Raw genomic sequence first — 60948 nt, 5'->3', positions numbered from 1 at the left:
GGATCTTCCTGACCCAGGGATTGAACCCAGGTCTTCCACACTGTATACAGTCGCTTTACCATTTGAGCCACCAGGGAAGTCCTATTTTATATATTTATTTTTTAAAATTAGAGTATAATTGTTTTATAATGTTGTACTGACCTATTTTAAATACAGAAAATTATTTATCTCAGCTTTGCTGCTTTCATAAGTTGGGACAATGACTATATAATGACCTGAATTCAGGGCTCTCAAGAAATAATCAAATATATTGATATTACTCAAAAAACCTCTCTAACTCCCACTTATTCCTGTATATCTTTGACATCTCTGCCTGTTTTTATTTATTTATTTATTTATTTATTTATTTATTTTAAAGACACTTTTTTATTTCATGCTTTTTTTTTTTCAATTTTGTTTAAGCCTCTGTTTTTTTTTTTTTTGTTTTTTCCATTTATTTTTATTAGTTGGAGGATAATTACTTTACATCTTTGCAGTGGTTTTTGTCATACATTGAAATGAATTAGCCATGGATTTACATGTATTCCCCATCCCGGTCCCCCCTCCCACCTCCCTCTCCACCCGATCCCTCTGGGTCTTCCCAGTGCACCAGGCCCGAGCACTTGTCTCATGCACCCAACCTGGGCTGGTGATCTGTTTCACCCTAGATAATATACATGTTTCGATGCTGTTCTCTTGAAACATCCCACCCTTGCCTTCTCCCAGAGTCCACAAGTCTGTTCTATACATCTGAGTCTCTTTTTCTGTTTTGCATATAGGGTTATCGTTACCATCTTTCTAAATTCCATATATATGTGTTAGTATACTGTAATGGTCTTTATCTTTCTGGCTTACTTCGCTCTGTATAATGGGCTCCAGTTTCATCCATCTCATTAGAACTGATTCAAATGAATTCTTTTTAATGGCTGAGTAATATTCCATGGTGTATATGTGCCACAGCTTCCTCATCCATTTGTCTGCTGATGGGCATCTAGGTTGCTTCCATGTCCTGGCTATTATAAACAGTGCTGCGATGAACATTGAGGTGCATGTGTCTCTTTCGGATCTGGTTTCCTCGGTGTGTATGCCCAAGAGTGGGATTGCTGGGTCATATGGCAGTTCTATTTCCAGCTTTTTAAGAAATCTACACACTGTTTTCCATAGTGGCTGTACTAATTTGCATTCCCACTAACAGTGTAAGAGGGTTCCCTTTTCTCCACACCCTCTCCAGTATTTATTGCTTGTAGACTTTTAGATAGCAGCCATCCTGACTGGCGTGTAATGGTACCTCATTGTGGTTTTGATTTGCATTTCTCTGATAATGAGTGAGGTTGAGCATCTTTTCATGTGTTTTTTTGCCATCTGTATGTCTTCCTTGGAAAAATGTCTGTTTAGTTCTTTGGCCCATTTTTTGATTGGGTCATTTATTTTTCTGGAGTTGAGCTGGAGGAGTTGCTTGTATATTTTTGAGATTAATCCTTTGTCTGTTGCTTCATTTGCTATTATTTTCTCCCAATCTGAGGGCTGTCTTCTCACCTTGCTTATAGTTTCCTTTGTTGTGCAAAAGCTTTTAAGTTTCATTAGGTCCCATTTGTTTATTTTTGCTTTTGTTTCTAAAATTCTGGGATGTGGGTCATAGAGGATCCTGCTGTGATTTATGTCGGAGAGTGTTTTGCCTATGTTCTCCTCTAGGAGTTTTATAGTTTCTGGTCTTATATTTAGATCTTTAATCCATTTTGAGTTTATTTTTGTGTATTCTGCCTGTTTTTAAAGGCCTGTCTCCTATCATTACTCTTACTGTCCAGAAATTCTAAAATTGTGTAGAGCTGATCACCTTTTTTAGAAGCACCATCCCAGTTCTTGTATTTGCATACTGTGAATACCAGAAGACTTCAGATGCTCCCCGACTTTGTTGACAGGAGTGAGTATGGAGAGAAATCACCAAGGAAGGAAAGAAAAATACTGACATTAATTTGTAGGAACCAGGCTAGGTAATTTCATATGTCCTTTTATCATCACAATATCCCTGTGAGGTAAGCATTATTATAAAAACTTTCTTTATAAGGAGGAACCAGGAGCTCTGAGAGCTTAATTGACTTGTGTAAGAACATAGCTTCTGACTGGTTGAGTGGGGAGGCACACCCAAACCTGTCGGAGTTTTGAAGCAATGGTGCCTTTCTGTGAGTGGCCCCAAGTGCCACTCTTTAAATTCCCCTTACAAGGAGCTTGTCAACAGATTTGTGTCCCATCGAGGGTTAGATATCCGGAAAGTCCTGTCTGCCATCTCTGTCGCTCGACTCTTTTCTTAGCGTGATCTTGCAAGGGGAAAGCCTCTGTCTCCCAAATTTCCTCTGGAAAAGCACAAGTTCCAAAATGTTAAAAATGTGATTGTCATGCGAACAGCCTTCTGTAACTGGGTTTTATGTAACTTTTCAAAAATAAAGTTTTAATTTTATTTTGCGAAAAAGTTGCAAAGAGAGTATGTAGGGTTCTTATATTCTCTTCTCTCAGCTTTTCTGATGTTAATACCTTACATAACCTGATATATTTGTTGAAACCAGGAAACCAGCATTCATACAGTAACTGTTAACTAAACTAGAGACTGCATCCAAATTTTACTGGTTTTCCTGCACATGTTCTTTATCTGTTCCAAGGTCCAATCCAGGATATCACATTGCAGATAGTCTTGGTCTCCTCTGGTCTATGATGTTTCTCAGTCTTTCCTTGTTTTTCATGACCTTGACAGCTTGGAGGGTTACTGTTTGGGCATTTTGTAAAACGTCTCTTCACCTGAGTTTGTCTGATGTTTTCCTCACAGTTAGACTGGGTTTGAATGCCTTTGGGGAAGAGTACAACAGAGGTGAAGCACTCTTCTCATCACATCACATCACATCACATCACATCACATCAGGGGTACATGATGTCATCATGACTATTCATTGGTCCTGTTAACCTGGATTGCTTGGTTAAGGTGGTGTCTGCAGGTTTCTCCACTGCCTGCTCACTCTGCTTCCCTTTCCAGACATTCTAGTTTAGAGGTAAGTCTCTGCATCCAGTTCACTTTCAAGGGAAGCGGCATTAAGCCATGCTTCCTAGAGGGTCTCCCAAATCTTGTCTATCTTACTTATTTCTCCTCCCAAGTTTTCATACTTACGGAACCAGAGAAAATAGCTCCTGCTATCCTATCTGCCAGGTCTCCTCCCTACCATTTACTTTTCCTGCCCCAGCAGTGCTGCTGCTGCTTGTATTCTTACACTGGTCCTTGTAACGCCAGGCACGCCGGGTCCATGGCACACCAGCCATGGAGGATGATGCACTTTGGCACTTCCTTCTCCCTGCAAAGACCTGAATTCTAGCACCCAAGACATGGTACCAATCCGAGAGAGCAAGAACTCCACCTCTTCATAAAGTGGTGGGAAAGAATCTGTAAAGACAATATATGTGTCTTGATAGTTTTGGTTACACGTGCTTATTAATAACATGCTTAATTTGTTCAATTTCTGAATTTTTAGACTCATACAGTGTATTAAGAGAAGAATTAATTTGCTCAGGTGAACAGCTGCTATAGGAAAATTGCCTTCTAGATGCCTTCTAGTGGCGATGTGGGCACAGTTCTGGAAAGCATTGAAAAAAGCTGTGTGCAGGAGTACAGAATGGTTGAGTCCCTGAGATATGTCAGATGTAGGAGATGGAGTTGGACTGACTCTGGTAGCTTGTAGGTGGAAGGCATTTTTTGGATGAAAGTGTCAGACCTGAGTCTTTGAAACCAAAGTCTCTTAGCTGCTTCTTCCTTCTCCACGTGGCTTTCATGCCTTGGCTAGCCTCTCTGCCATCATCTCCAGCTCTTCCCCTGCTGAACCCACCACTGGCTCATCTCTGAGATACTCACGGCTGCCTTTACGTATTGGGCTTCCCTGGTAGCTCAGCTGGTAAAGAATCCACCTGCAATGCAGGAGACCTTGACTTGATTCCTGGGTCAGGAAGGTCCCTGGATAAGGGATAGACTACCCACTCTAGTATTCATGAGCTTCCACTGGTGACTGAGACAGTGAAGAATTTGGCTGCAATGTGGTGAGACCTGTGTTTGATCCCTGGGTTGGGACGATCCCCTAGAGGAGGGTAAGGCAGCCCACTCCAGTATTCTTGCCTGGAGAATCCTCATGGACAGAGGAGCCTGGCGGGCTACAGTCCATGGGGTCACAAAGAGTTGGACACGACTGAGCGACTAAGGACATTTCGATTATAATGGTTAGCAGGAATCAGACCTGTTGAAGAATTCTATGGAAGGTGTCCACGACATGGGAGGGAGATCAAATCAGCCCTTACTCTAGAAAACCGCCAATAGTAAAATTCACTTACTGTAAAATTAACTTATTATAATTAACTTTCTGTAGAGTTAATTAAATTTCTGTCCTCAACTCTTTTTCTTTTTTCCTCTTTAAGTTTGAAATAAAATGAGAAAGTAATGTGGAAAACAGAATAGAAACCAGAGCTGTTGCTCTCTAAGCAATGCAAAGTGCTTGTTTTGTTAAACTCCAGATGTCAAAACTGAGTTTTCATGTTTTGCATGGAAGGGATCACATTTTTCTAAATTATTATAGGTAATCCGGTTCTCTTTGCCAGTGTAGACTATGTATACCCTGATGAAATGAAGTAAAAAAAAAATAGCTGTAATTTTGAAATAATGAGTGTTAAAAAGACTTGAACCTTGCATTAGTTGCTAGATGTTTTTTAGACAAACATTTTTCTTATTAGAGTTAGCTAATTATCTCAGTTCTCTATGTGGTTTAGCCTTTCTTAACACCACTCATAATCTGTCAAGAAACCATCTTTTTGTTTCTGGTGATTTTTTTTTGAGGCGAGACTGGGCTTTCTGGATACCTGTCGGTGGCCACCCTGCTTGCCTGAGGCTCCACTGCCCAAGACCTCGAGTGCGGCAGGTAGGAGAGAAGGACAGTGGCACCTGCTGCCTGAGAAGTCGCCGCAGAAGCCTGGCCCTTGGAGAGGTTCGTGCCTCAGCCCGGCTCTCTGACCGTGGCAGCTGTGGTCTTCCCCCTTGCCTCTCCACAGCTGCAGGCGGAGTTCCCAGGCTCCAGGCCCTCCGGTGGGTGGGCTGCGGCACAGCGCATGCAGCCTGGCCCCAGGGGCTGCTCACTGCTGTGTCCCTGTGCCTGCCACACTGCCTGGCACATGGTGCGCGGCGTGTATCTGACCGAAGTGAACTGAAAGCCAGCCCTACAATCCATTACATTTTTAGTGGAACAGCTGAGACCTCGCGAGGGTGCTGGCTCACTTGCAGCTGCATAGAGTGCCCCAGGTGCTGCTGGGACATGGAACAGAACTCTTCACTATGCCCGTGCTGCCTTCCTAAGAAGCCAGCCTGGCCTTTCCCCTCCAATCCAATTCCACTGTCTTCTCATTTCCTTTATGGTTGTTTCTAGCCTATATCGAATACCATACTGGTTTTCTCTTCTCTGCATAGCAAGACAAGTTTAGCAGCTCAAAACAGCATACTTTTATTGTGTCATGGTTTCTGTAGATTAGGCTCCCAGCACAGCCCAAGTGGGCCCTCTGTGCAGGCTTCTCAAAAACCACAGTTAAGTTGTTGGCTGGGCTGTGTTCCTTCTGGAGCTCAGGGTGCTTTTCCAAGCTCCTGGTTATTGGCAGGATTCAGTTCTTTGCATTTGTAGGATGAGGTCCCATTTTCTTGCCAGCTGTTAGATAGGGGTGTCAGTCTAAGCATCTCAGGGCCTCCCATAGTTCCTCCACATGCAACACTCTCATAACATGGCAACTGGACTCTTCAGGACCAGCAGAAGGGCTCAGTTCCTCCTCCAAGACATTAACTGATTAAATCAGGTGAATCTCCTTTTTTATTAACTCAAACTTGACTGATTAGGGCCTTGATTACATCTGCAAAAGCCCCCCATATTTGCCATGTAATATTACCTAATCACAGGAGTGACATCCTCTGTTATTCATAGCCCTGCACTTGCTCAAGGGTTATTCAGGGTGTGTACACCAAGGGGTGGGAACTCTGGGGGCCAGTTTAGAATTCGGCCTCTCACAAACACATTTGCTTTTAGCTGGTTCCAAGGAAGTTGGAATCTGAACAATAAATGAAGCACTTTCCCTCTATTTCTTGCTAACTGTGCTAGTCTTTTTTTTTCACTTCTTCGAGCCCATCTCCTTTCTCTTAAGATTTTGATGTGAGATGTATGCTAAGTCAAGTGTGTGTGGATAATTGATCATAAGGCAGATGACCTCAGAGATCATGATTAATAGTGATGGTTTCTGTACCCTATCTCCTATATATTTTTTTTATTATTTGCCACTTAAGTGAAATATATTCTGGTTCTCTGATTACTTTCTTTTCCCGGACTCCCCTAATTCTGTCTTTAATGATAAAATATATTTTGAATTTCTGAGTTTATTCAGCTTTCATGCTTACATGTTCAAAGTTCTTTTTATGAAAATAGAATTTCTTTCTTATATGAACAAGCTCACATCTGGCATGGTATAGAATCTAAGAATGTTTTGATTTGGTCTCTCTTGATGTATGTGTATGCTAAGTTGCTTCAATTGTGTCCAACTCATTGTGACCCCATGGACTGTAGCCCATCAGGCTCCTCTATGCATGGGATTCTCCAGGCAAGAATATCGGAGTGGGTTGCCATTTCCTACTCCAGGGCATCTTTCCAACCCAGAGATCAGACCCTGTCTCTTCTGTCTCCTGCATTGGCAGGAGGGTTCTTTACCACTAGTGCCACCTGGGAAAGCCCTTATTATATAATGTGTTAGTATCTAATGTTAACCCAATATCCTTGAGAAGGAGACTTGGTCTCTGTGATGTTTCAAATGTCTAGTCTCAGGGTTTGTTCCGGGTTCATCATGCGAATGAAAACACAGAGAGATTTGTAACTTCTAAACTCTTTGCTCCTGGTCAGAGCTGTTCAGTCTATGCTTGAGGACAGATTGCAGAAGGGAGCGACTGAACTGAACTGAAGACCAAATCCAGATTTTGCGGTCTAAGACTTTATGTTGAGTGTGGTATCACCTTCAGGGAATCTGCAGTGTAGCCAAGAGCTGTATACACCTATCTGCATAAAGCAGTGAGAGACTTCCCCAGCCGGGCCGACTTCTATCCTAGGACTGCTGATGCTGGTGGCGGTGGCTGAATTTCTCATTGGCCTGGTTGGCAATGGAGTTTTTGTGGTCTGGAGTTTTCGAGAATGGCTCCAAACATTCAGGGAGTCCTTGTATAACCTCATTGTCCTGAGCCTGGCGGTCTGTTGGTTGCTTCTGCAGTGGTTGATTGTGGTGGACTTAAGTCTGTTCCTGCTTTTCCAGAGCAGCCACTGGCTTCACTATCTCAGTGTCTTCACGGTTCTGGTAAGCCAGGCCAGCCTGTGGTTTGTGAGTTTTCTCAGTGTCTGCTACTGTAGGAAGATCCTGACCGTGAACATGCGGTCTCCTTGTGGCTGAAGCAGAGGGCCTGTTACCTGAGTTGCTGCTGCTTCCTGGTGTACTTCACAATCAATTTGTAACTTACAGTCAGGGGTAGCTTAGACTTCTCCAGTCCTTCCCAAGGAAATAGCAGCATCTTATTCCCCCTTTCAAACTGGCACTATATATGTATATTACAGCTCAATACAGGAAGCATGATGCCTTGCATGATGTTTCTTGTTTCCTCTGGGCTGCTGATTGTCCCTTTGTATAGACAATACAGGAAGATGAAGGTCCATACAGCCGGCAGAAGAGATGCTCAGGCGAAGGCTCACATCACTGTCCAGAAGTCCTTGGCCTGTTTCCTTATACTTTACATGGTCTACATCCTGGCCAGCCCCTCCTCCATCAGCTCCAAGACTTTTCCTGTGGATCTCATCATTCTCTTCATCTCTGAGACACTACCCTTCTCTTCATTCTGTCATGCTGATCACGGGGAACCCCAGGATGAAGCAGACATGTGAGAGAATCCTGTGGAAGACTGGATGTGCTTGAAGAGCCCAGGGCCTGTGAGCTGGAGAGAGAGGGGTGGTCAGGAGACTGTTTTGAGATAATTTTTTGATAGCTCTCCCAAAGAGGACTGACTTAAAAAATTTTCTTTCTTTCCTAAAAATTTTTTTATTTTATATTGGAGTATAGTTGATAAACAATGTGTTAGTTTCAGGTATACACACAGTGATTCAGTTATACATATACATGAATCTATTCTCTTTCAAATTCTTTTCCCATTTAGGCTATTACACGATATTGAGCAGAATTCCTTGTGCTACACAGTAGGTCCTTGCTGGTTATCTGTTTTAAATTTACCAGTGTGTACATGTCAGTCCCAAACTCCCAATCTGTCTCTGCCCCAAACTCTTTCCCCCTGGTAACCATAAGTTTGTCCTGTTAAGTTTGTAAGTCTGTGTGTCTTTTGTAAATAAGTTTGTTTGTATCAACTTTTTTCTTTTTAGATTCTGCTTACTAGCTCAGCTGGTAAATAATCTGCCTGTAATGCAGGAGACCCCCGGTTCAATTCCTGGGTCAGGAAGATCCCCTGGAGAAGGGATAGGCTGCCCACTCCAGTATTCTTGGGCTTCCCTTGTGGCTCAGCTGGTAAAGAATCTGCCTGCAATGTGGGAGACCTGGGTTTGATCCCTGGGTTGGGAAGATCTCCTGGAGAAGGGAAAGGCTGCCCATTCCAATATTCTGGCCTGGAGAATGTCTGACTCACAAAGAGTCAGACATGACTGAGCAACTTTCACTTTTTATAAGTGGTATCATATATCTGTCTTTCTCTGTCTGACTTATTCCACTTAGTATGACACTCTCTAGGTCCATCCATGTTGCTGCAAATGGTGTTACCTCATTCTTCTTTAAAATTTTTTTAATTGGAGTACAGTTGATTTACAATGCTATGTTAGTGTCAGGTGTATAGCAAAGTGAATCAGTTGCACATATTCACATATGCATTCTTTTTGCAAATTCTTTCCTATATAGACATTACAGAGTATTGAGTAGATTTCCCTGTGCTATACAATAGGTTCTTGTTATCTGTTTTATAGTGTGACTATTTCACTCTTTTTAATGGCTGAGTGAAAACTTTCCTTCTTTAACACTAAATCAACAAATGGGAAATAGAAAATGCAGAATAAAAATCAGTATTTCTCTCTTGACAATATGAAGTACATTATTTTCATGTATTATAGAAATCAAGGCTGGGGCTTCATGTTTGGTAAAAGAAGTGTTATGTTCTGTTTATATATAACAAATAATTCATTTCTTTTAAATATACACATATAAGTTGTGTTTTTCCTATTATGTGAAAAAGAGGTGAGGAACAATTACTATAGTGATCATTAATTTTTATGAAATTTCATCTGTCTGTTAATGTTAGTCATTTTACATAAGTTTAATAAAAGTACCAAAGGATTTTCCCATTTCTCTAGTTATCTAACTGAAAAACAAAACAAAATATACTTCTATTTTTGGAAGTTTCTTTGAGCCCCAGACTTTCCTTTTAGGATAAAAGTCAACTGGCTGCCATAATTGGTATTAAGTTCTGACGCCCAGGACCTGGGGGAAGCAAGATGGGAGGAAGGGGCGCTTGCTTCCGCTCCCCAAAAGAACACTGCTCCCTTCAAAGGTCAAACCTTATTTTCTTTGGTCTTTTAGCCATCCTGTCTGTCCACTCTGGCCTCTCCACAGCCTAAAGGCAGAGTCTTAGCATGTTGGGTCTTCGAGTTGAATGGAGATCATCTAGCACATCAAATCCATGGCAGTAGGAACTCTGCCTGTTTTTGTTTCCTCCTTAGGTTCCTGGTGCCTAGAATATGACCTGGGCTATAATAAACAATTTCTAAATGATTGATTTGCTGTGTGAAGTAGCCTTTTAACTCCTTTTATATATTATAGAGAAAATGAGGCCCAGAGAGGGCAATGGGCTGCTCCAGAGTTTCACAGAGAGCCAGAACTAACTTTCCTGACTCCTATCCTGGGCTCGCTCTTTATATCACACGACTTTCCTAAGGAGTTAGCTTCGCATCCTTTGTATATACTTCCTCAGCCTTCTTTTTAGGCTTATTTGAACACATTTCCCCTCTGTAATCTAAAGAACAGTACTTGATATACTTACATTTTTTTCATTTCTTACTAACCATGCTAATCTACTTTTATTAACATGTTCTAACACATATCTTTTCCTTATCCAGAGCTGTGAACTGAGGAGTGTACTAGGTGCATGTGGATATTGGTCATTGTTCAAGGGAGGCATAGCTCCACTAATATCACTGTGAGTTGTGTGAGGCCAAGCACCATATTAGTCTTCTGGAAATGATAATAACCATCCTTTTCAAGTAGAGAGAAAGCTCTCTCTGGCTGTATTTTTAGTAGTAGGATAGATTTTCCATTATGCCATGCCTATACAGCTGTCTGCTGTGACCAGTTGTTGTAATAATGATACTTACCTAAAATTTGTATTGGGCTTTGTATCATGTATTCTTATATGTAGTCTATTATCTCATTTGATTTTATTAGCAACTCTATGCAAGTGGTAATTGTTTTCCCATTATGTAGATGACAAAACTCAGGCTGAAGTGATGATTTGCTCAAGATCATCAGCAATAAAACAGTCCCAGATGTTTGAACCCCAAATCTTGTGCTTTTTCCAGTAAACCTTAAGTTCTTCTTGTTCATACTTGTGAGACTTCATGCTGGGATTAGCCTGTGGCATGCTCAAGTTTTTGAGTATTTTTAAACAGGTGAAATAAGCAGCTAATATTTCAAGTTTGGTGTTAGTGGGATGCTTGGGAGCCAAGATCCAAAATCATGACAGACTGAAGTTTCTGTGACTTGCTTTTTTCAGGGACAGAACACTTGCATTTTCCCAGTCATCTTTTGGGATTGGATTTCCTTCCTCTTCTGTATGTGATTTAGCTCATGATGGATGTGAGGCTGCTTTGTGTTTTACCCAAGAAAACAAATCTGGAGGCAAATCTGTGCTCTTGAGTTAAATCTGTGTAATTAAATCTTTTATAGTTTGCATTCTCAGAGCTGCAGCTGGGTCCATGTTCATGTGCATGTGCGTGCGTGTGTGTGTGTGTGGGTTCAGCTAACCTTCCTTTCTCTTATGGACTGAGATCTCTGATGGTGCAGCCTAGAGGGGAACCAGGAAGAGATGTAAACAGTACAGAAAGGTAGAAAATGCCCTGACATTAGTCCCAGATGTAGTCACATTTTACCTTTTGTCGTCATTCTTCTGATGATGACTTTCACAACTCTAAATATTTTGTTTCTCTTACTTGGTTTATTAGCTTTGAACTGTAACTTTTGAATCCCATTCATCAAAGTTTGGGGATTGTCTCACTTAACCTCAAATTTATTCCCCTCTTCAATATTTGATTATTTTTATTTACTTGTCGTTCTTCTGGTCACTAATTTTTGTGACTTTAAGTAATGTATTTTTTACTTTGCTTTTTAAAATCATAACTTATGACAGTAGCTACAGAATCTGAACTATGTAGAAGGAAGAAATTAGTTCTTTAACTCTCCTGTACTCTCCCCACATCCCAGCTCATGTGTCCAACTTGATATGACTTAAGAATAAATTTAATTCATTGGAAGGGAATTGGCTATCTCTTGGAATCAAAGGGGAGAGGGATAATCAATATCAGATAGGGAATCAAGGGGGTTTAAACAACTGAGAACACAACCAAATCATTCTTGAGGGACTGATGCTGGCACCACCATTCACATTTCAACTGTCAGCATTGTGTCTTTGACACAGCCAGTGCCTCTGTGTGGCACATGTCCCTCTGTGCCTCATATGTCCCTTTGAATTATAGTACCGAGGTCTAAAATCCTGGCTAAGAACCTCTGCTTGGTTGATTCTAGGTCATACCTGCCATAGATGACAGGTCCTGTGGCGAGAAAAAATCTAATTCCACTTTGGTTTCTGAAACATGTATTTTTAGATTAGATGACATATTCAACAGTGACAACAAGCATCAGAATTGATACAGCTGATGGTGAATTAATGAACTGGAAGGTCAGCTCAAAGAACGTTCTGAGAAGGTATCAGGAAACAGTAAAAAGATGGAAATAGGAGAAACAGACCAAAGAAAGTAAGCATATAGATTGAAGACAAAATGAACTGTTGGTGACAACTTACTTTCAATTAAAGAGAAAACATTAGCAATGTATGAGCATTTTAAGAACAAAGCGGAAAACTTTGCTGAGGTTCTTTCCTTTAGTGGGAGCTAGTGGAATAGCTTCAAAACTTCAACATTCTACATTAAATACAGTTACTATATAAGCGAGCAATTCCTCTCATAGGTATATAGCCAAGAGAAATGAGAATATATGTTCACACAAAAACTTACCAATGAATATTCACAGCAACACTGTTCATACTCGTCAAGAAGTGGAAACAACCCAAATGTCTGTTGTCTGATGAATGGATAAACAAAGTGTGATGTGTGTGTGTGTGTGTGTGTGTGTGTGCATGCACACATAATCATATATAATAGAATATTATTCAGCAGTAAGAAGGAAAGAAGTACTGATACATGGTACAGCACAGATGGACCTTGAAACATGCTAACTGAAAGAAGCCTGTCAGGAAGACTTCATGTTTTATGATTCCCTTTATATGAAAGGTTCAGAATAAGCAGATCTATAGAACAGAAAGTAAATTAGTAGTTTCCAGGTGCTGGGGATATAGGTGTTGGGTAGTGACTGCTTATGGATATATATAGTTTTTGTCAGGGTCATGAAAATGTTCTAGATTTAGATAGTGCAGTAATTGCTTAAGTCTGTGACTATATGAAAAAAACCACTGATTTATATGCTTAACAACACATTAAAGAAATAAAAAATGTAAATATTAGAAAAGAAGAAATAAAACTCATTATTTTAAGCAGATATGGTTGTCTACATAGAAAATCCCAATAATTAAAAAATTTTAGGAAATAATTTAGAAAGGTAACTATATATAAGGTCAATATCTAAGAGTTAATGTGTTTCTATACAGCAGTATGAAGCAATCAGTAAACATGAATTTTTAGAAAACCATTTTTTGTAGCCTCTAGTGTTCTATAAAATTCTGGGAAATATTTAGATAGTACATGCTTCATGGTTAGTTTCAAGTTCTCAGTCTTGGCAGCATATGAGAATCACTTTGGCAGATTAAAAGGTATCACGAATGCCCGTCTTGCCCAAGAGCAATTCCGTCAGAGTCTCTGAGATAGGACTCAGGCATGATGTCTTTTAAGTGTGCGAAAGAGGTTAAGAAGAGTAGAGTATTAATCTCATTGTAGTTTTCTTAGCATAGTATCATTAAGATGAACTTATCCTGAATTTAAGGTAAAAGATAACTTTGAAAATCAGGTATCAACAGTTTAGGCTTTCTTTCTTTTAGGAAGGTTTTGTAACTCAGCACTGGATATCTCTGAGGAACTAGTAGAAGAGTTGGGGGAATATCTGATGACAGCATCTTTCACTCCCAGGCCCCTAGCTTTGTAAATTGGTTTTGGGCTTTCCCAGTATCCCCAGAGGAATGGTAGCCAATTCAACCCTTACTCCTGAGATTCCTGTCCTGGATGTTCCCTAGATGGATCTCTTATTTTGTTGCCTTCTTCTGCCCATTTGTCAGCATCAGTGCTTTCTGGGGACGTTCAAGACTCAGGAGGCACATTCTGTCACACTTTACTATCACAACTTGTCATAAACATATTCCTCATCCTCACTTCCTCACTCCTGGTCGTCGCACTTTGACTCTTCTATGTTAACCAACGATTTCTCTAGGAGAGCAGATACTGCCTTTCCCAACCACCTTTCAACTCTATTTTCTGCATTTCCAAGAAAATTTCATAGAACCTACTCCAGCTTTAGGAATCCTTGTTGAGTAATTCTCAATGTATGCTCTCTTTAAAATGTTACCTCAGTACTCCCAGTTTTACTCTAGTTTTTTTCATAGTACTTACCTGACATAATACATTTTAAAATTTACCTGTCTCTCTAAACTAGAATGTATACTCCATGAGAACAGAAATCTTTGATTTTCTCCTGTGTCTTCAGTGTTTAGAACAGTAGATATTATTGAATGACCACACATGTTATTGTGTATGATTGTACTGCCTTTTAAAAAATGAGCCACACTCTGTGGCCCCGCATACCAGTATTTGCTCTCTATGCTGTTACAGTGAACATCTTGTAAAACTCTAAAGGTAGACATCAGAGAATATGCATATGCATAGTGCTAAGGTTTATCATATGCATTGCCAAATTCTTACAGAAGATGAGCGTGCACCAGAAGTGGGGTCCTAATTTTAGATAGGGTAGTCAGACAAGACTTTACTAAGAAGATATTTATTTAAGTTACTTATTTGACTGCACCGGGTCTTAGTTGTAGCATGTGAGATCTAGTTCCCTGACCAGGGATTGAACTCAGGCCCCCTGTATTGGGAACATGGAGTCTTAGCCACTGAACCACCAGGGAAATCCCTGTAGTCTTAAAAAAATGTTTTTATTTATTTACTTTTGATTGCTCTGCATCTTAATTGCTGTGTGGGGGCTTTTTCTAGTTGCTGTGAGTAGGGGCTACTTTATTATGGTGTGCAGGTGGCCTCTCTTGTTGCAGAGCACAGCCTCTGGGGTGCACGGGCTTCAATAGATGTAGCACGCAGGCTCAGTAGCTGGAACCCTCAGGCTGTATAACGCAGGCTCAATAGCTGGAACTCTCAGGCTGTGTAACGCAGGCTCAGTAGCCGGAGCCCTCAGGCTGTGTAACGCAGGCTCAGTAGCCGGAGCCCTCAGGCTGTGTAACGCAGGCTCAGTAGCCGGAGCCCTCAGGCTGTGTAACGCAGGCTCAGTAGCCGGAGCCCTCAGGCTGTGTAACGCAGGCTCAGTAGCCGGAGCCCTCAGGCTGTGTAACGCAGGCTCAGTAGCCGGAACCCTCAGGCTGTATAACGCAGGCTCAGTAGCCGGAACCCTCAGGCTGTATAACGCAGGCTCAGTAGCCGGAACCCTCAGGCTGTATAACGCAGGCTCAGTAGCTGGAACCCTCAGGCTGTATAACGCAGGCTCAGTAGCCGGAACTCTCAGGCTGTGTAACGCAGGCTCAGTAGCTGTGGTGTGTGGGCTTAGTTGCTCCGAGGCTTGTGGAATCTTCCCAGACCACAGAGCAAACCCAAGTCCCCTACATTGGCAGGCAGATTCTTACGCACTGTGCCACCAGGGAAGTCCAGAAAATATTCAAACAAAGATTTTAGGGAGTGAGGGAAGTAGCCGTTCAGGAATCTGGGAAAAGTGTGAAAGTTTTGAGTAAAAAAGTGTCTAATGTGTTCACGGGAGAGCAAGGAGGCCATTGTGGCTGGAGTAGGGGTGTTGTGGTGATGAGATCAAAGGGGCAGGGGGGCCCATGGTTTTAGGGCCTTTATAGTCCATTGTACACATATTTTGTTTATTCTGAGTGAGGGGACCATTGGAGAGGTTGTCTCTGCTAAAAGCAGAGACAAGTGACAGAACTTGACTTAAGTTTTAAAAGAAGTTGTACTGAGAACAGGTTGAATTTAGTAAGGCAAAAGTGGGAGATACTGCAATACTCCAGGTTTACCAGAGTGGGAGCAGTGGAGACAGGGAGAAGTAGTAAGATCTGATAGACAGAGGGCCTGATGAACCATGGATGGAGGTTCATGACACTGTACAGGAGACAGACCATCCCCAAGGAAAAGAAAGGCAAAAAAGCAAAATGGCTGTCTGGGGAGGCCTTATAAATAACTGTGAAAAGAAGAGAAGCCAAAAGCAAAGGAGAAAAGGAAAGATATATCCATTTGAATGCAGAGTTCCAAAGAATAGCAAGGAGAGATAAGAAAGCCTTCCTCAGTCATCAGTGCAAATAAATAGAGGAAAACAATAGAATGGGAAAGACTAGAGATCTCTTCAAGAAAATTAGAGATACCAAGGGAACATTTCATGCAAAGATGGGCTCAATAAAGGACAGAAATGGTATGGACCTAACAGAAGCAGAAGATATTAAAAAGAGGTGGCAAGAATACACAGAAGAACTGTACAAAAAAGATCTTCACGACCCAGATAATCACGATAGTGTGATCACACACTTAGAGCCAGATATCCTGGAATGTGAAGTCAAGTGGGCCTTAGGAAGTATCACTATGAACAAAGCTAGTGGAGGTGATAGAATTCCAGTGGAGCTATTTCAAATCCTAAAAGATGATGCTGTGAAAGTGCTGCACTCAATATGCCAGCAAATTTGGAAAACTCAGCAGTGGCCACAGGACTGGAAAAGGTAAGTTTTCATTCCAATCCCAAAGAAAACCAATGCCAAAGAATGCTCAAACTACCGCACAATTGCATTCATCTCACACACTAGTAAAGTAATGTTTAAATTTCTCCAAGCCAGGCTTCAGCAATACATGAACTGTGAACTTCCAGATGTTCAAGCTGGTTTTAGAAAAGGCAGAGGAACCAGAGATCAAATTGCCAACATCCGCTGGATCATCAAAAAAGCAAGGAAGTTCCAGAAAAACATCTATTTCTTCTTTATTGACTATGCCAAAGCCTTTGACTGTGTGGAAAATTCTGAAAGAGATGGGAATACCAGACCACCTGACCTGCCTCTTGAGGCCTTACAAATAGCTGTGAAAAGAAGAGAAGCGAAAAGCAAAGGAGAGAGGTAGCAGGGAACAGAAGCCAGTATCTGTTGTAATGCTATGGACTTGCCTATAATTTCAAGGCTAAGTGCATAGGGCTAAGAATCCAGCATTTTGGGATTCCATTTCAGGCTCTGACAAACTACTACCTATAGATAATGTTAAGTAACTTCTATTTGTCTCAATTTTCCCATTTGTAAAGTGGGAAGAAAAGATAACTTTGAGGGTTTGTTATAAGCTTTAAGTGAGATAATATATATAACCCAGGACAGTGTGGAAAATGCTTATTTCATGTTTCATTCTTGGTTCTTCAGCTCATTATGGGATATGCACAGAGATACAAAGAAAACACAAGATGCTGGTGTGGTAAATCCAAATATTTCTATTTGGATGTTTTATTTTGAATTTGGGGTAAGTTGTGGTTGGTATCGTCCATGGCAGAGCCACTGGGACGCTTAGGGAGAAACATGGTCTCATTTGTCTTTAGTGGTGCTCTCAATCCAGGTGATATATTTCTGAACGTTGGTGTAGATGCCCACATCCCCTCCCATGAAGTGTCCAACCTCGATCCCCTGAAGCTTGTTTTTGCAGATGACAGTAGCAACGGCCACCTCCTACAAGGGATCACACACAGAGAGGGAGGCAGACAGATACAGTCAAATCTTCTCCTTATAGGAGCTCTCTAGTCACAGTGTGGATGCGCCCTGTCTAGAGGTAGCATGCTGCATCAAGATAAGAGTCTGCAGACTGGAAGCTTGATTCTTTTATGTAACTTTGTCGTAACTAGCCTTGTGTGACATTGAGAAAGTCAGAGAAAAGCCTTTCTAGAACTCACATGTAAAATGAGTCAAACTCCATTTACTTGAACTGGTGAAGCCTGTTTCAGTTTGTGAAATATTTGAATTAATTTTTTTTAAAGTGCTCAAAAACCAAGCAAAGTATGCATGATGCCCTTTAATGAATACAGATGTCTCTAATGAGGGCCTTTTACTGAAGATAATGGGAGGCTTTGTTGCAGCCTTACCAAATTCTCAAAAACTTGTGAAGCTGTGGGCTTTCTATTTTTTAAATACTGTGGTTAAATAGTTAACTAGACATATCCAAATGAATGAAAATTGAATAGAGAGAAAAGATTACCCCAAAAATTCGACTGAACACTTTTAGAAATTTAACACATATGGAGTTTCTGTGGCTTTTTCCTTGTTCGGTTTCCTGGCAGGCTGTGTTGGACATCACAGGGGCCTCCAGGTTCTGCCTTAAATCAGGGTGTCTGCCTGAGGGAAGACAGGGATAAAAGAAACCTTCCTGTTCACAAATGTTATTTAGCTGTCCAATCCCCAGCCTCTGTTTCAACTGATGTTTTATATCTGTTTGAACAATACTTGAACCACCTGATGTGAAGAACTGACTCATTTGAATGCTGGGAAAGATTGACGGCAGGAGGAGAAGGGGACAACAGAGGATGAGATGGTTGGATGGCATCACCAACTCAATGGACATGAGTTTGAGCAAGCTCTGAGAGATGGTGATGGACAGGGATGCCTGGTATGCTGCAGTCCACTGGGTAGCAAAGAGTCAGACATGACTGAGTGACTGAACTGAACTGAACAAAATAATGAGGAAGAAAGAAGACATGATTTTGTGCATGGTTATGAGGGTTAATTTTGAGGATTTTGAAATGGCCTTTATGTCTCTTTGAAAAGCAGCATTTTCTTTCTACTCTGTGTCTGTTCTTGGAGGAATAAGAGGTGACCTGACTCAAGTTGTCAGGTGTCCTCCACAAGAGAAGTGAGCCATTATGGGAAAGAGGAGCCTTTTTAATGTGAACCATGCCTCTGACAATCAGGAGGCGTGGCCTTTGTGCTGGGTCAGGTGGCCTGGTGGCTCTATCTGCCAAAGCTCTGAAGAAGCAGAGGGGCTTTAGACACCCTGGGAAAGGATGACTTTGGACTTCTGGGAGGGCCTCTTTTTGCCAGACCCCTCAGGGAGCACCTCCCCTTGGTCTCCACCCCACCCTCCTCTGCTCTCAGTTATACAGACATGGGCTCCTCCCCAACGTGTCTCATCAGGTATAACTGATGACCTGATGTTCGGTGGCAGGTGCACTCACCATTGTTGTTTTGGCTCCAGTCCAAACCTGAAAGCATGCAGATGGTGCCTGGCTTGGCGGTGCTGGTGGCGAGGGCAATGGGCTGGACTTTTTCGTTGAGGGTGGCGGGCTTAGCCAGCCTAATAAGCATGAGGTCATCTTGGGGCGAACTATGACTATGGTTCCAGTAGCGGATAATCTGGATAGGGTTAATTGTTTGCTCTGTCCCATCTCTGACTCTGACCCTGAGATTTCCCAGCATCACCTTCAGATTTCTGGAGGGATAAGGGGTTGGAAGTCACCATCATCATCAAAGCTGATGTTACAGTGGGCCAGGTGCTTTGCCAAGAGCTTTGTCTGAATCCTGGATTCCCTCATTTACTACTCACAATAAGGCAGTGAGGGGGATTCTGTTCTGAAACCCCGTGTTACAGATGAAGGAATGGAGGCACATGAGAGTATTCACCCATGGTCACACGGTTAAGTGGTGGAACCTTTAGCCTCTCTGTTTTCATGTAGTGGGAGAGAAAAGAATGCATGGTCTGGAAATATTATTTCCCCTCCTTTCCAGCTCCAGCCTATCTGGGCATTTCCATTCTGGTGTCAGGAAGAGAATGAGGTGACTTGAGTGTTGGACAGCTCCTGTTTGCTTTATCAGATCTCCTCGCAACTCTATTTCATCCTTCTCTGTACTTTGGAAGGTGAAATAGGTGGATTAAGTCAATGAGCTTTCTTCTCCTCTGGCATTTGATTCTATTTGGCGGATAAGAAGCACCAAAAAGGAATTGGAAGGAAAACGGAGAGGTTGGCGTGTTTATCCTCCCACCTGCGCGGCCCTGTTGGATTGCCACAGGGCCGTGGCTCTCGACTGTCTCCTGACCAGAGGCTAGAACCTCCATCAGGCAGTCTGTGCACAGTGCTCTCTCCTCTCTCACTGACACTTTTCCTCTCCCCGCTTAAGATCATTCTCCCCCTGCCCCTTTAGCTCTGGGAGTAGTTAAGTGCATCTTTCTAGTACTGAACCCCAGAGGAACTCAACTGTTGTCTGTGTTTTCCCTATAACTAGACCATACCTTTGTCATTAGTTCTTTTTATAAAGTCTCCTCAATTTAATAAAATCTGAGTGTACCATCTGTTGCCTGCTGGTTCCTTAACTGACAAAACTCATATTGCCAGTAAAAATACCTTGGAAAGACTGATGGGAGACTGAGGAGGCATACTAGATAGAACAGGGCTCCCCAGCAGCCCTGTTGACATGCGGGGCTGGATGACTGTGTTGTGGAGGGGCTGTCATGTGCCCTGTAGGATGTTAAGCAGCATCCTTGCCCTGGCGTCTGTTCACCAGGCAGATGCCGTTAGCACAGCCCTCCCTGCAGCCCTCACTCTATTGTGACAACCAAGAGTGTCTTCCTTTGCCAAATGTACCCTGGGGGGAACGTTGCCCCTGTTTGAGAATCACCAATGCGAAATGAGTCGAGTGGGTGAGGACGCGTAACACTCACGGTAAGTAGCAGTGAGCAGGGGCCAGCACCCAGTTGCTTTTGATGAGGACGCCCACACAGGGGTTGAAGTGAGACTTGAGGTAGGCCAGGTAGGGGGAAGGGTCGTCTTTCTGCACAGAGGAGTGAGCAGAGAAGAGCGTCCCTGAGGGATGGAAACGAGAAGTGCTTAGGACAAATGAGACAGTCAGCAGCTTCCCAGCTGGATGGAAATGCGGACCATTTTAAAGTGACAGTCATTTGGGCAGGAAATGTGAAGGTACTTGACAGTAAAGAATAAAAATGTACATAAAAGTGGCATACCATTTTATCTAATAGTTTTAATAATCATTTTTGTCTAATGTTAACAATATTCAGCCTAAGAGAGTAGTACAATGAGAAAGACTCTCATTTACTGCTTATAGGAATGGGAATTGATTCTGTCTTCTTCAAAAGCAATTTAAAAATGAGCATCAAGAATTGTAAATAGTTTGTCACCTTTGACCCAATAATTACAATCCCAAGAATTCTTGATTCTAAAGAAATAATCAGATGTAGACCAAGATTATTAGTAAATGTGCTCATTTTAACACTATTTATAATAGGTAATTCTTTGGCTCCCCTTGTGGCTCAGCTGGTAAAGAGTCTGCCTGCAATGTGGGAGACCTGGGTTCTATCCCTGGGTCGGGAAGATCCCCTGGAGAAGGAAATGGCAACCCACTCCAGTATTCTGGCCTAGAGAATCCTGTGGATGGAGGAGCCTGGTAGGCTACAGGGTTGCAAAGAGATGGACACGACTGAGCTACTTCACTTTCTTTCTTTCTTGTAATAGGTAAATGAAATATGAATGTCCAATACAGTAATGTTGGATATTGAAATACAAAGGGATGTGAACAAATGGGAACAGCATATATATTAAAACTGCATTTATAAAGAATATTAAACAGCAAAGGAATACTAATAACCTTTCAGTTAAAAAATAATAAAAATGTACATTTAATCTAGTAATCCAATTATCTAAGAACAAGTAAAGAAACAAAAATAAGCCATTAAAATAAATAAAATAAAGCCTGGGAATAAATTCAAACAGTTCATTAGCATGTGTTGACTGAGGTGGTACTATGAATGATGTTTATTTTTTATACTTTTTAATATTTCTCAATTTTCTAGTATGACCGTGCAGTGCTTTTATAAATGAATTATTTAAAAAAAAAAGAGAAGAAAGAGGAGGAAGGCTGATTCTAATATCAGAAATATTGTTTTTACTTCAGCTGCCCTTGGTTCTTATTTTAAATCTTTCCAAGCCCAGGCCTGTACCTCACCATACCCTTTTCTGCGGAGTCACAGTTAGAAACCCCAAGGAAAAAAGGGTGGGGTATTAATAAGGACAAGAGCCAGTGCACTCTTGTTCTAAATCTTCACAATGATTCTATAATGTAGGTAGGAACATTCCCATTTGGACTGTAGAAACTGAAGCCCAGATAGATTAACTTGCCCAAGCTCACGCAGCTAATTTGTGATGCAGCAACCTAGGCAGTCAGGGTGTGGTGGGAAAGGCCGCTCTGGAGAATTCAGAAGAGCTTCATGATAGTCAGGGAGTAGAGGATGGAGGGTCCCTGCATTTGATCTTTTGTTCCCATCTTCTCCATTCCCCGCATTCTGAGTCTCTAAGCTTTTGCAACAGGGAGGCATATCAGTCGTCAGAATGAGTTCTCTGTCCTTGTACTACGCTTGAGACTTGCCCCTGTGTGATGAAGCCCGTATTTTGGAATAACCAAGGTGGAACACTCACTGTTGAGTGTTGAGCGTGGAGCTCTCCAAGGCAGACATACACCATAACCTACCCCCCAGGCTTAGCACTGGGCTTCTCAGCCTGTCCAGAGAGCCTGTGGCTAGGGTCTGAGGGGGATCCCCAGTGCTGCTCCTGACAGTTTCTCTTGACTCTCTTTTGCGCCATCCCCACATCCTGCATCTGTCCTCCTCCGTTCTATATTACCCTATGCCTTATATGACAGAGTAGAAAATCCTGGATACATACCAGCAAGGACACTCAAACAGAAGGTAAACTTCATGGTCTCCCTTTGTGAGGGGCAGAAGATCAGCAGAGTATGGAGCTCCCAGTTCAGCAGTTTCTCTGGAACACCTAGTAGAACCAGTGGGTATGGTTAGGCAGGAGGGTTGAAAAGCAGCTCTGGGCATGAACACAACAGGGGAGGAGGGCTCCAACAGGCAGATGGAGGCCCTTCTATTCCAGGGAAGGTGGGGGGCTATGCCTCTCACGGAAAGACAAGGAAGCTTCGTGACTGGACTTCTGGACCCTGGTCCCTCAGTTTGCTATCCCTAAAAGCCCATCTGCCCAAAAGCAGTTCAGCTGTCTGTGGGAAAGGGAGCTCCAGGCTTAGGGCTTATGTCCCCATGGAGTTTTTCAGGCCAGGGCTGTGGGGGACAGGATTCTGCACCTTAGTTCAGGAAGACGGTGTGCCCAGGTTTGCTCTGAGCCCCCTAATATATAAGCCCCCTAATATAATAAGCCCCTACTTATACTTTTCTTAAGCCCCTCCCCTCTTTGTTACATTAGCTTCATCTTTCCCTGGGGTCAGTATTTCATCACTCTGCCATCATCACCAGCTTGGCCTGGTTATTGTGATCAGCAGGTCTGAGCTAAGGAAATGGGTAAATGTAAAGCATTCATTGAGCAGTCATTTTGACAGTCAGGGAATGATTTACATTCTAGATTACATTAGATCTAGGATCTACTGAATGGTTGGCAGGACCTCTAAGTGCTTTTTACCTAATGAAGAGATTGGTCAGCCAATAATAGACTGCCATGTCATCCTTGAATAATGGGGAACACAAAGAGCCTGGATGCTAATAGCCAACATTCTGTGAACATTTACTGCATCCCAGTCACCGAGCAAATTTCTTTACAGACATTGTTAGTCGTGATTTTATATCAGGTTAATCTGAGATACAAAATTAAGTAAGCTTTGTATCATTCTTACCCCTGAAAATTTCCCAAACTCATAGTCTTATTCCAGTGTCACAACAACCCTGGAAAGATGAGGCAGGGCTGGTATCATTCTTTTCTCCTGATCTGTAGTGACAGGACCAAAACAAAGAATTTAAATGATTTTCTCAAAATCACACATGGCTGGAAAAACTAGAAGTACAGCATCTATATTTTATTACTGGATACCCACCACTTTTTAGCCACATTCTCCAGGCTTCAGCTCATCAGCCAGCATTCATGAATCCTGGAAAACTATACAGTCCCTCACACAAATTTCCTGAAGTGTGGAATGAAAAGTTAACATAGGGACTTCTCTCATGGTCCAGTGGTTAAGAATCTGCCTGCCAGTGCAGGGGAGATGGGGTCAATCCCTGCTCTGGGAAGATCCCACGTGCCTTGGTGCAGCTGGGCCCCTGCGCCACAACTACTGAGCCTGAGCTCTAGAGCCCGCAGGCCGCAGCTACAGAAGCCTGCGTGGCTGGAGCCTGTGTCTGCAGCCAGAGAAGCCACTACAGTGAGAAGCCTGGACACCACAAGGAAGAGCATCCCCCGCTTGCCACAACTGGAGATGGTCCGCGCATGGCAGCGAAGACGCTGCGCCACCAAAAACAAATCAGTTTTAAAACGTTAACATGGCACATGCTTTCCTAAACCTCACAGTGAACACAGCCACACTGGGACTAGGGCTCGTTTATGAAATACACTTGAGATTCCTGGACAAGATGGAGTTGTGGAAGGTTTTCTGTGGTGGGGGTGGGATTAGTTAAATAGAGGTTAAAAATTTGAGAAAGAGAGAGACTTTACTGCCGGGTGGTTTTTCCTGGTTCTTTTGGAAAGATTCTGGGCCAGGAAGGGAGTTTGTCTGGGGATGTGAGGACTGAGAGCAGAAAAGCAGATTTTCTGGAGAAGCTGGCACTGGGGTCTGCTGCCTGTTGATGAGCTTCACATTGGTATCTGTATCCCAGAGCTCTGGTCACGCATACACGACTGCTTCCTGGGAACCACTGTTTGCATCTCCTTTCAGCTCCTGAAATTTAGCCTGTCAAGCTAAACTCCTTATTCCTCTAGCTTTTCAAATTCAATCTTCTGCCTGTTTTCCTCCTTTTAGGAGACAACTCTACCTTTCACTTTAAATTTTTTTCTCTCTTTCTGACCACTCAATCCCAAAGTCCATCCTGTTTCCCCAAATCTCTTAAATCCATCCATGTCTTTCCATTCTCACTGCTGTCACCCTACTCCAGGCCATAATCTTGACTCACTTGAACTAATGCATGTGTCTGCCTACTATTGCTTGACTTAACATTGTTTCACTCAGATGTCTTTCCTAAACTGTAGGTGAGAGAGTATTAGTCTCTTTCTTAAAAGTCTTGAGTAGTTCCCTACTGACTGTAGAATGACCCCTAGCATGGTTTAGGGAGATCCCTTGACATCACCTCATTTCATCTCTTCTCATCCCCTCTTTGCCACCCACTCCTGCCTGCCCACCCCACACACTTATTTGCAGACCTACAAAACTACTTTCAAGTGTTAATTTTCTTGTTTCAATAAATAACTTTTTTTATGATACATTAGCCCTTGAATGTTTCCTTTTGTTTGCCAATTTCATTTTTTTCCCTTTTTGTTTTGAGATATTGCTGTCTGATATTGACAGTGTTCTTAAAGTTTCTCTTTGTGAAAGATAACTTTAGAATCCTATGAGTATGTATGTATATGTATGATATTCAACATTTCCTCGTGTTTGTAAATTTCTTATCATTAAGTTCTTTATTAGAGTTATTATAGATTCCATACATATATATACATGGAGATATACCTGTCCATGGCCTCATTCCTAATATCTATCTAAGGCCTCATATCTAAAGTTTAAAGCGACTCTAAATCTATTATTGTTTCATTCTGCCATCTAACAAGATTTTCTACTTAAGTAATATCCTTGTTGTATTTGGGCTTCCCTCATAGCTCAGTTGGTAAAGAATCCACTTGCAATGCCGGAGACCCTGGTTCAATTCCTGGGTTGGGAAGATCTGATGGAGAAGGGATAGGCTACTCACTCCAGTATTCTTGGGCTTCCCTTGGGGCTCAGCTGGTAAAGAATCTGCCTGCAATGTGGGAGACCTGGGTTCAGTCCTTGGGTTGGGAAGATCCCCTGGAGAAGGGAAAGGCTGCCCACTTCAGTATTCTGGCCTGGAGAATTCCATGGACTCTATAGTCTATGGGGTCGCAAAGAGTAGGAACACGACTGAGTGACTTTCACTCACACTTGTATTTGCTGCCAAAACATCCATTTAAATAAGGCAGCCACGGAGAAAGGAGAGAGTGAGTGAACAAGAGTACTGTCCAGAGGGCGGCGTGGTGGGAACAGTACTGCTGTCCCAGAGGGCAGTGTAGTGGGAACAGATTTGGAGATCTGACGGGGGCCTCTAGTGCTGGTGTTGGTTGAGAACTTTTCTTCCTATGGTATTTGTGAATACAGCCGGTACAAGTGAAGCGGTTCTGAGGAGGGGTGAGCTGAGTGTGACATGAATAAAGGAGAAGGGAGTCCGTGTCACAGAGAAGGGTGGGACATAGCTCTGCTTCGCCGGAGCAGCCCAGAAAGCAGAGGGTCAATGGGACATGTAGAGGGAGGGTGCTAGTTAGACTTGGTGGGAAAGGAACTGGTGAAAAGAGCTGAGAAGCTAGGGAAAGAACTTGGGATGAATTTTAATACCCCAGAAGGGTCACTCGGTTCTTACTTCCTTAGATAAGGGATAAAGCTCAGACCCCTGAAACTCATCTTCTCATAGGGCAGAGATCAGTTAGACTGCTAGGATTTCCGTGCTAATTGACTGAGAGAGTTGGCAGGTGTAACTAATGAATCCTTTTTTACCAAGGATCAAGACTGGAAGAAGCAGTCTCCAAATGACAGACTTATAGAATCCACATCCCAGTTCTCTCATTTGCACTTAATTCTCCTGTTGAGAATCCCTGAGTGGCTTATAAGTTCTGTTCCTGCTCTGTGCCTGTTTCCACTACAACCTTATCCTCAGGACAAGATTCAGGCATCACCATGAAGTGTATCCTGTTAACCTTGCTGATGATAACTGGTGAGTGACTGAAGGCTCCTCTCTCTCTGGGCCTCGGCTAGGAGATAAGACTGTAGAGCGCTGTTGGGAGGGAGAGCTGATGGGTCAGAACCGGGGAAGTTCGGGAAACATGTCACCTACCAGTCGTTTTCTCTACAGGCTGTGCAGAAGCTTTGTAGCTTGATGTACCATCATTTGTTGATTTTTGCTTTTGTTGCTTGTATTGTTACTGTCGTAATCAAAAAAATTGTTAACACCCATGTTAAGGAGTTTCTTCCCTATGTTTCCTTCTAGGAATTTTATGGTATCCCATTTACAGTAGCATCAAAAACAATAAAATACCTAGGAATAAATTTAGCAAAGGAAGTGAAAGATCTGTACAATGAAAACTCTAAGACTTTGAAGAAAGAAATTAAAGAAGACATAAACAAAATTGAGATATCTCATGTTCATGGATTGGAAGAATTAATGTTAAAATTTCCATACTACCCAAAACCATCTATAGATTCAATGAGATCTCTATCAAAATTCCAATGACATTTTTCACAGAAATAAAAGAGTAGTCCTAAAATTTATATGGAATCACAAAAGACCTCAAATAACCAAAGCAATCCTGAGAACAAAGCCAGAAGCATCACACTTCAAACTATACACAAAACTATAGTAATTAGAACATTGTGGTATTGGCATAAAAATAAAAACATAGAACAATGAAACAGAATAGAGAGCCTAGAAATAAACACTTATGTATTCAATCAGTTGATATTTGACAAAGGAGACAAGAACACTCTATTTTTCTTCAATAAATGGTGTTGGGAAAACTGACTAACCACATGCAGAAAACTGAAATGGAAAACCTGTCTTACACCACTCACAAAAATTAAACCAAAATGAATTAAATACTTAAACAAAAGACCTGAAGCCTTGACATTCCTAGAAGAAAACAGGAAAGAAGCTCCTAATTGATTTTCAAATGTTGAACCAGTTCTGCATACATAGCAGAAATCCCACGTGGTCTTAGAGCATGTATAATTTTTTTTATACATTGTTGAATTAGATTTGACTAATGTTTTGTTGAGGATTTTTGATCATGAGAAGGTTTTTGGGTTTTTTTTTGTAGTTTTCTTGTAATGACTTTGTTTTTGGTATCAAGATAATGCTGGCCTCATAGAATAATTTAGGAAATATTCCCTCTGCTTATATCTTCTGAAAAAGATTGCAGAGAATTGGTGTAATTTCTTACTTAAATGTTTGGTAGAATTCGTGAGTCAACTCATCTGGTCCCAGTGCTTTCTCTTTTGGAAGGTTATTGTTTAATCGGTATCTTTAATAGATTTAGATATATTTAGATTGTCTATTTCTTCTCATTTGTATTTTGGCAGAGTATATCTTAGACAGAATTCATCTAGGTTTTCATGTTTGTAGGCATAGAGTTGTTTATAGTACTACTTTATGGTCCTTTTGGGCTTCTGGGTGGCACAGTGATAAAGAATCCACCTGATGATGCAGGAGACATGGGAGATGTGGGTTTGATCCCTGGGTCAAGAATATCCCCTGGAGTAGGAAATGGCAACTCACTCCAGTATTTTTGCCTAGAAAATTTGGTGGACAGAGGAGTGTGGTGGGCTACAGTTCATGGGGTTGCAAAGAGTCAGACATGACTGAGCATTCATGCTAACAAGAGATGGTCTAGATTCAGGGATAAATTGTGGGAGTTAAATAAGACTTAGATTTATGTGCTGGAAGAGCTTAGAGTAAGAAGGAATGAGAACATTGCCTATGCCAGTGGTTTGCAATCTTTTTGACCATAAGAACCCTTCTTAGTCTTATTAATAAAACATGATGTATTAACATCATATATCTTCAGAGTCCCTTGGACTGCAAGGAGATCAATCCTAAAGGAAATCAACCCGAAATAGTCATTGGAAGGATTCATGCTGAAACTGAAGCTCCAGTATTTTGGCCACCTGATGTGAAGAGCTGACTCAGTGGAAAAGACCCTGATGCTGGGAAAGACTAAAGGATAAGATGGTTAGATATTATTACTGACTCAACGACCATGAATCTGAGCAAACTCTAGGAGACAGTGAAGGACAGGGAAACCTGGTGTGCTTCAGTCTATGGGGTTGCAAAGAGTCAGACGCAACTTAGTGACTGAACAACAACATTAACATCATAAAAAGATTCAAAATAATTTAAGACTAAAAGGAGTTCTTATGCTAAAAGAAGTTGTGAAGCAGGTGGCGCTAGTAAAGAATCCACCTGCCAATGCAGGAGATGCAAGAGACACAGGTCTGATCTCTGGGTTGGGAAGATGCCCTGGAGTAGGAAATGGCAACGCACTGCAGTATTCTTGCCTGGAGAATCCCATGGACAGAGGAGCCTGGTGGGCAACAGTCCACGGGGTCGCAAAGAATCTGACATTACTGAAACAACTTAGCATGCATTCATGCATTCATGGCAGAAACCAATTAGTATTCAACAGATTTAAAAAATGCACACATGTATATATTAGGACAGAACTACACATGTCTGTATACATAATATTAGCTTTTACTGATGATGCTTGCTTTATATATGAATCCATAAAACCCTTGCATTAATTTCAGAGCCTTCCAGTGGCCCCTTTCATGCAAAGTGAGTTTTACTCTAATCTCTCATTAATTCATTTGTATATGCTGCCGAAGCGAGCACTCATTAATTCATTTGTTTAATACCTATGTATTGAGTTTATACCATGTGCTGGGCATTATGCTGAATGCTTGGGGATATAGTATAAATCATTGTTCTTTTACTACTTATTAGATGAAAACCCGTAGACCCAGAAATATAAATTGATATAGCAAGAGAAACCCCAGTTGGAACATAGATTTTTTTAAAAAGTAATAGTTTTATATTTTCCTGTCTCCTTTCCTGAACTGGAGAAAGCAATATTTGACCTAACTTGTTGAACCCACTAACCAAATGCCACCAAGAAAAACACCAAGAATTTTTTAAAGTGAGGTTTATTTAACTTTATGCAGCAGGGACAACACACTCCAGAGAACCTCACGCGTCCCAGTAAAGGGAACTTGGGAGGGGCATCTTAAAGGGTTTGATGGATAATTCAGAAGATAGAGTTAGAGAAATGGAGTCAGTTCAGAACTCGGTGTTGTCAAGAAGGAACATTCTGACTCTAATTGGGGTACCCTAACCCTAATTGGGTTCTTCAAATTTTTAATTAGTAGGTAGGAGGGTTAAATTAGGGCTGGAGCTGTCACTGATAAAGAAGTAACAATAACATAAAAAACAGGGTGATATCAGTTAGTATCCAATGTTTAGTTATTTGGTAAATAATGGAGAGGCTTTGTCTCTATCTTTTTCTGAGTATTAGTTTGCCATTTATCAGTGTAAAAATATTCTTGAAACTGCCATAGTATAAAATAACATTTCTTGAACACACATTATATGCCAAGCATTCTTTCAAGCTATTTGCATACATTAATGCATTCAATTTTCACAGCAACCTTAGGAGAGAAGTTTGTTTGTGATTTCAGTGTACAAATAAGGAGATTAAGATATAGAGATCTACCTAATTTGTATAAGTTTCTACTACTGGTAAGGATAGAGCTAGGATTTGAATCCAGATAATCTGTTTTCAGAGAATAAGTACTGTCCTATATTTAAGTGCCCGTCTGTTCAGAATATCTCTCCCTATATTTTCATGCCAGAATTAAAGTTTTAATTTTGATTAACTAATGAACTTATTGCTGTTGGAGTCACATTGACTGGTCTCTGAGCATCCCTGCAGTGTGCTAGTAGAAAAAGTCAGGGGCTGCAGGACAGGCTGCGTGACTATGACTGTGAAGAGAATCGAGAAGTCTTAAGCCTTTGGGAGATTGGAAATGAGCTGAGTCATCCTGGAAAACTGCAGACAGGGCGAAGAAAAGTGGGAGATTGTGTGGAGGAGAAGGATGTACATGGGATTTGGAATCAGACTGAAATTGGGATCCTTGAACAAACCATCATTTACTAGTTGTATGACTTTTAAGTATGTTTCCTAAGGTTAAGTTCTTACTTTGTAAAATAATATAAAATGTATCTACTCTATCTTTTCGTTTCCCATGAAAATTAAAAAAAAAATTTTTTTTAGAGTACTTAAAGTGCTTAGTGGGGCTTCACAGGTGGTTTCAATCCCTGGTTTGGGAAGATACCCTGGAGGAGGAAAGGTAACCCACTGTAGTATTCTTGCCTGGGAAATCCCATAGACAGAGAGGCCTTGTGGGCTACAGTCCATGGGATCTCTAAAGCGTCAGACATGACTGAGTGACTAAACAACAATAACAAAGTGCTTAGTACAGTGTTTGTATAGTATGGAACTCGAGTACCATGAAGTGAAAAGTGAAAAACTGGAGTAGGTTGCCATTTCCTTCTCCAGGGGATCTTCCTGAACCAGGAACTGAACCCATGTCCCTTACATTGGCAGGTGGATTCTTTACCACTGAACCACCTGGGAAATCCCACTAAGCACTTGCAGTTCAGTTCAGTCACTCAGTCGTGTCCGACTCTTTGCAGCCCCATGAACCACAGCACGCCAGGCCTCCCTGTCCATCGCCAACTCCCGGAGTTTACCCAGACCCATGTCCATTGAGTCGGTGATGCCATCCAACCATCTCATCCTCTGTCGTCCCCTTCTCCTCCTGCCCTCAATCCTTCCCAGCATCAGGGTCTTTTCAAATGAGTCAGCTCTTTGCATCAGGTAGCCAAAGTACTGGAGTTTCAGCTTCAATATCAGTCCTTCCAATGAACACCCAGGACTGACTTCCTTTAGGATGGACTGGTTGGATCTCCTTGCAGTCCAAGGGACTCTCAAGAGTCATCTTCAGCACCACAGTTCAAAAGCATCAATTCTTTGGTGCTCAGCTTTCTTTATAGTCCAACTCTTACATCCATACATGACCACAGGAAAAACCATAGCTTTGACTAGACAGACCTTTGTTGATGAAGTAATGTCTCTGCTTTTTAATATGCTGTCTAGGTTGGTTATAACTTTCCTTTCAAGAAACAAGCGTCTTTTAATTTCATGACTGCAATCACCATCTGCAGTGATTTTGGAGCCCAAAAAGATAAAAGTCAGCCACTGTTTCCACTGTTTCCCCATCTATTTGTCATGAAGTGATGGGACCAGATGCCATGATCTTAGTTTTCTGAATGTTGAGCTTTAAGCCAACTTTTTCACTCTCCTCTTTCACTTTCATCAAGAGGTGAAAGTTCTCTTTAGTTCTTCTTCACTTTCTGCCATAAGGGTGGTGTCATTTGCATATCTGAGGTTATTGCTATTTCTCCCGGCAATCTTGATTCCAGCTTGTGCTTCCTCCAGCCCAGCGTTTCTCATGATGTACTCTGCATATAAGTTAAATAAGCAGGGTGACAATATACAGTCTTGACATACTCCTTTTCCTATTTGGAACCAATCTGTTGTTCCATGTCCATTTCTAACTGTTGCTTCTTGACCTGCATACAAGTTTATCAAGAGGCAGGTCAGGTAGTCTGGTATTCCCATCTCTTTCAGAATTTTCCACAGTTTATTGTGATACACACAGTCAAAGGCTTTGGCATAGTCAATAAAGCAGAAATAGATGTTTTTCTGGAACTCTCTTGCTTTTTTGATGATCCAGGGGATGTTGGCAATTTGATCTCTGGTTCCTCTGCCTTTTCTAAAACCAGCTTGAACATCCAGAAGTTCACAGTTCATGTATTGCTGAAGTCTTGCTTGGAGAATTTTGAACATTACTTTACTAGCGTGTGAGATGAGTGCAATTGTGTGGTAGTTTAGCATTCTTTGGTATTGCTTTTCTTTGGGGTTGGAATGAAAACTGACCCTTTACAGTCCTGTGGCCACTGCTGAGTTTTCCAAATTTGCTTGCATATTGAGTGCAGCACTTTGAGCTCAACTGGAATTCCATCACCTCCACTAGCTTTGTTCATAGTGAAACTTCCTAAGGCCCACTTGACTTCACATTCCAGGATGTCTGGCTCTTGGTGTGTGATCATACCATCATGATTATCTGAGTCGTGAAGATCTTTTTTGTACAGTTCTTCTGTGTATTCTTGCCACCTCTTAATATCTTCTGCTTCTGTTAGGTTTATACCATTTCTGTTCTTTATCGAACCCATCTTTGCCTGAAATGTTCCCTTGGTATCTCTAATTTTCTTGAAGAAATATCTAGTCTTTCCCATTCTATTGTTTTCCTCTATTTCTTTGCATTGATCACTGAGGAAGGTTTTCTTATCTCTCCTTGCTATTCTTTGGAACTCTGCATTCAAATGGGAATATCTTTTCTTTTCTCCTTTGCTTTTGGCTTCTCTTCTTTTCACAGCTATTTGTAAGGCCTCCTCAGACAGCCATTTTTCTTTTTTGCATTTCTTTTCCTTGGGGATGGTCTTGATTCCTGTCTCCTGCAGTGTCACAAACCTCTGTCCATAGTTCATCAGGCACTTCATCAGATCTAGTCCCTTAAATCTATTTCTCACTTCCACTGTATAGTCATAAGGGATTTGATTTAGGTCATACCTGAATGATCTAGTGGTTTTCCCTACTTTCTTCAGTTTAAGTCTGAATTTGGCAATAAGGAGTTCATGATCTGAGCCACAGTCAGCTCCTGGTCTTTTTTTTGCTGACTGTATAGAGCTTCTCCATCTTTGGCTGCACAGAATATAATCAATCTGATTTCAGTGTTGACCATCTGGTGATGTCCATGTGTAGAGTCTTCTCTTGTGTTGTTGGAAGAGGGTGTTTGCTATGACCAGTGCATTCTCTTGGCAGAACTCTATTAGCCTTTGCCCTGCTTCATTCTGTACTCCAAGGCCAAATTTGCCTGTTACTCCAGGTGTTTCTTAACTTCCTACTTTTGCATTCCAGTACCCTATAATGAAAAGGACATCTTTTTTGGGTGTTTGTCTAGAAAGTCTTGTAGGTCTTCATAGAACTGTTCAGCTTCAGCTTCTTCAACATTACTGGTTAGGGCATAGACTTGGGTTACCGTGATATTGAATGGTTTGCCTTTGAAACGAACAGAGATCATTCTGTCGTTTTTGAGATTGCACTTTAGATACTTTAAAAATAGATATTTTAAAATTTTCCAGGAAATAAAAAGGTGGAGTGGATGCATTTTACATTATTTTACAAAGTAAGAATTTAACCTTAGGAAATTTACTTAAAGTCATATAACTAGTAAATGATGGTTTATTCAAGGATTCTGACTTCAGTCTATCTGATTCCAAATCCTGTGTATGTCCTTCTCCTCTACATGATCTCCCTGCTTCTCTTCAGAAGGAAATGGCAGCCCATTCCAGTGTTCTTGCCTGGGAAATCCCATGGACAGAGCAGCCTGGTGGGCTATAGTCCATGGGGTCACAAAAGAGTTGGACATCACTGAGCAACTAAGCAACAATAGCAAAGTGCTTAGTACAGTGTTTGTACTAAGTATGGAACTTAGTACCATAAGGTAGGCTAAGTGATTAATGTGGTAAATATTGATACTATCTGACACTGGTATCTTAAAATCTCTATAACCATGCCAGTTTCCTTTTAATCAGCTGGGTTATATCGCAGTGATTCTTCTGTTTGTGTGTTTCAGGTGTTATTTCAGTTTTTATTGAAGATGTTGCAGACCTAAGCAATCTTTTCTATTTATTATATCTGAAATCCAGTTACAAGTCCTGTATGGGGACTCTGATTGCTCCTCAGTGGGTGATAACGGCAGCACACTGCTTCTTACCGTAAGTGGTGGGCAATGTTCTACTCTATTAAGGCTTCCAGGCTGGGGCTCAACACTCCTGTGGAAATTCTATAAAACTTGTGCTAGTTAGGAAGTCTTAATGTTTCGATGGTAAAGGGGAGCTCAAGAATACAGGTAAAATTTAACTACACATTCTTATGTTTAACATGTCCAGAAAGGAAACAGTTTTATGGTATAGTACAATATTTCATATACACATAAAAATAAACCTGCACATTGTTCTTAACATTTTTAAGATTCATCCAAACTGTTAGGTGTGACTATATTTAATTTTTCATTGCTGTATAATTTTTCAATGTGAATGTCACCGAGTTTGGTTCATTCTTTTCTTGATAGATGTTTCAGTTATTTCTAGCTTTCTGCTATTTTGAAGTGTTACTGTAAACATATGATGTACCTTAGAACTTATTCTTGTATATGTATCTGTGAGATATATTCTGTATCTACATATGTATTGGTATCACAACATATCTGTTTATATCTGTAAGTACATCTCTTGGTATATAAATAGAATATATAATAACGAGTGGAATTTCTTGGTTGTAGAGCTTACAAATGTTTACTTTTACACACCCTCCAGCAATTTATGAGTTCTTCCAACATTGGGTATTGTCAAGCTCTTTAATTTTTTTGCTGATTAAGTGTCAATTATCTTAATTGTGTTACTTTTACTAGTAGTGATGATCAACATCCTCCCTCCCCATCCTCCTCTTCCTTCTCCTGACGATACTGTATCTTTTGGGAAATAATCTTTTTTGTCTTTTGAACATTTTCTGTATTGTAAAAATACTGCTTCATAGGATTTCTATAAGTGCTCTAGATATTACTCGTTTGTCAGTTATACATGTTGAAAATATCTTCCACTCTGTGGCTTTGTCTTCCCTCTATGGTGTATTTTCATGCATAAGAGTTCTTAACGTCAAAAAAAGAGAGAGAGAAAATATATAAATAAATAAATATTTATAAATAATAAATGATATATATATAAATAAATTAAAAACCCAAATGGTACTTTGCAACTAACATTTAAGACATATATTAAAACATATAGAGCATGCAAGCTTTCAATGAAAAAATAAGTGATTCATTAATGTAAAAAGAGTCCTTAACTTCAGTATAGTTAAATTTAAAACTTGAATTATCAGTCTTTATTTGTGGTTATTGATCATTGTGTCTAGTTAAAAATATCTTTTATGATCATAAGCAGAAAGGTATTCCTTTACATTTACTTCTAAAGATTTTAAAGCTTTGATTTTCATATTTAAATTTTTTGTATAATTTGGAATTGATTTTTGTGAATGGTGTAGAGTAGGGATCCAATTTTTTTTTTAACATATTAAGCGAAATATCCAAATATCATTTGTAAGTAGTCTCTTCTTTCCCCACTGATCTACAGTATCTGTTTGTCATCTATCAAATTTCCATCTGTACATGGGTCTGTTTCTGGGCTGTCATTGTTGCTCCATTGGTTTATTTATTATAGACCACAGTACCTTAATAATTATGACTTTATCATAATTTGTGATGTGTGATGTGGTTGGCCAGCCATCTTATTCTTCATCAGGAATGCTTAGGAATTCTTTTACATAAATTTAAAAATCAACTTGTTGCATTCTATGAAAAATTCTATTGGGATTTATTTGGAAGTGCTTTGACTTTTTGTATCAGTCAGACAGTAGTATCACTAATTATTAAAGAAATGCAAATCAAAACCACAATGAGATATCACCTCATACCTGTCAGAATGGTAATCATGAAAAAATGTACAAATAACAAATGTTGGAGAGGATGTGGAGAAAAGAGAACTCATATACACTATTCGTGGGAATGTAAATTGGTGTGCCAGTGTGGAAAACATTATGGAGTTTCTCAAAAAACTAAAAATAAAACTGTAACATGATCCAGCAATTCCACTCCTGGTCAAATATCCAGAAAAAATGAAAACAGTAATTAAAAAAGATACATACACCCCCGATGTTCATAGAAGCGTGATTTACAGTAGCCAAGATATGGAAGCAACCCAAGCGTCCATCAACAGTTGAATGGATAAAGAAGTTGTGAGATATATATATATATATATATGTATCTCCACATATATATATTCAATGAGAAGTTACTGAGCCATAAACAAAAGGAATTCTGCCATTTGCAGCAACACGGATGAACCTAGAGAATATTATGCTTAGTCAAATAAGTCAGAGAGAGACAAATATGATATGATTTCACTTAAATGTGGAATCTAAAAAATAATACAAATGAGTGTATATGCAAAACAGAAACAGACTCCCAGATATAGAAAACAAGCTGAACTGTTTATAATAGCCAGGACATGGAAGCAACCTAGATGCCCATCAGCAGATGAATGGATGAGGAAGCTGTGGTACATTTACACCATGGAATATTACTCAGCCATTAAAAAGAATTCATTTGAATCAGTTCTAATGAGATGGATGAAACTGGAGCCCATTATACAGAGCGAAGTAAGCCAGAAAGATCAAGACCATTACAGTATACTAACACATATATATGGAATTTAGAAAGATGGTAACGATAACCCTATATGCAAAACAGAAAAAGAGACTCAGATGTATAGAACAGACTTGTGGACTCTGGGAGAAGGCGAGGGTGGGATGTTTCAAGAGAACAGCATCGAAACATGTATATTATCTAGGGTGAAACAGATCACCAGCCCAGGTTGGGTGCATGAGACAAGTGCTCTGGCCTGGTGCACTGGGAAGACCCAGAGGGATCGGGTGGAGAGGGAGGTGGGAGGGGGGACCGGGATGGGGAATACATGTAAATCCATGGCTAATTCATTTCAATGTATGACAAAAACTACTGCAATGATGTAAAGTAATTAGCCTCCAACTAATAAAAATAAATGGAAAAAAAAAAAAAACCCTATCATTATGTTTGGAGAAATATGGCTGTCTCTGCAAATGTCTCAGTGAATTTCTACAAACTAAATTGAATAAATAAACTTTCTATAAGTAATTCACAGTGTTTAAAAAGAGAATTTGTATTTTTTTAGCTTTATAATTTTTCTTTCACAACTTTAATTTATAATTTTGAATTATTACCATTAACTTTTCAAGATATGTTTTTATTTTCAAAAATATCTTCGAATTCCACAATTATTTTTTAAATATGCTCTAGTTCTATAGAAAACATGTGTTTGATCATGACATGGACTATGTTAGTAAATGATCCCATTTTGCCTTTTCTCACTGGAGTTTCAAATAAAACTGATCAATACTCTTAAAAAAAAAGAAGAAAACAAGCTGAGATTTACCAGAGGGGAAACAGATGGAGGAAGGGGAAAATTATGGGTATGGGATTAACAGATACCGACTACTGTGTTTGAAATACATATGCAACAAGGATATATTGTATAGAATAGGGAATTACAGCCATTATCTTGTAATGACTATGAATGGAGAATAATCTGTAAAAATACTGAATCACTATCTTGTACACTTGAAACTAATATAATGTTGTAAATCAAATATATTTCAATAAAAAGGAATAAAATAAAATTTCCACTTGATTAAATCTTCCATTTGTAAGTTTAGAATTTTGAGAGTGAATTTTCTAAATTTTTCCAAATTAAAAAAATGTTTTGATAAGGGAAACTTCCTTCACTGTTGGTTGATGGGGATGTGAATTGGTGCAGCCATAATAGAAAGCAGCATGGAGGTTCCTTAAAAGATTAAAAGTAGAGTTACCTTATGACCTAGCAGTCGACTCCTGGGCATATATCCAAAAGACATAAACTCTAATTCTAAAAGATATATGCACCCCATTGTTCATAGCAGCATTATTTATTGTACAATAACCAAGATATGGAAGCAACCTAAATGTCCAATGACAGATGAATAGATAATGAAGATGTGGTATATCAATATAAAATGGAATATTACTCAGCCATAAAAAAGAATGAAATAATGCCATTTGCAGCAACATGGATGGAACTAGAGATTATCATACTAAGTGAAGTTAAGTCAGACAAAGACAAAGATCATATGATATCGCTTACTGTGGGATCTAAAAAATGATACAAGTGAACTTATATAAAAAACAGAAATAGATCCACAGATGTAGAAAACAAACTTATGGATACCAAAAGGGAAATGTAAGGGGGGATAAATGAGGAGTTTTGGATTAACAGATACACACTACTGTTTTGTGGTCTGAGAATGTGATCTATGTGATACTGATTCTTTGAAAATTATTGACACTTAGTTTTGGGACTAGTATGGAGTCAGTTTTTATAAATGTTTCTTGTGTGCTTGAAAGAAAGTGTACTCTCTGATTTTATGGGTGAAGGTTTTATGTATATTCAGTATATCCAGTATATCAAATTTTAAATTATGTAATTCAAATCTTCTATATCCTTTCTAATTTTTTTTTTTTTTGCTTGATACCAGGAAATGAGAGGATTGTGTTGAAGTTATTCCTCTGTGTTAGTAGACTGGTCAAAATAGTTCTATGAATTTATTTTTATTTTTGTTTTTTAAAAATATATTTTAGGCTATTTTATTTGGTATCTATAAATTTAGGTATATTTATAAATTTAGGTACTTGGTACATTCCTGGTAAAATCAAACCTGTTGTTATATGTCATTTCTTTCTCTCATACAGTTAATATGTTTTATCATTTTTTTTTGTTTTATCTTAAAACCTATTTTTGTCAGCTTTTAATACACCAACCCTGGTTTTCTTTTGGTTACTGTTGTCCTGGTATATCATGTTTACATCTTTTCTTTTCCACCTTTCTGTATCCTTTTGATTTAAGCATGTATCTTAATTTATATATAGCAGGACTTATAAAATGTAATACTATAATTTGTCTTTTAATTGGTGAGTTTAGGCCATTTGTGGTTATTTTGATTATTGCTATGTTTATATTTACTTTTTACCTGTTTTGAATTTCTACTGTATTTTGTTTGGCTAAAAATACTTTTGCTTTCTTCTTAGATTAGTAATTTAGATAACTTTTTAATTTTCCTTTTTTCTATTCTTTCAGTTATTACTTTGTAAATTTTAATGCCTTCCCTGGTGGCTCAGCTGGTAAAGAATCCACTTGCAATGCGGGACACGTGGGTTCCCTCCCTGGGTTGGGAAGATCCCCTGGAGAAGGGAACGGCTACCCACTCTAGTATTCTGGCCTGAGAATTCCATGGACTGTATAGTCCATGGGGTCACAAAGAGTCAGACATGACTGACTTTCACTTTCACTTTTCAAATTTTAATATGAATATTTAATAAAGTCTTAAGTTAAACAATATCCTAATGTTCATCCTGTACTCCTTCTCAGTTACTTTCCACTCATATTTCTCAGAGGCACCTACTGTTCTGGTACTTTTTCACTGTAGTTTAGTTTTCTGAAACACTATTTTCTTTGTGGCTGTGCTGTGTCTTCGTTGCTGCAGTGGGCTTTCTCTGGTTGCAGTGAATGGGGGCTGCTCCGTTGCGGTGCGTGGGTTTCTCCTTGTGGAGCTCGGGCTCTAGAGCACAGTAGTTGTGGTGCAAGGCTCAGCTGTCCCGCGGCATGTGCCATCTTCCCGGACCAGGGATCACACTGATGTCTCCTGCATTGTCAGATGGATTCTTTACCACTGAGCCATCAGGAAAGCCCTCCTCCATGCCATAGAGTTGTTTTAAGCTGAAATTCACTTACCATAATTTGCCCAAGAATCACATTTACTTATGAATTTTCTTCAATTTAAGTAGACTTCTAAATTATAAATATAGCTTACGATGCTGTTGTTGTTCAGTTGCAAAGTTGTGTCTGACTCTTTGCAATCCCATGGACTGCAGCATGCCAAGCTCCCATATCCTTCACTATCTTCTGGAGTTTGCTCAAACTCCATGTCTATTGAGTCAGTGATGCTATCCAACCATCTCATCCTCTGCTGCCCCCTTCTCCTTTTGCCTTCAGTCTTTCCCAGCACAAGGGTCTTTTCCAGTGACTTGACTCTTTGCGTCAGGTGGCCAAAGAATTGGAGCTCCAGCTTCAGCATCAGCCCTTCCAATGGATATTCAGGATTGATTTCCTTTAGAATTGACTAGTTTGATCTCCTTGCAGTCTAAGGCACTCTCAAGAGTCTTCTCCAGCACCACAGTTTTATCTTATAAACTCCCAACAGAGTGACAAGAATAGATTGAGACAAATTATACTGCTGTTAGGAGACAAATTTAGCATTTGGGATTGCAACAGAAAAGTGGTGTTCAGTACTAATATAGTATTTATTTCACTGTTATGGTTGGAGAGACCCCTGAGTGGGAGACTCAGGGGCCTCAGAGAAGTGTCCTGTTCTGAAGAATCTTGAGCCATGTTAGTGAGTGGATTTCAACTGGATGTCAGTGGAACATCCAGTATTTTTGACTCTTATTCTTGAAAGGACCATCAGAAAACTCTGTTAATTCAGTGAATTTTTGATTGAGATGAGTAGAGCATAGTATATTTGGATGATCCTCCTTAGCTTTAAAATAATTCAATTCTCTAAGCTGTTAATTATTTCATTTGTACAATCTCATATTTCCTGTTTACCCCCAACACCCAAAGAAGTCCTCTTAACAGAAACAACTTTCAGAGAAGACTTGACTATCCACTTGTGCACTTCTCTCAGCTATTTCTGGGTGTCAGATTGAAGCTTCTCCCTAGAAATATGCTAAAATTGGAGACCAAGCTATTGTATACCTTAAGTCCTGGAGGCACCATTCACATTATAGTCTGGGTTAATGGCAACCATAAAGAAGGCTGAGTGCTGAAAGATTGATGCTTTCAAACTGTGGTGTTGGAGAAGACTCTCGAGAGTCCCCTTGGGGAGCAAGAAGATCAAACCCGTCAATCCTAAAGGAAATCAACCCTGAATATTCATGAGAAGGACTAATGCTGAAGCTCCAATACTTTTGGCCACCTGATGTGAAGAGCTGACTCATTGGAAAAGACCCTGATGCTGGGAAAGACTGAGGGCAGGAGAAGGGGGTGACAGAAGATGAGATGGTTGTATGGCATCATCAACTCAATAGACATGAATTGGAGCAAACTCTGGGAGACAGTGAAGGGTAGGGAAACCTGGCGTGCTGCAGTGCTTGGGGTTGCAAAGAGTTGGACATGACTGAGCAACTGAACAATAACAATGGCAACCCACTACACTTTATGGCAGACAACCTACATGACCACAAGTGGTAGCTATGCATAAAGGTTCAGATGGACAAATATGAGAGGAGGATAAATGGATTACTATGGAAGGAAAGTACACGTGACTCTGTGTGTGTGAGGGAGATAGAAAGAAAGAGAGAGAGATTAGCCTTGTGATATGTGATAGTAGATAATACCAACATTTTTTCTCTCCATTTTCCAGAGATCTCCAGGTTATCTTAACTGGTGGAGCCATCACTTTTCAAGAGTTTATTGGGGAGATTCTGCCTTATGAGGAGGTCATTGTTCACCCAAATTTCACTTTCACTTCTCCTAAAAATGATCTTATGCTGATAAAGTTGTCTGTACCTCTCACCTTCTTCTCTACCAGCATGTTTCAGTTGCCTGTTTCCAATGCAAGTGACATTTCAGATTGCTTGGTTTACACCTGGGTGGAAGAAAAAAGATCGTTTGGTGAGTGACTGTCAACAAAGAATAGTTAGCTGTATTCTTGGATGTGTTCACATCTTCAGCATCTCTGAGGAGTCAGGGGAAGGAATTGGAACTAATTTTTAAGCATCCAATTGTAACAGTAGAAATAGAGCAATGGTGTCAGCTCTTTAGAATAGAAGGGGTCATCTCCTTTAGGGCTTTGGGAATCAAATCCTAAATCAATGTGTTGCGTGTATGTATCACATTGGTACACACTGCAGAGGACTGAGGCTCAGGGATTTATGTTGAGTTTTGGTTCTGCCATTTTTTATATGATTACTGACAGATCCTTTAACTTCTCTGAATCTTTATTTGCAAATTGATGAAAATCATATTTTTCCTTTACCTGCCTATCAGTGATATGGTTATCACTTACAACAATGATAGATGCTACCATTCGTTGAACACTAATTATGTCCTGGGTACTAAGCATCTTATATGTATTATTCAGTCATCATCATATATCATGTAAATCAATTTTCTTAGGATTTATATCTTATAAATGAGGAAACCAACACTCAGGGAGGTTAACTAGTTGTCCAAAGTCATAAACTTCTTGACGGCAGAGCTTGGATTCAGATATTGCTTGGAGTGTCTTGGTAGCACACCTTGATGCTGATCATCTTTCAAAGATGATAAATAAACAGGAGGACATGTTTAATCCATGATCTATGCCTTCAGTTCTTTCTCTGCAGTCCATTCTGACTGAAAAGAAGCCCTGAAGGAGAGGGAGGCAAAATACCTTATGAAAATGCAAATATGACTGAAAGCCTCCTTTATTTATTGTGTTTAGGAAAGACAAGAGGTTACCTGCAGAGCTTCATGACTGAACTGAGTATTGATTCAGTCTGCAGAACATTACTGCATAAAAAGTTTTTTGAAGACTTGTTCTGTGTGGGACGCTTAAGAAAAAGCACAGAAGAATGCCAGGTAACCTTTCTCATTTCATTTGCCCATAAGCTCAGTCTCTGTTCTTTCTCTTTGTCTTTGTGTTTCTGTTACCTCTCATCCTTCATGAGGGTCTATATTTTGCAGACAGACTGAGAGCTCAGAGAGTAAAGGGCTGAAGAATGATGAGTCTGTCTCCTCCATCCTATGTGAGAGATAAGAGAAATAGACTGTTGAGAAGTGTAAGGCTGTCTTCCAGCTACCATTTTGAAATTTCTGTCCAGGGATGATTAGGAGGTAGGGGTGGTTAATGCAGTGGAAAGCAGATTTCACACTATTGCATCCCAGGCCCTTTTGCATGGCAGATATAATGGCCTTTGCTTTTGTTCAAGAGTTGACAAATTTCCAGGTGGGAAGGAAGTTCTGATCCCCTCTGTTCTGTCTGGCAGGTGACCACAGGTGCACCAGCCACATGTGGCGATAAATTACAAGGAATTATGTCTTGGACAACTGGATGTTTTCCAACAGATCTTTCTGCTGTCTTCATTAACATCTACAGCCACATTCCATGGATTAAGAACGTTATTTCTACATAAGCTGATTCGCAACTCCATTGACACCCTCCCTACATCCCAACTGATCCATGGAAACCACATTCTGTATCTTAGTCCCAATTTTTCCTAGGATCTAGGCTTGAGTGTAGTGTCAAAAGAAATCATTGATGACTCCTTGGTGTTGACATTTCTCTAGTTTCTTTAACTACTTCTTTGCTCATTCCCAGCTCACCAACAAGTGTTTATATAACATTGAAAACATGGATGCTGGTCTCAAGAAGTATAGTCCTACCAACTCAGATAACTTCTGTTAAAATACTGCCTGTTTTATCCTAAGAACACAGAAGACAAGTGGGTATGAGGAACAATAACTACCAGGAGTCTGTTTGGACATGATGTGAACCACATAACTGAGCAGTAATTGGCTGAAATTAGTTAGAAGATTTAGTAATTCTTCTAGTGACCAAATGTCTCCTGGGTGAGTGAGTCAGTGAGAGAGAGAGAGAGAGTGTATGTGTGTATGGGTGTTATAGTTAATGTTTCCATTACCTGTTTAAAAGATCTGTGAAATCAAAATTTTCTGAGGTTTGCTGAGGCCGCCCATAGGTCAGTGTAATTTTGGAATATGGGTTTATCTGAATTTTATAATTCATATTACAAATATCAAGGATTTCATAAGTGGTTGGATTGGTTTTTTTTTTCAATATATTTTCCTTCCAATACATTTTCCTTTCTTACAGGGAAATGCAATAGTGAAATTCATGAGGATTTTGGCTGAGAGATTTTATGTATGACCCTGAATGCATTCTCTAGGCCATGCATATATTCGTGAGCATACACTTTTATTCTCAAGCACACCCAAAAGACACTTTTTTGTTGTTCCACAAATATATTCTCCACATATCAAGTTTCATTAATCCATGATAGAGTAAACTGATTTTGATCTAAAATCTGCTAATTTTTATATAAAATACTGAGTGATCAAGAAATTTTATTATCTGACATGTAAAACACCTTTTTTTTTGTCCAATGCAGTGAAATATTGGGATTCTTTTGTTCAAATTGCTGATTAATATAAATTGCTTACTTTCGCAAAGCTTCTCAAAATCAAAGCTATTATTCCTTCTAAGACTATCATGGTGATCAGAGATAATGTGTTAAGTGCTAAGTATATTGGAATGCATAAGAGGAATTCAGGAATTGGCAACAGTAATTTTAAGTTTCCAACTGTTTCATTTTTTGTTGCCTACTTAATTCCTACTCCAAGTTGTTAGAGATTTTCTTTGTCCTTACATGATATGCCAGATGGTATATTGTCCTCAGCCATTTGAGCTAGTTGCAACCTGAACTTTTCATTGACATGATTTTCCTAACAATCCACCTGTACTTCTGTCCTCCTTTTTCTGGGCTCATTCTTAGAGTTCTCAACGTGTTCTTCCCACTGCAGTTGTTCTAGATTCAATCAGGCCCTCTAATTGCAAGCCTGTCTTATTGATTGGGTCACTAATACTTCAACCATTGGGCATTTTTGCTTCTTCATGTCTTCTGACTTTGGATTTTCCTTTGGATTTTCCTTTGCCTTCTTTCTCCTGATATGAATTGCTTTCTTCTATGAATTTCTTTCATAGAAATTCATAATTTCTGTGAAATGCCCTTTCAAGGAAAGAGTAAATCATTGCCTCTATCTAGTTATTAATCTATCTATGAATGTGCTTCCTTGGTGGCTCAGATGGTAAAGAATCTGCTGCAATGGGGAAGGTCCAGGTTTGTTCCCTGGGTCAGAAAGATCCTCTGAAGAATGAAATGGCAACCCACTTCATTATTCTTGCCTGGAAAAACCCATGGACAGAGAAGCCTGGTGGGCTACAGTCCATGGGGTCACAAAGAGTCGGACACGACTGAGAGACTAACACATGAGTGGACAGTTAATCAATGTACTAATTTGTGGAGAGTGTGAATACCTTTCTACTTATCCAGTCAATTTCTTCTAAACTCAACACTGTATAAGAAAGAAAGTGAAAGTGCTAGTCACTCATTCCTGTCTTACTCTTTGCAAGGCTATGGACTGTAGCCCACCAGGCTCCTCTGTCCTTGGGATTCTCCAGGCAAGAATACTGGAGTGGGTTCAGAAGACTGAACCCAGATCTCCCATATCACAGGCAGATTCTTTACCATCTGAGCCATCAAGGAAGCCCCAGTCTTGCATATGGTTGATTGCAAAGCCTTTTCATTTCCATTCCACATTTAACTTGGTTTATCAGTAACTTTAGGTAGCCTGTGCCCTGTCTTCCCTCACATCCACCTCCCTCTCCTGACATATCCACCAGTCACTGTTGTATTCCCTTTCTGGTTCCTTTTTCTCTTTCCATGGATTGGGGTTAATATCCCATGCCCTTCTCTTTAGCTTATATCCATTGCACTGAATGGACCCCTGATACAAAACATCAGATTTCAATGTGGTAAGTGAAGAACACAACAAAAATGGGAACATGAAGGAAGGATGGCCTAGTCAGGCAGCTGGTTCCCCTCTGCAGTGTGGAGGAGAACTATCTTGTCTCCAACCTTCTGATTCAATCATGTCTGATCTTTAGCTCATGAGAGATATCACCTTTCTTGGGTCTACAACTTATAGATTATTTCAAAGATCCTTTTTAAACTCACGTGTAAATGTTGCCTATTAACTTCTATTTATACCTAATTTATTCTGTTTTTATTTATTTATCTTAGACCCATTCTAGTGTCCTGAAGGGTTCATTCCAAAATCTGTTTATGGGTCTTCATTTCTATTGGTTCCCTTGGTAAACTATTCTAATTGCACCACCTCTATTATTACCACATACTTGCCTACTTTTGCATACTTCTGACATCACACCTTTCCTTCCTCAGTCCACCTTCTTCTTTAGAAATATGTGAGGGATGATATGCAGTAGATTATGGTTCCTTTATTAGAATTTACAGACTATGTACATTTAGAAAATCATTGGGCTTTGGCTTTTAGATTTATTTGATATACAAAACAAAAGAGTTAAACCTGTGGATGCTGTGGTTGCCTTCTCAGCATCCACTTCTACCTCTCCTCTATTATGTCACAATGATGCACTAGGGATGTGACCTGCTTGTCCTTAGCTTATCAGTGAAATCCTTGTGTTTGGTTCAGGAGTGGGTATATGACACAGTTGGTCATATTAAACATCAGACCCTTTATTTATGTTCAGTGTTGGGATAACACAGAGTGAGCTGTGTTGAGACATTGCTCTGAGCGTATGAACATGGCCGATGATTGAGAATCAAACTTCCTGCTGTCATTTTGCAGTGACCACTGGGGAAACTGCGTAAGGATGAAGCCCATGCACAGAAGTCAAAAGAAGAGAATTGCCCAGAAGTGGAGTGGAAGTCCTAGTAAAACTGTGACAGAATGTAGGCCTTTTCTCTAGACATTTTTCAGTTATCATTACTAAATTCCTTTCAATGTGTAAGATAGTTTGAGTCAGGCTTTTAGTTCAATTAAAACCATCTCCAGTGATACAGTTTCCAAAACCTCTTCCATCTCTGCATCAAGCTATACTTAATGCTTGTACTATCTAGCTATACTTGTGCTATATAGCATTCAGTTCAATTCAGTTCAGTCGCTCAGTCATGTCCAACTCTTTGCAACCCCATTAATTGCAGCACACCAGGCCTCCCTGTCCATCACCAACTCCCGGAGTTTACTCAAACTCACGTCCATCAAGTCGGTGATGCCATCCAGCCATCTCATCCTCTGTCGTCCCCTTCTCCTCCTGCCCCCAAGCCTTCTCAGCATCAGGGTCTTTTCCAATGACTCAACTCTTCACATGAGGTGGCCAAAGTACTGGAGTTTCAGCTTCAGCATCAGTCCTTTCAATGAACACCCAGGACTGATCTCCTTTAGGATGGACTGATTGGATCTCCTTGCAGTCCAAGGGACTCTCAAGAGTCTTCTCCAACACCACAGTTCAAAAGCATCAATTTTTCGGCGCTCAGCTTTCTTCACAGTCCAACTCTCACATCCATACATGACCACTGGAAAAACCATAGTCTTGACTAGATGGACCTTTGTTGGCAAAGTAATATCTCTGCTTTTTAGTATGCTATCTAGGTTGGTCATAACTTTCCTTCCAAGGAGTACGCGTCTTTTATTTCAGGGCTGCAATCACCATCTGCAGTATTTTGGAGCCCCCCAAAATAAAGTCTGACATTGTGTCCACTGTTTCCACATCTATTTTCCATGAAGTTATGGGACCAGATGCCATGATCTTAGTTTTCTGAATGTTGAGTTTTAAGCCAACTTTTTCACTCTCCTCTTTGACCTTCATCAAGAGCTTTTTAGTTTGTCTTCACTTTCTGCCTCATTCTCCTTACCTATGTGTAATACACTAAGTCCTCATTTTTTACAGACTTAAAGGGAAAACAGTGACAGACTTTATTTTCTTGGGATGCAAGATCATTGCAGATGGTGACTGTAGCCATTAAAAAATGTTTGCTCCTTAGAAGCATGACCAAGGAGCTATGACCAAGCTAGACAGTGTATTAAAAAGCAGAGACGTTACTTTGCCAACAAAGGTCCATCTAGTCAAAGCTATGGTTTTTCTAGTAGTTATGTGTGGATGTGAGAGTTGATGTAAAGAAAGCTGAGCACTGAAGAATTGATGTTTTTGAACTGTGGTGTTGGAGAAGACTCTTGAAAGTTCCTTGGATTGCAAGGAGATCAAACCAGTCAATCCTAACCTAAAAGAAATCAGTCCTGAATATTCATTGGAATGACTGATGCTGAAGCTGAAGCTCCAAACTTTGGCAGCTGATGTGAAGAGCCGACTCATTTGAAAAGACCCTGATGCTGGGAAAGAATGAAGGCAGGAGGAGATGGTTGGATGGCATCACCAACTCAATGGACATGTGTTTGAGTAAACTCTGAGAGTTGGTGGTGGACAGGGAAGCCTGGTGTGCTGCAGTCCATGGGAATCACAAAGAGTCGGACATGACTGAGCAACTGAACTGAACTGAAAGTCTCAGTACAAGGAATTGTTCTGTGTCTCAAAGCAACAGATCTGCTTTTGCCTCTTGGACACTGAGAGTCATGTAGAGTGATCATTCCTAGGCTGGTAGAAAGTTCTAGACTGAATTTGAAGCCCACTGCTGGCAAGTGATCTGGGAGGGGTGTACTATATATGCCACCTACTTCCAGTTTCATCTTTCTTTCTTATCATATAGTGTTCCCACTTATCCTATGTATTTTCTTATAAGCAGCTTTATATTCCTTTTGGAAAGAGGATACATGTGAAATAAACATGAAAGTGAATGTGTTAGTCACTCAGTCCTGTCCACCTCTTTGCGACCCCATGGACTGTAGCCCATCAGGTTCCTCTGTCTATGGGATTTCCCAGACAAGAATACTGGTGTGGGCTGCCATTTACTTCTCCAGGGGATCTTCCCAGCCTAGGGATTGAACCCGGGTCTTCCACATTGCAGGCAGATTCTTTACCACTGAGCCACCAGGGAAGAAAATGTTAAGTGCTTCTTGCAGAATTATACCCAACAAATGAGTTTCCTTGGTCTTTGCCTAGTACCGTGCTTTACTGAGAATATCAAATGTTTGTAGCTCGGTCTGTGCCCTGTACTGACAGAGTCCAGTGAATGGAGCTAGCTATAAGCAGAACTGCCTGTGATGAATCCTCCTTTCCCTTTGCTGTCCATTTTAAATAAGAGGTAGGATCCAGCTTGGTTTTGAGGAAGAATGGCCCAGAATTTTGAGTACACTACAATTGTGAGTGCAAAGTACAATGTAACTTGAGGATCATGAGCAGACTCAGTACAGAACATACCACTAGTCATCTTGAGGTTTAAGAGAGGAATTTTTGTTTGATGAATCACTGGAGTGAGATCTGTAAATTTCTGTAATTCTGATTCTTTGGTCTCTCCTAAAACAAATATATCATCAGCTTTAAGAATCCCGTAAGGTAAAAATTCTACATACCGGAAAAGTCTTAAAATTGTACCAGGCATGGGCTTCCCTGGTGGCTCAGAGGTTAAAGCATTTGCCTGCAATGTGGGAGACCTGGGTTCAATCCCTAGGTCAGGAAGATCCCCTGGAGAAGGAAATGGCAACCCACTCCAGTATTCTTGGCTGGAGAATCCCATGGACAGAGGAGCCTGGTAGGCTACAGTCCACCGGGTCGCAAAGAATTGGATACGACTGAGCGACTTCACTTCACTTCACTCTGTGAGAGAAGAATAAGAAAACTTGTTTGAGTGGTGGTATTTTTTTAATTGAGATATAGTTGACTTACAGTATCATTTAAATTTTATAATTTTAAATATTACATTTATAGCAATTATAAAATATTGGCTATATTCCCTGTACTGCATAATATGCTCTTGTAGCTTATTTATTTTGTACATGGTAGTTTGTACCTCTTAGTCCTCTACCCCTATTATGTCCCTTCCTTCTTCCTTTCCTCACTGGTAACCACTAGTTTTCTTTTTAGCTGTATTCACTAGTTTTTGTTTTATTTTTTTAGATTATTCATATAATCTAAGTGGTAACATAGAATATTTATCATTTTCTGTCTGACTTATTTCACTTAGCATAATGTCCTCCAGATCCATCCATGTTGCTGCAAATTGCAAACTTCCTTCTTTTTTAATGGCTGAGTAATATTTCACTGTATACATGTACCACATCTTCTTTATCCATTCATCTGTTGATGGACTCTTAGGTTGCTTCTACATCTTGGCTATTGTAAAGAATGCTGCTAAGAACATTGGGGTGTATGTATCTTTTCAAATTAGTGTTTTCAGTTTCTTTGAATATGTATCTAAGAGTTGAATATCTAGTTCGTATGATAGTTTGATTTTTAGTTTTTTGAGAAATCTCCATACTGTTTTCCACAGTGACTGTGCCAATTTCTATTCCCACCAACAATATACAGGGGATTCAGTTCAGTCCAGTCACTCAGTCGTGTCCGACTCTTTGTGACCCCATGGACTGCAGCATGCCAGGCCTCCCTGTCCATCACCAACTCCCGGAGCTTCCTAAAATTCATGTCCATTGAGTCAGTGATGCCATCCAACCGCCTCATCCTCTGTCATCCCCTTCTCCTCCTGCCTTCAATCTTGCCCAGCATCAGGTTCTTTTCCAGTGAGTCAGTTCTTTGTATCAGGTGGCCAAAGTATTGGAGTTTCAGTTTCAGCATCAGTCCTTCCAATGAATATTCAGGATTGATTTCCTTTAGGATTGACTGGTTTGATCTCCTTGCAGTCCAAGGGACTCTCAAGAGTCTTCTCCAACACCACAGTTCAAAAGTATCAATTCTTCAGTACTCAGCTTCCTTTATGGTCCAACTCTACATCCATACATGATTATTGGAAAAACCATAGCTTTGACTAGATGGACCTTTGTCAGCAAAGTGATGTCTCTGCTTTTTTTTAAAATTTTTTTTCCATTTATTTTTATTAGTTGGAGGCTAATTACTTTACAACATTGCAGTGGTTTTTGTCATACATTGAAATGAATTAGCCATGGATTTACATGTATTCCCCATCCTGGTCCCCCCTCCCACCTCCTTCTCCACCCCATCCCTCTGGGTCTTCCCAGTGCACCAGGCCTGAGCACTTGTCTCATGCATCCAACCTGGGCTGGTGATCTGTTTCACCCTAGATATACATGTTTCAATGCTGTTCTCTTGAAACATCCCACCCTCGCCTTCTCCCACAGAGTCCAAAAGTCTGTTCTATACATCTGAGTCTCTTTTTCTTTTTTTGCATATAGGGTTATTGTTACCATCTTTCTAAATTCCATATATATGTGTTAGTATACTGTAATGGTATTTATCTTTCTGGCTTACTTCGCTCTGTATTATACAGAGCGAAGTAAGTCTCTGCTTTTTAATATGCTGTCTAGGTTGGTCATAGTTTTTCTTCCAAGGAGCAAGCATGTTTTAATTTCATAGCTGCAGTCACCATCTGCAGTGATTTTGGAGCTCAATAAGATAAACGCTGTCACTGTTTCTGTTGTTTCTCCATCTATTTGTCGTGAAGTGATGGAACCAGATGTCATGATCTTAGTGTTTTGAATGTCGAGTGTTAAGCCAGCTTTTTCACTCTCCTCCTTCACTTTCATTGAGGTTCTTTAGTTTCTCTTTGCTTTCTGCCATAAGGGTCATGTCATCTGCATATCTGAAGTTATTGATATTTCTCCCAGCAATCTTGATTCCAGGTTGTGCTTCATCCAGCCCAGAATTTTGCATGATGTACTCTGCATATAAGTTAAATAAACAGGGTGACAATATACAGCCTTGACGTACTCCTTTCCCAGTTTGGAACCAATCTGTTGTTCCATGTCCAGTTATAACTGTTGCTTCTTGGCCTGCATACAGATTTCTTAGAAGACAGGTAAAGTGGTCTGGTATTCCCATCTCTTTCAGAATTTTCCACAGTTTGTTGTGATCTACATAGTCAAAGGCTTTGGCATAGTCAGTAATACCGAGGATTACTTACCTATCAAAATAGAGGTAATGAAAAAAGCAAGGAAGAGAGGGAAAGGAATGTACAATTAAATGCAGAGTGTCAAAGAATAGCTAGGAGAGACAAGAAGGACTTCCTCAATGAACAGTGTTTAATAAGAAAAGAACAAAAGGAGAAAAGCTAGAGATCTCTTCAGGAAGGTTGGAAACATCAAGGGAGCATTCTGCCCAAGGTTGGGCACTATAAAGAATAAAAATGCTAGAGACCTAGTAGACACCAAAGAGATCAAGAAGAGATGGAAAGAATACACAGAACTGTATAAAAATGATCTTAATGAACTGGATTACTACAATGGTGTGGTTAGTTACTCAGGGTCAGACATTCTGGCATGTGAAGCCACGTGGTCCTTAAGAAGCACCGCTGTTAAAGCTATTGAATGCAATGAAATTCCAGCAGAAGTATTCAAATCCCTCAAGGAGGATGCCATCAAGGTGTTGCATTCATTATGTCAGCAAATCTGGAAGACCCAGCAGTGGCCACAGGACTGGAAAAGGTCAATCCTCATCCCAATCCCCAAGAAGGGTAGTACTAAAGAATATGCTAACCATCGGACAGTTGCACTCATCTCCCATGCTAGTAAGGTTATGCTTAAAATCTTGCAGGCTAGGCTTCAGCATTATGTGAACCAAGAATTTCCAGATGTCCAAGCTGGGTTTAGAAAAGGAAGAGGAACTAGAGATCAAATTGCCAACATTCACTGAATTATAGAGAAAGCAAGGAAATTTCAGAAAAGCATCTGTTTCATTGACTATGCTAAAGCCTTTGACTGTGTGGATCATGACAAACTGTGGGAAACTTAGAGGGATGGGAATACCAGACCATCTTCCCTGTCTCCTGAGAAACCTGTATGCGGGTCAAGAAGCAACAGTTAGAACCCTGTGTAGAACAACTGATTGGCTCAAGATCAAGAAAGGAGTACGACAGGGCTGTCTGCTGTCACCCTGTTTGTTTAATCTATACACTGAGCACATCATGAGAAATGCTGGGCTGGATGAGTTACAAGCCAGAATCAAGATAGGCGGGAGAAACATCCATAGCCCCAGATATGTGGATGATAACCACCCTAATGGCAGAAAGTGAAGAGGAACTAAAGAGCCTCTTGATGAGGGTGAAGGAGGAGAGTGAAAGAGCTGGCTTAAGACTAAATATTAAGAAAATTAAGATCTTGGCATTTGATTTTTTCAATTTTGTTCAAAATTTCAAATTTGTTCGAAGTTGATGCCTTTGAACTTTGATGTTGGAGAAGACTCTTCAGAGTGCCTTGGACTGCAATGAGATCAAACCAGTCAATCCTAAAGGAAATCAGTCCTGAATATTCACTGGAAGGACTGATGCTGAAACTGAAACTTCTTAGATCCCTAAGACACACATCACCTCTTTTTGAAAATCATAATATATGCATGCATACATCAAGTAACATTTGGAGTTTTAGTTGACAAAACTTTTCTAGAAATGAGAGCCTGAGAAATTCCTTAGTTATTCACATATACATTTATTTCTCTTTTTAACAAAATCTTACTGAATACGTGCAATGTGCTAGATACTGCACCAGATTCTGTGAAGACTGTAAAAGTGGGCCCTGTACCTGAACTAAGAACTTTGAACTAAAAGCTGCATAATTGGGATAAGACATAGCCACAAATAACTATGGTACAGTGCTGAACCTCCTAAGTTCTAGTGGAGAGTTACTACGGAGTGCTTGGGAAATTCCAAGGAGGAAGAGATCACATGTGGATGGAAGAACAGGTTACTGGAAAGGTAATCATTTGTACTAGTCCTTAGGATATGAGTGGGATATTGATATACAGTGATGGGAAGAGAAGGCATTTCAAGCATTAGAATCTGCATGAACAGAAGTTTAAATTCAGGAAGATACGGACAACATTTGGTAAGTCAGCATTTGGCAAACAGTAAGAATGGGATAGTTTAGGGTATGTGAACATAGATTAGCTGAATAGAACTAGAATGGTAGATTGTTAGATATAGTGTAATAGATTATTATTAGGATAGTTACATTTATTCTATCTCACTGGTTTCTAGAAAGAGAGGTTGTTCCCAAACACTCCTGACCCTTTACCCTACTCCTTCCCTTGCTCCTCCTGATGGAAAGTGGGAGGATCTTTCTGCTCAATGAATTCAGAGGCAGAGACCAAATTCAGCTCCTTGTTAGTCTTCTATGGCTTCTCTGACAGCCAGCGATGTACAAGAAGCCTAGCAACTCAATGCAGTGAGCTTTGCAGGGGGCAGAGCCTGCAAAAAGGGGCAAGGAGTGGGCCAGAGGGAGCCTGCAGCTTTTTCTCCCTGCCTGAGTTTCATTCATCCCACCTATCTAAGCCTTGCATATTAGGCAACTTTTATCAGTGATAGGCTGCTATGTATTTGTTTATGTTTACATGTTTATCTCCATCAATGTCTGTTCCTTTTATGTGTGTTCTTGGAGATGTTATGTCACAAGATATAACCCCAAATATCAATATCCTGTTAGTATAAAGAAGAATGAATCTTAAAGCTCATCACAGCATAGTAGATGGAAATACTGTTACTCCACTCTCTCCTTCTGTGAGCATCTCTCAAAGGAGTTGATCATTAGAGAAAGCAGTTTTTTTTTCCCCCCTCTGTTCTGCCTTAGTCTTCCCAACAAATCATTTTTGCCAGTCTGATAGATTAGAAATGGTATCTCATTGTAATTTTAATGTGAATTTCTCTTATAATGAAGGGAGTTGAACATCTTGTTTGTAAGGGCCATTTGTGTATCTTTCTCTGCTTATTTCTATATTTTTACTTTTTTCTTTTGAGTCTTTTCATCTATTTTCTTGACTTTAAAAGCTTTTAATATATATATTCAGGAGACTACCTTTTGTCTGTGGTAAAATTCATCAATATTTTCTCTAAATTTGTCTTCTGTGTTTGACTTTGATTAACATCGTTTTGGCAGGCAAATGTTCAACTTAAAAAAAATTATGGCATGAAATGTATCTATCATTTCTTTTATGCTTGGATATTGTATCACAGTGAGAAAATCTTTCTAAACTTGAAAATTATAATGGAAAATTTTCTTTCTGTTTTGGTTTTCAAGTCTTAGATTTAGCTTTCCTATTTGGGGTTTACTCTAGAATAAGAGGTGACTAATTATAGAATTCTCCAGGTCAAAATACTGGAGTGGGTAGCCTTTCCCTTCTCCAAGGGATCTTCCCAACCCAGGGATCAAACTCAGGTCTTCTGCATTGCAGGCGGATTCTTTACGAGCTGAGCCACAGGGGAAGCCCATTCATAGGATATCCTCCACAAAACAGAATTTGTCCTAATAATGAATACTAATCTAGGAATCAGGAGACTCTGGTCAGTAAATTTGTTTTGCTAGTAAATTACATGTGATCTTGAGTTACATTATTTGACCTCATATTCACTAATATTAAGTATTTGCTACCTTGAACTCCAAAGATTTTCAGCTTATTTATTATTTATTGGTCAAAATTAAATTACTCCTTTAGAAGAAAGATAGTATTCTTACAATTTATTATGATAGTAATGAATAACTCATTTGGGCAAGAATTAAAGTAGATTGAATATATGTATACTGAAAAAAGTCATACATTCTTGCACTGAACTACTAAAGGATAATCACCAGACAGTTTAAAACAAATGTAAAGCTGTCTCTGTTTGTACAAATAGCAAAGTTTAATCCATGGCTGATTCATGTCAATGTATAACAAAACCGACTACAATATTGTGAGGTAATTAGCCTCCAACTAATTAAAAAAAAAAAAAAACAAATAGCAAAGTTTATTGAACAAAAACTTAAAGAGAAAAAAGAAAGCAGTAAAGATCACTTATAGTATAAAAAATAGTACAAGAGAAAACATTTAACAAAAACAAAAGAATATAATCTTGGAGTGGGACTTTGTAAACAAAACACAAAACTGGAAAGAAAAGATTGAAAAATAATACTGTGTAATTAAAAAAAATTCATACCAAAGCATAATCAAAATTGGAAGGGAAACAGCAAGCTAAGAAAGATATTTCAAATATATAGTAGAGTAAAAGAGGATATCATTTTATTGTATACAAAATCTTATTAAAACTCATAAGAGAAAATCCACCAGACCAATAGGAAAATAGCAAGTATGTGAAGAGGCAATTTTCAGAGAAACGTGTGCACATGGCTTTAAAAACTGTGAAAATATGCTTAACTTCACTTTGTTGTTGTTTATTTGCTAAATTATGTCCGACTCTTTGTGACCCCATGGCCCATAGCCCATCAGGCTTCTCTGTCCATGCAGTTTCCCAGGCAAGAATACTGGAGTGGATTGCCATTTTCCTTCTCCAGGGGATCTTCCCAACCCAGGGACTGAACTCGCTTCTCCTGCATTGGCAGGCAGATTCTTTACCACTGAGCCACAAGGGAAGTCCTAATGGATTAAAGATCTAAATGTAAGGCCAGAAACTATAAAACTCCTAGAGGAGAACATAGGCAAAACACTCTCCAACATAAATCACAGCAGGATCCTCTATGACCCACATCCCAGAATCTTGCAAATAAAAGCAAAAATAAACAAATGGGACCTAATGAAACTTAAAAGCTTTTGCACAACAAAGGAAACTATAAGCAAGGTGAAAATACAGCCCTCAGATTGGGAGAAAATAATAGCAAATGAAGCAACAGACAAAGGATTAATCTCAAAAATATACAAGCAACTCCTCCAGCTCAACTCCAGAAAAATAAATGACCCAATCAAAAAATGGGCCAAAGAACTAAACAGACATTTCTCCAAGGAAGACATACAGATGGCAAAAAAAACACATGAAAAGATGCTCAACATCACTCATCATCAGAGTAATGTAAATCAAAACCACAATGAGGTACCATTACACGCCAGTCAGGATGGCTGCTATCCAAAAGTCTACAAGCAATAAATGCTGGAGAGGGTGTGGAGAAAAGGGAACCCTCTTACACTGTTGGTGGGAATGCAAACTAGTAAAGCCACTATGGAGAACAGTGTGGAGATTTCTTAAAAAACTGGAAATAGGACTGCCATATGACACAGCAATCCCACTTCTGGGCATACACACCAAGGAAACCAGATCTGAAAGAGACACGTGCACCCTAATGTTCATCACAGCACTGTTTATAATAGCCAGGACATGGAAGCAACCTAGATGCCCATCAGCAGACGAATGGATAAGGAAGCTGTGGTACATATACACCATGGAATATTACTCAGCCATTAAAAAGAATTCATTTGAATCAGTTCTAATGAAATGGATGAAACGAGCCTATTATACAGAGTGAAGTAAGCCAGAAAGATAAAGAACATTACAGCATACTAACACATATATATGGAATTTAGAAAGATGGTAATGATAACCCTATATGCAAAACAGAAAAAGAGACACAGATGTACAGAACAGACTTTTGGACTCTGTGGGAGAAGGCAAGGGTGGGATGTTTCGAGAGAATAGCATCGAAACATGTATATTATCTATAGTGAAACAGATCACCAGCCCAGGTTGGATGCATGAGACAAGTGCTCTGGCCTGGTGCACTGGGAAGACCCAGAGGGATTGGGTAGAGAGGGAGGTGGGAGGGGGGATTGGCATGGGGAATACATGTAAATCCATGGCTGATTCATGTCAATGTATGACAAAACCCACTACAATATTGTAAAGTAATTAGCCTCCAACTAATAAAAATAAATGAAAAATATATATATATATATCGCTCCCTTAATACATGACAGGGACTGTGAATATAGCAGGGAGAAAAAATAGAATGATCTCTTCCCTGATCTCTCCCTCTGGTACAGAGGGAAGGACCAACAGTCATCACTTACAAAATGGGTCACAGAAAGCCTTCCTAAGTGACTTTTGAGTAGAATCTGCGGGATGTGAAAGTTAACTATGAAATCTGGATGGGAAGGGGAAAAACATTTAAGATAAAGGAAATAGAATGTTCAAAGGCTGTGAGACAGGAGGAGGAAGCATAACTTGGTCAGTGAGCCAAGAGAATATCAGGGTACCTCAAGGGGAGAAAACAAAAGAAGTGGGAGTATGAGATGGGGAAGAAGCGGACTGGGGCCATATTACTATATAACACTGAAGGGTTTGCTAGCTGTTGGAGAGTTGCCCTCAGAGCATTGGAACATGTTGGAAGAGTTTTAAGCAGGGGAGTAAAATGTTGCAATATGGCTTTCAAAAATATTACTGACCACTTCACATCCACTCGAATGGCTATTAATCCCAATTAAAAAAAAAAATGAGCCCTCCCCTGCCCACAAAATACAATAAAAAACCCAAATAGGAAATAAGTATTGACAAGGACCTGGAGAAACTGGAACTGTTGTACACTTTTTTTTTAAAATGGCAATAATACATGATATTTTATTTACTTTAAAATGCTTCAGTTGATTTTGAAGATTTCATTTGGGAAATAAATATTTAAGAAATAGCCTCTTTAAGCAAAGGGCAGAAAAAGATGGCAGGAAAGAATTTGCAGAGAATCTGTTTTGTGTCTGGATTCAATTTTTATTCAGATTTTTCATCAGTTCTTTTTTAAAAAAATTATTTTTTAGGGATGTGCAATTTATTGAAGGAAAAAAAGCACTCAGCATCTGCTGTGCTTTGTCCTGAATCATCACAAATGAAAATGATGGATAGAGCCTGATTGTGCAGTATTGATGGGAATGTTAAATGGTATGTATGAGTAAGTGAAGTCGCTCAGTCATGTCTGACTCTTTGCGACCCCATGGACTGTAGCCTGCCAGGCTCCTCCATCCATGGAATTTTCCAGGCAAGAGTACTGGAGTGGGTTGCCATGTCCTTCTCCAGGGGATCTTCCCAACCCAGGGATTGAATCTGGGTCTCCCGCATTGCAGGTAGATGGTTTACTGTCTGAGACACCGCAAAGCCTATAAAATGGTATAGCCTATAGAAAACTGTGTGGTGGTTCCTCAAGAAATTAAAAATAGAATTATCATATAATCCAGGAAATTCTGCTTATGGGTATATACTTAGTAAGTATTGAGAACAGAGAGATACTGTACTCCCGTACTCATAGCAGCATTATTTACAATAGCCAGAAGGTAGAAGCAACCCAAGTGCCCACTGACAGATGAATGGCCATATGTGGTTTAGATGTACAATGGAATATTATTCAGCCTTTAAAATGAAAGGTTTTTTAGATATGCTACAACCTGGATGAAACTTAAAGACATTATACTAAGTTGAAGTAAGTCAATCACAGAAAGACAAATGCTGTATGATTCCACTTATATAAGATTCATCAGATTCAAAGAGAAGAAGAAAAATGGTGGTTGCCAGGGACTGGAGTGAGAGGATGGTCTCATAGGTGCAGAGTTTCAGTTCTGCAAGATGAGAAGAGTTTTGGAGAGTGATTGCACAACAGTGCAAAAGTGCTTAACAGTACTGAACTGTGCACTTAAAAGTGGTTAAGATGGTGCATTCATGTCATGTATATTTTACCACATTTAAACAAAAAAGATCTTGAACTTGCTTCTTGCAGAATGGAGTGGAGGAAGTTGAGAACTGATGTAACTGAAGAGTTTCTGTTTAATTTTCACCTCCTGAATGAAGACAGAAGATAGTGTTTACCAGTTTCAGGGATCTTAGTTTTCCCTGGCCCATGATAGTTTTTCCTTTTCATCCTAGATAGTCTCCTTTCTATAATTTGGAGGGAAACAAGGAGCCATGAACTTACTAAGTCACAGAAAGAATCAGTTATGGAATTCAAAACAGTAGGCTCTTTTTACTGATTATCTGATATGGCCTTGAATTTAGTCTAATTTAAGGAATCTAGGATGTAGGACTGATATAAGGAAGTTGGTTCTGAAAAAGGAGTTCTGAAAGGTTTCGAGTCTATGATCTTTGGATATCTTTATTTGCCAGCAACCCTCCTTTCACATTTCCACATCTGTCATCACATGACCCAACACTGCTGCTCAAAGGCCAACAGGCAGATAATAGCAAGAGGCTCCCTCGGTGGCTGTCAGCATTATTCCCATGGGCCAAGGACCTTTGGAATATGTCCTTCTTTCCAAGACTCTATCCAATTATTGATTTATATGATCTACACAGAGTTAAGAGTGAAATGGAAACATCGTGCTTGGAGGCTTTGTGGACAGACCTTGAAAAGGTTTCGACCTTTATAATCTCTTGAAAAGAGATTATAAATTGATAAAATTCAGGGGAAGGCAATCTGATAAAAGATAGAAAAATTCAACATAATTATTTACAGTTATATACTTTAACAAATATGGGGCTTGCCAGGTGGCTCAATGGTAAAGAATCTGCCTGGCAAACAGGAGATGTGGATTCAATCCCGGGGTAGGGAAGATGCCCTGCAGAAGGAAATGGCAACTCACTCCAGTATTTTTGTCTGAAAATCCCATGGACAGAGGAATCAAGTGGGCTACAGTCCATGGGATCACAAAAGAGTTGGACATGACTTAGTGACTAAACAGCAGCAACAACTTTCAAAGGTACAGAGCCATATGTACAGGTATTATATTGTGGTGTTGACCAAAAATTGAAAACAACTTAGTGTTCATCAGTAAGGAAATGGTTAAAGAGTAATGGCATATTCATAAAGAGAATATGAAGAAATTATTGAAAATACTGTAGACATGGGCTTCCCTGGTAGCTGTGCTCCACCTGCAATGCAGGAGACCCTGGTTCGATTCCTGGGTTGGGAAGATCCCCTGGAGAGCGGAATGACTATCCACTCCAGTATTCTGGCCTGGAGAATTCCATGGACTGTATAGTCCATGGGGTCGCAAAGAGTTGGAAACGACTGAGTGACTTCACAGTAGAGTAGACTTTCACAGTAGACTTAGATGGAAAAAAACAAGTTTCGGGACAGTATGTGATGGAATACTACTTAAAAAAGCACATGTTATATAGATGGGACATCTTTAGAGAGACATTTAATTTTTAACTATCCTTTTATACAGTTTTAATTTTTAACATGAGCTTTTTTAGTTTTTAATATGTCAGTAGTTATTTATCCAAAAGCAAAGCTAAGCATGTTTATCATTTTTATAACTTTCCACCTCTGCATTTTGACACTCTACCCTGTACCTCTCACTGCAACCAGCTCAGGGAGGTGACCCCATAGATCTGAAGGGAAGTGTATGGCTGAAAAGCCAGTTGGAATGCATGCACTTTGGATAGGCTGGAATGGCCATGAGGTTGGATGGGTGGCAGATTCTTTATTTCTCTCTTACTGAGGTTCCCATTACAATGGCCAAAGGATATTG

General features: G+C 39.9%; 3 protein-coding genes across 4 annotated transcripts; 2 read left to right on the top strand and 1 right to left on the bottom strand.

The window, feature by feature from the left end:
* Window positions 1–3563: 3563 nt before the first annotated feature.
* On the top strand, window positions 3564–7980 carry TAS2R5 (taste 2 receptor member 5). The gene is given in 4 exon segments (XM_070462392.1): window positions 3564–3660; window positions 7109–7435; window positions 7438–7885; window positions 7887–7980. Coding segments are annotated over 4 exon segments (966 nt in total).
* A 9013-nt stretch (window positions 7981–16993) lies between these two features.
* PRSS37 (serine protease 37) lies at window positions 16994–22744 on the bottom strand. Its single transcript, XM_020911017.2, has 6 exons — window positions 22661–22744; window positions 22240–22344; window positions 20226–20367; window positions 18745–18998; window positions 17772–17908; window positions 16994–17248 (listed from the first exon to the last, which is right to left on the bottom strand). The coding sequence occupies exons 2-6, from the start codon at window positions 22271–22273 to the stop codon at window positions 17108–17110; spliced, it is 708 nt and encodes a 235-aa protein (XP_020766676.2). The 5' UTR covers window positions 22274–22344; window positions 22661–22744; the 3' UTR covers window positions 16994–17107.
* Window positions 22745–25785: 3041 nt separating this feature from the next.
* Window positions 25786–43320, top strand: LOC110148809 (trypsin-like). 2 transcript variants are annotated; one of them, XM_070464366.1, is made up of 6 exons: window positions 25786–26294; window positions 28141–28304; window positions 33893–34034; window positions 41425–41675; window positions 42487–42623; window positions 43031–43320. In XM_070464366.1, the coding sequence occupies exons 3-6, from the start codon at window positions 33979–33981 to the stop codon at window positions 43175–43177; spliced, it is 591 nt and encodes a 196-aa protein (XP_070320467.1). In that variant the 5' UTR covers window positions 25786–26294; window positions 28141–28304; window positions 33893–33978; the 3' UTR covers window positions 43178–43320. The 2 variants fall into 2 exon arrangements, with proteins under 2 accessions (XP_070320467.1, XP_020766675.1); XM_020911016.2 differs by lacking the exon at window positions 28141–28304.
* Window positions 43321–60948: the final 17628 nt, after the last annotated feature.

This window comes from Odocoileus virginianus, chromosome 1 (genome assembly GCF_023699985.2).
Source record: "Odocoileus virginianus isolate 20LAN1187 ecotype Illinois chromosome 1, Ovbor_1.2, whole genome shotgun sequence".
NCBI classification, from domain to species: domain Eukaryota; kingdom Metazoa; phylum Chordata; class Mammalia; order Artiodactyla; family Cervidae; genus Odocoileus; species Odocoileus virginianus.
The sequence above is the reverse complement of the archived record's forward strand: the minus strand, read 5'-3'. Positions and strand labels throughout refer to the sequence as shown.

What these genes read in the sequence shown, in the direction of transcription:
- PRSS37 (XM_020911017.2), bottom strand. Translation starts at nt 22,273, where the DNA reads ATGAAGTTTACCTTCTGTTTGAGTGTCCTTGCTG. An exon ending in CTGTTTGAGTGTCCTTGCTG is followed by an intron (nt 20,368 to 22,239) that starts GTATGTATCCAG and finishes TCCATCCCTCAG; the next exon opens with GGACGCTCTTCTCTGCTCAC. An exon ending in CCTGCTCACTGCTACTTACC is followed by an intron (nt 18,999 to 20,225) that starts GTGAGTGTTACG and finishes TTATCCCTCCAG; the next exon opens with AAATCTGAAGGTGATGCTGG.
- LOC110148809 (XM_020911016.2), top strand. Translation starts at nt 26,258, where the DNA reads ATGAAGTGTATCCTGTTAACCTTGCTGATGATAACTG. An exon ending in AACCTTGCTGATGATAACTG is followed by an intron (nt 26,295 to 33,892) that starts GTGAGTGACTGA and finishes TGTGTGTTTCAG; the next exon opens with GTGTTATTTCAGTTTTTATT. An exon ending in GGAAGAAAAAAGATCGTTTG is followed by an intron (nt 41,676 to 42,486) that starts GTGAGTGACTGT and finishes TATTGTGTTTAG; the next exon opens with GAAAGACAAGAGGTTACCTG.